The sequence below is a fragment of the Henckelia pumila genome, chromosome 2, assembly GCF_033568475.1.
Source record: "Henckelia pumila isolate YLH828 chromosome 2, ASM3356847v2, whole genome shotgun sequence".
Classification (NCBI taxonomy): Eukaryota; Viridiplantae; Streptophyta; class Magnoliopsida; order Lamiales; family Gesneriaceae; genus Henckelia; species Henckelia pumila.
This window is the reverse complement of record NC_133121.1, coordinates 98,134,325-98,204,816: the sequence shown is the minus strand read 5'-3', so window position 1 is coordinate 98,204,816 and position 70,492 is coordinate 98,134,325. Positions and strand designations below refer to the sequence as shown.

At 34.4% G+C, this 70,492-nt stretch overlaps 9 protein-coding genes across 12 annotated transcripts in view; 8 read left to right on the top strand and 1 right to left on the bottom strand.

The window, feature by feature from the left end:
- The window catches only part of LOC140884326 (probable serine/threonine-protein kinase SIS8), an 18,295-nt gene extending 10,737 nt beyond the window's left edge, over positions 1–7,558 (top strand). Inside the window, exons 7-16 of the mRNA XM_073291048.1 lie at positions 684–776; positions 1,380–1,466; positions 2,955–3,069; positions 3,639–3,939; positions 5,157–5,280; positions 5,411–5,430; positions 5,522–5,678; positions 6,476–6,764; positions 7,057–7,129; positions 7,216–7,558. Coding sequence (XP_073147149.1) covers positions 684–776; positions 1,380–1,466; positions 2,955–3,069; positions 3,639–3,939; positions 5,157–5,280; positions 5,411–5,430; positions 5,522–5,678; positions 6,476–6,764; positions 7,057–7,129; positions 7,216–7,298 — 1,342 coding nt within the window. The 3' untranslated portion in view covers positions 7,299–7,558. The remainder of the gene's footprint in view (positions 1–683; positions 777–1,379; positions 1,467–2,954; positions 3,070–3,638; positions 3,940–5,156; positions 5,281–5,410; positions 5,431–5,521; positions 5,679–6,475; positions 6,765–7,056; positions 7,130–7,215) is intronic.
- Positions 7,559–7,761: 203 nt separating this feature from the next.
- LOC140884327 (peroxisome biogenesis protein 7) lies at positions 7,762–9,150 on the bottom strand. The gene is made up of 2 exons (XM_073291049.1): positions 8,531–9,150; positions 7,762–8,364 (listed from the first exon to the last, which is right to left on the bottom strand). The coding sequence occupies exons 1-2, from the start codon at positions 9,066–9,068 to the stop codon at positions 7,958–7,960; spliced, it is 945 nt and encodes a 314-aa protein (XP_073147150.1). The 5' UTR covers positions 9,069–9,150; the 3' UTR covers positions 7,762–7,957.
- An 8,415-nt stretch (positions 9,151–17,565) lies between these two features.
- Positions 17,566–19,368, top strand: LOC140885355 (uncharacterized). The gene is made up of 2 exons (XM_073292320.1): positions 17,566–18,170; positions 19,309–19,368. The coding sequence occupies exon 1, from the start codon at positions 17,686–17,688 to the stop codon at positions 18,148–18,150; it is 465 nt and encodes a 154-aa protein (XP_073148421.1). The 5' UTR covers positions 17,566–17,685; the 3' UTR covers positions 18,151–18,170; positions 19,309–19,368.
- Positions 19,369–22,493: 3,125 nt separating this feature from the next.
- Positions 22,494–26,018, top strand: LOC140880731 (trihelix transcription factor ENAP1-like). 2 transcript variants are annotated; one of them, XM_073285422.1, is made up of 2 exons: positions 22,494–23,688; positions 25,680–26,018. In XM_073285422.1, exons 1-2 carry the CDS (start codon positions 22,769–22,771, stop codon positions 25,687–25,689), a joined length of 930 nt encoding a protein of 309 aa, XP_073141523.1. In that variant the 5' UTR covers positions 22,494–22,768; the 3' UTR covers positions 25,690–26,018. The 2 variants fall into 2 exon arrangements, with proteins under 2 accessions (XP_073141523.1, XP_073141525.1); XM_073285424.1 differs by having other exon boundaries at positions 22,496–23,669.
- A 915-nt stretch (positions 26,019–26,933) lies between these two features.
- On the top strand, positions 26,934–31,622 carry LOC140882487 (transcription factor bHLH30-like). Its single transcript, XM_073288527.1, has 2 exons — positions 26,934–28,013; positions 30,908–31,622. The coding sequence occupies exons 1-2, from the start codon at positions 27,810–27,812 to the stop codon at positions 31,382–31,384; spliced, it is 681 nt and encodes a 226-aa protein (XP_073144628.1). The 5' UTR covers positions 26,934–27,809; the 3' UTR covers positions 31,385–31,622.
- Positions 31,623–35,168: 3,546 nt separating this feature from the next.
- Positions 35,169–45,312, top strand: LOC140880409 (ubiquitin-like modifier-activating enzyme atg7). 2 transcript variants are annotated; one of them, XM_073284825.1, is made up of 15 exons: positions 35,169–35,628; positions 36,344–36,561; positions 36,713–36,904; positions 36,993–37,047; positions 37,171–37,265; positions 37,392–37,581; positions 37,682–37,790; positions 37,885–38,029; positions 38,107–38,265; positions 38,353–38,541; positions 38,674–38,874; positions 38,957–39,072; positions 39,210–39,369; positions 39,906–40,114; positions 45,173–45,312. In XM_073284825.1, the coding sequence occupies exons 1-14, from the start codon at positions 35,493–35,495 to the stop codon at positions 40,068–40,070; spliced, it is 2,130 nt and encodes a 709-aa protein (XP_073140926.1). In that variant the 5' UTR covers positions 35,169–35,492; the 3' UTR covers positions 40,071–40,114; positions 45,173–45,312. The 2 variants fall into 2 exon arrangements, with proteins under 2 accessions (XP_073140926.1, XP_073140925.1); XM_073284824.1 differs by lacking the exon at positions 45,173–45,312 and having other exon boundaries at positions 39,906–40,241.
- Positions 45,313–46,741: 1,429 nt separating this feature from the next.
- LOC140884670 (uncharacterized protein YNL011C) lies at positions 46,742–60,061 on the top strand. Of its 2 annotated transcripts, XR_012150693.1 has the most exons (14): positions 46,742–47,044; positions 52,010–52,126; positions 52,460–52,592; positions 52,822–52,918; positions 53,629–53,672; positions 55,758–55,914; positions 56,580–56,651; positions 57,154–57,237; positions 57,725–57,826; positions 58,692–58,739; positions 58,826–58,951; positions 59,226–59,318; positions 59,483–59,692; positions 59,778–60,061. XR_012150693.1 is itself a non-coding variant. In XM_073291500.1 (13 exons), exons 1-13 carry the CDS (start codon positions 46,789–46,791, stop codon positions 59,600–59,602), a joined length of 1,449 nt encoding a protein of 482 aa, XP_073147601.1. In that variant the 5' UTR covers positions 46,742–46,788; the 3' UTR covers positions 59,603–60,061. The 2 variants fall into 2 exon arrangements, 1 of the variants encoding a protein (XP_073147601.1); XM_073291500.1 differs by having other exon boundaries at positions 59,483–60,061.
- A 1,255-nt stretch (positions 60,062–61,316) lies between these two features.
- LOC140884671 (senescence-specific cysteine protease SAG39-like) lies at positions 61,317–62,563 on the top strand. The gene is made up of 2 exons (XM_073291502.1): positions 61,317–61,810; positions 61,937–62,563. The coding sequence occupies exons 1-2, from the start codon at positions 61,366–61,368 to the stop codon at positions 62,524–62,526; spliced, it is 1,035 nt and encodes a 344-aa protein (XP_073147603.1). The 5' UTR covers positions 61,317–61,365; the 3' UTR covers positions 62,527–62,563.
- Positions 62,564–69,083: 6,520 nt separating this feature from the next.
- Positions 69,084–70,251, top strand: LOC140884069 (senescence-specific cysteine protease SAG39-like). Its single transcript, XM_073290732.1, has 2 exons — positions 69,084–69,528; positions 69,662–70,251. Exons 1-2 carry the CDS (start codon positions 69,084–69,086, stop codon positions 70,249–70,251), a joined length of 1,035 nt encoding a protein of 344 aa, XP_073146833.1.
- Positions 70,252–70,492: the final 241 nt, after the last annotated feature.

Below are 70,492 nucleotides of genomic sequence, written 5' to 3'. Positions count from 1 at the left end.
CAAAATTCCAAGTGGGAGACCTGAGAGCAAAATTTTCATGTTAATTTGATCAAAATGAACATTAGATGCAGATCTTAAACACCTTGATTTTCTCACTTTAAGATGTTAATAATGTTATGATAGTAAGTAAACTATTATTTTATCAAATCAAACGAAGTTACATAAAAAAGTATTTGGGCATTAAAGTTTTGTAAATTCTTATGCAAGAATGAATATTGGAACACCTCTGCGCTAAAATTGGGCTGTAGATCTAATGTACATTGCAGTTCACATCCTTGATTTACATTTATTTTGTTATACACCCCCTAACCCATGTGATTGTTTACATGGCTTAAATATAGAGCAAATTTAGTTTCATCCAAGTGATTGAGGTATCATCTTTTTTTTTTTTTTTTTTTTTTTTGGTTTAGGAGAAAACTTAATAACGTATTTATTTGTTAATTTCTGACACTAAAGTTGAGAGCAGGATCCATCTTTTCTTTCAATTCAAATGAACTAATTATTTTACTGCATTAGGTTTTTCTGTTGTTTGTATTGTTTCTTGATAGGTTTTCTCTTATGAATGTGTTGTTATTTCTTTCCAGAAATGTAGTATTGCTTTTAGTTTATGTATTTTAACTTTTAAATTAAATATTCCTAATTCTCGGTTTCTCTTGTTTGTTTAAAATTTCTATCCTTTTTAGTCCAGAACATCCTTTCTTTCGTGGACACGGGAGATCTATGCTTGGTGGTCGCAGCCATCATTTCAGAGAGTTCAATGACGTTAATGCATCAAGGTGTAAGGATCGTATATAATTTCTTTGCAAGTTCATTCCATCATTACGTGAAAGCCGCCTCGTGACTTATGCTTTCCTTTGATATTTGTTGGTTTGATGCTGTTTACATATCATTTATGGTGTTTCTCTTGGATCTTTGTAAGCTTATGTACATTTATATAAAAGGCATTTATCCGGGTACTTTTGAAAGTCAAACTTGTTTGATCTTTATGAATTGGAAAATACCTTTTTTTGTTAAGGCAAAGTGTAATTTGACATCAGTGTTTCGAAACTGTGGTTGGTTTATTATTTTACCATTTCTCTCAGGAATTGGTCCATAAAATTCCTGTGGTGGTTTTTCAGGTTCCTAAAAGTTAATGAGATATAGTATCTCGTATGTACTTTGTACTGTACCACAGTTGCACAATAAACATGTCTCTAAATTAAATTTGGCATTTTGGTGTTTCATTATTTCCAGCATTTGCAAACAATAACTGATGGTTGGATTATTTTATCCACTTACTGTTTCTTCATTCCTCGGTTTTTATATTTTTCTGTTGTCTAATGGCGTAAAAGGACATGTTTTATGCTTTTATACCTCTCAAATTATATTCCAAATTTCAGGTCTGCTGGGGCATCTCCGATAGAAACCCGCAGGAGAAGACGACGCTGTATTAGCATGATTCCTGAGATTGGTGATGATATTGTGAGGTTGTTCACCCTTAAGTATTGGTATTTTTTATATGGCTTATAGTCTAGGGTGATGGTAGAAATTTTGGTTGTCTGCTCTTTCATTCCTTTCGGACATTTCGTCATTGCACGCCCCCCACAATGTTGGAGTAGCTAAATATTTTCTGCTGTGATCATGATTTTCAACACAAACATAAAGAGGGTAAGCAGTTTTAAGAACCGACTTGTATTGATCGGAGCTCAAAATTGGGACATGCAAATGATATAATTTTCCTGGGATTTTATGTTTTCTCCTTAGAAGGAGAAGCTTGACCCCAAAGGAAGAGTATTCTTCCCTTGCCCCTAGCACAAGTTAGAACCAATAACCCAAAAGCACGTACTGTATCATAAATAAAATTACCTGAACTTTATTCCCTCATTCCCTTGCGTATCATGTGTGTCGCTGATGGATTTCTATAAGCTCCCTAGTGGGCTATCCTGCAATACACTTTGTACGCTAGAGCCTATAAAGGTTTTTAGCCTTCAATCTTGTTCCCTTCTCTTCTCCAAGTTATCCATGTCTGTAGCATTATCTCTGTTTTCTCCTTTTGTTATCACACAAAGGGCTGCTGAAACAACATGCATTAGAATGTTGCGTAAAAATCAGGTCTATCTGATGCACTATGTTAAAAATATGTGGTTATGAGTAGCTGGCGCATTATAGGAAGATGGTGTAGTAACAAGATTTTGATTGACTGATGCATTATCTGGAGACCTCATAACAGCTAGGCTATCATATCGCATCTTTTTGTTCAATTGTAGGAGAAAATATCATTAATATAATTTGATTTCCTATAAAAAATTAGAACATTCAAATAAAAACCATAAAACTATACAATTACAGTATGCGCTGTAGCTTAATCTTTTTATTACTGTCTTGCGGGAACAGATGATAGACTAGATGGGATTTCCAATTTTTCTGTAATTTTTGAAAAGCCATAAAGCTGTTTTTTTTACTGAAGAACATCTACTACTATATTCTGATTTGATTGCTTGAAGCAGAATTGTTAACATGGCATGGTAATCGGTAGAATTATCTAAACCGTTAATGTTGACATCAATTTGCTGGAACTAAACCTGATGGACTATTGTATTTATGAAGATTGGACCTTTAAAATTAGGGGGATTCCTGGGTTTTGCTTAATAATGTAATGCAACTTCAGTTTTGCAAACTTTTGTGACCTGATCTGCAGGTGGGAACCTTTTCTAGGTTTTTAAAATTTTCCTATAAAGGAAGCTTTTATTGTCAAATTTCTATGGTGAAAATCTCCTCACTTTAAAAACGACATTTAAGAAAGGGTCCCACCACTATGTTCATGCATGGTATTGTGATGTAACTTCTTCGGTGAGCTTTGGCGTGAATTGACTTGGTTGGGGAAAAGTCTACTGGAATTTAATACATTTGGTAGCTCTACCAGCTTTTTTGGTAAAGCTGCGTCATTTCACTTCTGTCCGTGAAATTAATTCTAGGGCTGTTCGAGAATTGAATAAGAATCTGATGCGAAGTCGTCTTCCAGTGGAACCAATCAATTCATCTCGTAGTTCAACAAGCGAGAAAGATGATAGCTCTGATCTTCAAGAAAGCGTATGCCCTCCTCTTTGCTTCTTTCTTGAAGGAATTCTACAAATCCCTTTTTCACCTTCGATTTGAAGCTACTTTTACAATCATTTTATGTGTTCTTAGATGCAAATTAACATCTTCCCTTGTGTTTTTTTCTTTCTTTTCTTTTAGTTGTGCTTGGATTGATGAGTTTTGAAATGATGGATTTCAAATTCCTTGACTTGCTTGGAGTGACAAAATTCAAGTGAATTACAAATTAACTCTGTATCAAGTTAAGCAATTTCATAAGTAATTGTGGTAGATTTCAAATACAACCTAAATGGCCAAATGAATGTCATTTTAAATTAATTCCTCCAATTGATCTCCAAATTCAGATGAAATTCATCAATCCAAGCACAAACTTAGTGAGGGCATGCTTTTGTTTTTATTTATAATTAGCTTCTTACTCAAAATTTCTTACCCATCTTCTATGCAAATTAAAAAATTTTATACGTTTTTGTAGCCTGAAGGCCTTGAACAGATGCATTTTTCTTGCAGGAATTCCTTATTTCGGTATCATTTGGTTTATTTCAAATAATAATTTTCCTTCACAGGTGTCAAGATCGAGTCTAGATGACCATGATGGAATTTATGGCCAAAAACTTTTGACAGATATTTTCCGTAGAAAGCAAAAAAGCACCCACAAGGCAATATCGTTGCCTTCATCTCCTCATCATTTTTCCAATCAAGCTTCTACTGGGAGTGAGCCCACAGACGTTTTCGCCAGTTCCAATATGATGTCAACATTTGATAAAGTTCTTGAATCATCAACAATCTTGAACAAGCCTTTATTACCATTCCAAGAATGGAACATTGATTTTTCTGAAATAACCATTGGAACTCGCGTTGGAATAGGTATGCTGTGTTTGGGGGGATTGTTCGTTATTAGCCAGGCATAACTGTATTCGGAGTTCCCTTTGGTTGAACATAACCGAGCAACTATGCATACAAAACTTTGGCCAGTCTATGTCATTCTACTTGGCTTTATTTCTTATATCTCATGAACAGCAGACTTCATGCTTCTCCTATTCAAAGCGAACATAATTTATTAAATAATTCGACATCTCTTTTTTTTTTTGGAAGCGGATATAGTTTCCTGTTTCAGATTTGCAAATTTGGAAAAGGGGATCTTAGCTACTTTACATCCATCATTTGTGTAAAACATCTGGTTTCATGAAGTTTTGTCATCCTGTTGAACCGTTACTGCCTCTAAATTTATTTCTTAATGATATTTATTCATTTTTTATTTCAATTCATGTACAGTCAATTAATCTCACTATTTTCTGAATCATGAAGTTCATTACTTCATTTCATATGCTCTCTGAAGTGACCTAGACCATAATACAAATTATATACAAGCAAAGTAACATGAATTCAGTTTTCAGATTTGGGTTAACATTTTTTCCTACCTCGCTCTGTTTCAACTTTCCATTTAATATGGTGTTGATATTTCTGGAGGTGCCCAATTGTAGTAGTCAGGAGGCAAAATGTGTTCTATTGCAGCTGCAAAGGCAGCCAAGCCATATATTTTGGTCTATATGTTTATTGTCAAATAGCCCAATTTTCGGAATGTTTTTCATTGGATTCCACACGTTCTATGCTTGGAATTTCTTCAGCAGAATTAACTATATTTTGCTTCAGATACTTGGTTTATTGCATCCAGATGACATTTATAGATACATTGATATTATTATTCATATTTGTTGCAACCAACTTTTACTCTGCCCGATCTCTCATGCTGTATCAATCTTGTGTTTCTGCTTATAGCCTTATACAGTCCTTGAAGTTTGTGAAAGGTTTAGGGATGCCAAATAAATTATCAGAATGCTTTTATTGTGTAGGAAGGTCAAGTTTGCGTTTTCTTTTATTCAGCTTGATGCTTTCGGTTTCTTGTCTCAAACATATGGTTTATTTTCTTCCTTATATATATCAATATATTTTTCCATACCAAAGAAAAGGCTTCCAGTCTTCAAATGCACCTGTTATCAGTAGATTTATATTATCAACCATGTTTTCATGTTATATATCTCTCCATCCTCGTTGAACACACTCTTTTCTATGTTGTGTCATAGGATTCTTCGGGGAAGTTTTCAGAGGCACGTGGAATGGGTTGGAAGTAGGGATCAAAGTGTTTCTTGAACAAGATCTGACTGTTGAGAATATTGAAGATTTTTGTAATGAAATATCTATCTTGAGGTAATGCATGGTGACTTTTAATTGTTTTACTTTTTCTTTTTCCCCCGAAATAGTTTCCCTGACCCACATCCTTTGTGAGGGGAAAATTACATTCTTTTGATTACCTAACCAATTATTTTCCTTCTTGCAGCCGAATTCGCCACCCAAATGGTAATCTTTCTTTATAAACCATTTTAAACAACTCGTTCTTGTTGTTCTAATGTTTCTCTATTTGCAAAAAAACACATACTTTCTCGTGCAGTGATACTATTCCTTGGTGCTTGCACGAAGCCTCCTCGCTTGTCCGTTATTACTGAGTATATGGAATTGGGATCGTTGTATTTTCTGATGCATTCTAGTGGACTGAAAAAGAAACTTAGCTGGCAGAGGAGATTTAAAATGCTTTGTGATATATGCAGGTGCATTTGCTCGTCTCGTCCTTTATACTTTTCTAATTATTTATTACAGTATGGCACACAGGAAAACTGTGTTCCTGTTGCCAAAATAAAGGAATGAGGTCTAAGTCATATTCCAATATATCTGTTCTGTTCAAGGAGGTTGGATGTGTTTAGCGTTTAGTTCTTATTTTGATTTAATTAAGATTCAACTGTTGAACATAGATCGTGCAAATTTCATTATCACCGATGTTTAAAAAGGCGTAGCGTTGGCCCGTAGTGATCTTGTCGTGTCATAGCGTAGCGCAAGCTATTTGTGAAGGACAATTATTTAATTTATTTGATTAAAAAAATATAAATATATTTATTTATATTTATATATAAGTAAATAAGTGGGATAATTAGCCATAAAATCATAATAATTTATACTTACCAAATAAAAGTCAATCCAAATAACCAAAAACAGCATCAATTTAGAAAGTTTGTCGACTAAAACAGCATGACCTGAAAGTAATCGGCATCATCCAACTCTACGTCACTACCATCATCAATACTATCTATGGTTGGAAAATTTCCACTACTGAAGTTCTTGGAGCTACTGTACCATGAGTTTCAACATCCAGATAATTTTGGCCCAAATAGCGCATGCTTTTTGCAATATACTGCACGCTGTTTGCGCTACAGCGTGCGCTATTCGTGCAAAATGCGAAAAGACAGACTCTATGTAGCGCTAGGTCATAAAAATGTGTTATATTTAATTTTTGGTTTTTTTTTGTTTCTTTTTGAGAATATTTGGTTTTTGGTTTCTTTTTATTATGCAGGGGATTAATGCACTTACATCGGATGAAAATAGCACACCGTGATCTGAAAAGTGCAAATTGCCTTGTGAATAAGCATTGGGCGGTGAAGATATGTGATTTTGGGCTTTCCCGGAGGCTTACCACCAGACCAATGAAGGATTCTTCTTCTGCTGGAACTCCAGAATGGATGGCACCAGAACTCATCCGCAACGAGCCCTTCACAGAGCAATGTGACATATTTAGTCTTGGGGTCATAATATGGGAACTCTGCACACTAAAGAAGCCGTGGGAGGGCATGCCATCAGTCCAAGTAAGTCTTACATGATGCATCCACCATTATCTACTTATATCTAACATTATAACGTACATATAAATATATCACTTTCAATTATAAATTTGTTCTTGATTTGTTAGTCCACCATTAATTAATCATATTATGTTAATGAAACCCCCTCATCTTCTTCTTTATTAATCCACCATTAATTTAAATATTATCTAAATTTCTTAATTAATGTTTTTCAATAGTTAATTACACACGTGCAAAACACGTGCACTTTCCTAATAACAACCAAATATGTCGGCTTATGATTCGCATTGAACAGGTGGTTTATGCTGTTGCCAATGATGGACAAAGGCTAGAAATTCCAGAAGGCCCACTGAGCTCTCTAATTGCAGGTCTGTCTAAAGATAAAAAGTTTTATGTTCGAGTTTTGTTTATCGTTTCCAATGAAAGTTCACAATCGATTTTTTTCCCCTCCCAGATTGCTGGGCTGAACCAGATAAACGGCCATCTTGTCAGGAGGTTCTCTCACGGCTGCATGATTGTGAAAGGTTGTTGGTTTAATGTGATCCTTTTCATTGCTGCAAATGCGTTGCGTAAGTGTACCGTGAATGATAAATCATTTGTATGGAGATTTGGCAAGCTAGAATTGAAACATTTTCATCGAATAATCCCTCGATACACAGCTTGTAACCACGGCAATGGATATTAGTCTTTGAAGATTAAATGGTGCTGAAGTTTTTCTCCACTTGACCTACCGTGTGCTGAGTCTGCTCAAATTACAATTATTAGACGTACTGTACTCATTAAAGTTCACAATTTTCAGAATTGGAGAACATTGGCGTGCAAATTTTAAAGTTTCAAGAGTCATTCCGCAACCCAAGTCCCAACTGTCCAAAGAACTGTTTATGCCACAAAGCACAAAGTATGCACTGATTAAATCACACACACACACTCTAAACCCTGTTTCCCAAAGATTATTTTGGTTCACTTTCTTTGGAAGATACAGAAATCGTTTGAAGCACAATTTCAAACTTCTAAGCCACAATTTTATCTCATTTCAATCTCATTTCAAACACCAATTATTACGCATCACCTAAATAATGGATGACGCCAATCCTCTCCTACTTTCCAATATGAAATCACCCTATCTGTACCTTCTTCCGAGTACATCAATGTATCAAAACCAAGTACAACAATAACACATCAATTGCACCTCGTTTTCACGGCGCTCTGGGATCTGTTCCATGTTGCCAAACGTAGACGAGCTCGTCCCACCCGGTGCTTGCCATAAGCCCTTCGACAAGCACACTCAAATCCACACCAACAGCAAACTCCGTGTGGTGATCATGCCTCCCGACAAGCGCATCTTCGACCATATAATCCCACAAACATACGGTCATATCATACGAGCACGATGCTAGCAAACTTCCTCTGTGTGGCGAAAACTTCACCTTCCTCACCGCATAACCGTGCCCGTTAAGCACAGCCACCGGTACTCTGTAATTCCTAACATCCCACACTTTTATCGATTTATCAACGGAGGCGGTGGCAATTATGCAGTCGTCGTATTTGTTCCAATCACAAGACAGGATTTCGAATTCATGGGCAGGTAGAATCATGGTAGAACCTGAAAAAAAGAACCACACTTTTCAAGTTTTTAACAGAACAAAATCTGCAGATCAGTAAGCTAAGTTTAGTGTGAGTTCTGTTGTTAGCTGTGATCATAAACAGCAGAATAATCTGTTACTAAAAGCTGAATCTCATACTTTCCCAATGGAATCAGAAGCAATTACCTGGCTCTCGAACATCCCAAATGCGAGTTGTGCAATCCCCGGAAGCGGAAGCGAAGACATCGGCATGCCTGGGATTCCAAGCAACGGAGTAGACACAATAAGCGTGCTCCTTGAAAGTCCTCACGCTGGCCGGCCGATCCACGGTCCAAAGCTTCACCGTATCATCCCAAGAGGCGCTCAGAAACGAGTCTTTCCGAACGGTGTTGAAATCCACGCCATGGCACTCGCGCGCGTGCTCGTGGAGCGAGCGAATAGGGTTCGCATTTGGCGGCAAGGACAAGTCGTAGATCTTGAGGCTCCCGTCTGCGATCGCCGCTACGATGACGGAGTCGTGGGATTCCGACCAGCAAAGGTCGTAGACGCCGTCGGCGGTGTCGAAGGAGACGCGTTCGGAAATGGTAGGGCCGAGTTGGAGGATATGGAGGCGGCCGTTGCCTAGGATGCCGAAATTTTGGGCAGTGGCGACGGCGAGCTGGTTCTCGTAGAAAGGGCTGAATTTGACGGAGTATCCGTTGAAAGGGGTCCTGAAGACCGGCATCACGCCGCCGGAGATTTGTTGGGAACGGTGGCGGCTTCTTTATCTTCAACTCAATCACTTCCAATAACTTGAAAACTATTTCTCTATTAGCTCAAAAAAAACAAATTTAAAAAATAATAATAATCTCTACGTTTCTTTTCATGCAATTTCCTCGAAAAAACACCTACCAAAAAAATCATATTTTTTAAGAGTTTCAAAAGAATGAGATTGTCATAATTGGATTATAACTCGTTTTATTAAGAAAAAATTAAGAGATACTTCTTAAAAATTCGTTGGAGCTATGCTCCACCGAGTGTATTTCGTCTAGTGGGATCTTGGCCCTTCATGTATGGGTCTCATGCCCAATAAAGGGCAGATGCTGCACGGGATAAAGCACATCCGGTGTAGCATAGCTCGGGTCAAAAGTTCTATCGAACATTATCATAATCTCAAATTTAAGGTTGTAGATTTGTAAATAAAAGTTAATGATCATTTTTTTGGGAAAGTCCAAATTTTAATTTTTATGATCTATCATTTAAAATTTTGTGAAAATATTTGCGTACGGTTAAAAATAAAAATTATTGATTTAGACAAACACAATATTATCGTTATTTTATAAGAAAAATTAAATAATCCTTTTTTTTAATAATTAGACTAATTAATTGGATTTTGAACTAGGCCCACATCACATATGACATGATCCGGGAAGCAAGTATATCCGGGCTTCGGGTGAGTCATGATATTGGGCCACCCACTCCAATTTGTTCCATATGTTGGTCTTTATGATTAAACACAATTGCAGGAGACCTAATGAAAATTGGGCTTGACACCAAATCTTGATTCTCTCGAAATAGACTAGTTTTTGAATTTTGATGGGATGTATATTTAATGTTTGTACTGATTTCCAGATGACCAAACAATTTTGTTATATATTATCTTTATTTTCTAAACGTGTATCCTGATTTTGAAGTAGTTGTGACCTTGAAACTGTCAAACATTAGTATACAAAAATTCGAAAAATTTAAGAAAATAATTTTCATTTAACTATAAATTTGAAATCTAATATTCTATTTTTTTTTATTTTTTTGTCTTTGTGTTTCATGCATGCTAAGAAAAAATGTCACGATTCCAAAAAAATGTACAACCATTATCACTTTTCAAACTATCACCAAACAGAGATGATATTTTAATATTTCGTGTATTTGAAATTTATCATTCAAGTCATCAATGTATTGATACCCATAACTTAGGATTAAAATGATGTGATGATACTAATTGCATTATAAATTGATTGCACTAATTTGAGATGAATAATGCTAAATGTACAACAAATATCGTGAGATTGTGTTATTATATCGTGAGATTTTGTATTCAATGTATCATGAGATTTTGATAAATGAAATTTTTGTATTGCATTTTTTGTGTTGTAAAAATTGATGTACAAATTTTGTTGTACTTATAGCATTACTCAATTTGAGATTGTGACAGGGCATGTCAGGTGTTGGATGGAAATGACATCAACTTGACCGTTGAAATAATAAAATCTAATTTCTACAAATCAAACGACTATAAGTTCCTAATTTGATTGTTGGTTCTAATCTCTTGAGCTAATAATTCACTAAAAATAAAATAAAATGATATTGTTAGGTCAAGCGTCCATGAGTGAGAGTAGTATTATGATTGGTGATCTCCTGAAAATTAGCTTTAGTGTGTCAAGCTGCTGACGTTGCGCTATGTGATTTTGGCTGGCTAGGTGGGCTGTAAAAGAGGGCACCAGATTTTAACGAGTAATACTATCTCTATTAAGGACATGGTCGGAAGTAAGAAAAGGATAGAATGATCTCGAAAAATATGAGACAACACCAGCTAGTAAGTCACGTCCCTCCTTGGACTCACGGACTTAACAACCGGATCAATCTGCGCTGCCAAAAGTATAGGAAAATAAAGTTGCGCATTGAATAACATCTATAATTTTTGGCATGGTGGTAAGCGCATGATCCTAATAGGCATTGAAATTGAAGGAACAAACTTTAGAGATGCATATTTACAATAAACGTAGGAATTTAAAAGCATAAAATATATTGATACCCCGTTTAAATATCTTAGGTTATCATCAAACTCGAGTGGCTGTCAAAAGCTCGGGTGCGGAATGGTTCTAGATTGATGAATGAGAAAAGAGCCCTTCCCAAGCTATAAAAGTCTTACCTTTCCCGAGAGCCTGGGAACCCGGGCTAGAGTGCCTTTCCCTGGCCAGACCAAGACATGGGCCCTGCAGCATGAGTGCCATCCAGAAATTATGGGAGCTATCTCGTCACATTAAATGAATGTCAGTTGATCCATACCATGTAATCATTAATGTCTCAGACATTCGCCTATATATACCAGGCCCCGGGGCTTGGGTACGGTACGTTCATTATCACATATCACAATTATCTCGCACACACTCACTCTCTCAAATTCCTAAGCCCACTCCATACATTTTAACCTGACTTAAGCATCGAAGTGGCGACGCCGAAAACCCCTTCGGCTCCCCACTTACGAGTTTCTTTGTTTCTGGTGTGTAGACCTCATCTGAGACGAGACGAGGAAGCTTGCTGCTATTTTACCCGGGACTTTACCCACCCCCGAGAATCTATTTTATGATCTTCGCATCATATATAAATAAAAGTTGATGAAATTCGGAATGAAAAACTTAAAATACTGAAAAATTGAGTGAAAAGCTTAAGAACTAAGAACCAGGGGCGGCCCTGCCCCAGGGCAGGCAGAGCCCATGCCCAGGGCCCCACAATGTGTGGGGCCCCAAATTTATTGAAAACTTTTATTATATATATATATATATATTATAAATATTATTTATTAATGTTGTTCAATTAATTAATATTATATTATAATAGTTATTAAAAAATCAAATAATACTTATGCATCATCAACAATAAAGTTGTCACTCAAGTTGACATGTTCAATCTTCGTTCGTTTATCACCTCTCAGTTTCACATTGTTTTTTATCGACCATCACTTTTCATTGTCTTTCCTTGATCATCGACTTTCTTAGCTTTGAGTTTTATAGCTTGATTTTCGATCAATTTCTTCTCGGCCTCGGTGTGCATTAAAATTTGACTTATGATTCGTTCAATTTAATTTTGATTTAATGTTAAATTTTAATATTTATAGTTAATTTCATGTCGTGGTTGAAAATTTATAGATTGAAGGTATGAATTTCAAAACTTAATTTTGAAATTTGAAATTTTTATTTAATTTATCTTTGAATGGTTAAATTAACTGCTTCTAAATTAAATTAGCACTTAAATTGTGAGTTTTGGTGGTTCAATGTTATTTTTTTGGATAATTTAATAATTATTTCCACAAAATATGAAGATAATTTCATATAACTCGATTATATTTGATTTTTTAAATGAAAGTTGATATTTGCACTTCAATTTGTGTTACTTACACTCCAACTTCATTTGTAGAATGTAGTGCAAATTTATTCACAAATGGAATGTAAATAAAAAAAATGGATTGTAAATATCAACTCTCTTTTTAAATTAATGTAAGAAACTCTTAATTTAATCTTCGCCCCGGGCCTCCTTTTTCTTTGGACTGCCCCTGCTAAGAACGCTTGAAAGCCTAAATTTTGTAGAGTCGTTATAAGTTTGTTGCATGTTGGGATGTTTTTATTTCTTAATTTCTTTCTTTTGATCGATTTTTTTTCTCCATTGTGGGCAATTTCCCATTCTCTAGCTGCTCAACTCTTCACTTCCCTGCCACCTTCAAACGTGCAAGTTAGGTCTGTAATGTTGCTCATCATTGTTGGCCAAAATTTGCGAGCTCTAAATGAGATATCTCGTCAAAATTTAGTGGCTTATCATATTGAGCCAAAAAAAAATTATTTCTAAAGCGAACATATATAATAATAATAATAATAATAATAATAATAATAATAATAATAATAATAATAGCTCAACATTCATGATAGATTTCGAGAAATTATAAGACGTTTTTCATATTATAGCTCGTGCTACACTTTTGTATGGTAATTATGGAGTTGGTGTGAATCTTATTACTCCAATATCACCAATAAAGTGGAGTGGTGAATGGTGATCACAAACCATATAATAAATTTTTTTTTGTGGTGTTTCTTATGGACGATTATTGCAAATAGGACAATCCAAAGTTCCCGCAATAACCATGATAATAATTGCAAGAAGAAGAACATCAACCATCCTATCCATTCAATAATTGAATTTTGAAGCCATCAAGACAGCTCATGCAAGTGCAAGAAACCATTAAAACCTTAAAGTTTCTTTAAATTGGTGTTTAGTGTCTTTATTTGAATGCTTAGATATAATCTCACTTAATCTTGCATTTCCTTTGACTATGGCTCCCAATGGCCCCCCCCTCTACATGGACCATTCACATGTTGCCAGTAGCATCCGTGTCCTAACCAATTAATTTATGGGCCTCCCATTCGATTAGACACTTCCATAATAATTTTAAAAGGGCTTAATCCAAATCTCTATAATTTATCCAATTCTTGAAATTATTAGAAGCTATTTGTCCAACAGATCAATACTTTGAAAAGTATTCCGTCAACATTTTTCGGGCGAGTCTATCATATATGACTTGCTCAGTGTGATTTATCTGACTAACGTGAGTTGAGCTCTTGTGTTATCAGTGTTTATCCACAGCATAGTGACGGTTGCTGGTTCTCACATTATCAAAAAATAATTTGATTAAAACTAATGTCAACAATTGTTTATTTACATTATTGCAAATGGGAGAACATGCTGAAATCAAATGCTCGAAATAGTATGTATCATAATCAAGGATTAGATAATAAATTGTCGAAAACAAGAATTTAAAACGAAATATGATATGATTTTGTCTCTGAAATTTCAGTTTAAATACATTAACTTTTGATACAATACTGGGTAATCACATGTATTACATAATCAAAACTCATAAAAACTTATCAAATAATGATCTTAAATTTTAATGCATATCAACTATTACATTCAAAAGATAGCCACGAGTGGCCCATTTTGTCTCCCTTCACATGTCATTCAATCCGAACAAAACGCTTTTTTGCCTACTCCTCGGCCCTTTCTTCCACATAAGTAAAATTAAAACTTTTTTCTTATATTAATTTTCAATTTAAAAAAACCAAAAATTGAAATGATATTATAGTATGTACGATTGTATGTAAACATTATCGATCATATAAATGCCGAAAATATTTAAAATCAAATATTTTTAAAAAATAAATATTATACAATATGCACACAATTAATAATATTTGTATATTACTTTATACATGTAATAATGTTTGTGTCATCGGCTCATCGCTATTAGCTATATATTAAAATTGAAGAATATAATTACATGGTAACTGAATTAAAATTGATTTGGTGAAGTCAGAAACGAAATATCTAAAATACACTTCAAAAAGCAGAAAAAATAGGGAAAAAAAGTCTCTAACTCTATTTTAAACTTTATATGTCCATGATTTTTTCCATTTTTCGTGTCTCTAGTTTAATTTTAAATTTAAATATATTAGAAATAAAAACATAACAACGGCAACAATAAGAGATCTCATTAATTTTTAAAATTATGATATTACTTATATTTTAATACAAATCAAATTAATTATTAAAAAAATTATACAAGCACGCAAAACATTCCCAAAGACGAGAAACATTATACTATGACATTGTTTGAGAGAGTTTTTAAAAAGCACTTCTCAATTTTTCCTTCACAATATTTCAAAAAAATTTAAAAATTTTGTGAAAAAAAATTTGAAAAACGATTCCTAAAAGTCTCTTAAACACTATCTAATACCTATATATCGCAAGCGAAAATGTCCCTACAAGTGTTGGATGGAAATAGCAAGCTAAGAAACATGTGCCGACAAAATTGTAATCATGAAATGTACACGTTTCAAATGGGCCTTTGGTATTATTATTGAGAGGATCGATGACGACTCCTACCAATCCTCTTCTAATATTCCTATGCACTTGCACACATTATAATAAATGAAATTTATAATGATGTAGATATATATGAATATCTTTATATACAATCTTTAAAATTATATTTTTTGTGTGGATTGAGGCAAAATATCTGATCCGAAAATACAAAACAAGTATATTATATGACGTATAAGATAAAGATATTATTAATCGAGGTTTATTTTTTCGTTCTTCTTCCCATGGCTACATGTCATCATTCGTATGTCGTCATATTATTAATCTTACGCAGTTTTGGATTCGATTTCTTATTTATACATGTGAATATGAATCATCACCCATCAAACCATGAGTTTTCTATTTTGGTTTTTGAAAAATGATTATATCGAGCCTACATCGTATACTCTTAATATTCTTATATAAGCATATTCAATTCAGAATTTCTTTGTTTTATTTTTTAAAAAAATAGCATTTTTGTCGAGTTAATAAATTTATGCTAACTTTTACAAAATCTCACGAAATTATAAAAAGAATTCATCAGACTTTTATACACTTTTTGCAAGATTTTTACTGATATTTTATTTTTTTCATGGAATTTTATAAATTTTGTAACTTGAACTGTGTTATGATCAACCATCTACAAACAAATATAAATATGTGAACATTATTGTATATGACAAAAATGATATCGTTATCCACCACCCTGCCTTAATGTAATTTTTTTAAATGTAATACAAAACATATTTAAAAAAAACAGTAGGTCTCTTGTAAAACAGTTTCACGAATATATATATTCATAAAACGGATTGACACAATGAATATCTAGCAGTAAAAAATAATACTTTTGACATAAAATATTATTATTATTTTTTGGTAATAATACATGTATAATTTATTATATTGAATTCTAGCTCCCTCTAGTTCTAATTTCTGCATGTTCATATGCTTCATTGTAATTGTAAGACGACATGACACAAAGAATGATGAATTGCCACGAAAGTTTCGGGCATGTTATGAATCCTAATGGAATCTCGAGAGGGAAAAGAGAGAAGAATTGTGGGAGATTCTTCATATCTAAAAATCTGCTCAAATATTTGGCATGAGCGAAGAGGATTTTATTTATTTATTTTATTATTATTTTTTTAGATGTACATGAGGTCTCAAGATTTATATTGAAGGATTCCATAAAAGTAAATATTTACATTTAGCCACGGGCTCACCCCAACATGCCACTCAAATTGGTTGGTGGTTCATGAATGCCCGCATTCAAACATGCCACTAAAATAGTAACTCAATACATTTATTTTTATGATGGAGCGGATTAACTCGATGGATCTGAATCGTTTTGACAGATCTACGCAATAACAATTCTGTTATATTATCCAAAGGATCATATCCTTATAATAATTAATATGATTTAAAGAATTTAGAGACAAAATTGAAAAGAAAACTGAAAACAAGGAATCAAAAAGTTGTTAGGAGGTTCAGTGTGCTATCGTGTTGAGTTTTTTTAATGTAGTGTACGTGACTATTATGTTTCGCATGTTACTGCGTTAGTCCATAGATTTCTTCAGTGCATATCGAATAGCAGTTTGCTGCTAGTTTCATCACACACGTACACACATATACTAAGTATCTTGTAAACAATATCACATATCTATAAATGTAAGATGTATTAACACACTTCATATATGCAATTGAAAGTAATATTTTTGTCATTAAAAAATAACATTTTTATAAATTTATATGACATTGCATATGTCCGGAATTTACCTAATGTATTGGTGGTTTTGCAAGTCTCCCTTCATAAATAAGATATAATATGATTTTATTTTATTTTTAAAATTAAAAATATAGCATATAATTTTAAAGTTTATTGCAATAAATATTTGTGTGAAATATTGAAAATATACGCTTCTCCTTTGTAAAATTTTAATAGGCATCTCAACCCTTAAATTTTTGTAATAATTGCATGTTTTAACCTTTGTCATGACGAGTTTGTTAAACACGCGTTGTTTTTGCACAAAAATAAATATTTTTTTATAATATTAGGATTATGATACGAAAATAACATTTTATTATTGTAATAATTTTCATATATACTCATATACATCACCCACATCATAAATACATAATTTTTCTTCGCAAATACACGTGATGCATTTGAGTAAATATAAAAAAAACATTACAATAAAAGAAGTATATTTTAGTAGTATAGACTTAATATTGTACCATAAACCTAATTTTATAAAAATAAAATTACAAAAAATAGTTGCTTAGACATCGTACAACGCGTGTTCAATAACTCATCGTGACAAAGGTTAAACGTACAACTATTAAAAAAGGTTAAAGAACCATAGTACTTATTAAAATTTCACAGAAAAAAAATGTGCATTTTGAATATTTCACCGTGATTAGCTGCAATAAACTCTATAATTTAATGATTTCTGAATCTGAAATTATTAAATCGACAAATAGGATTTACAACGCTGATAATATATATATATATATAATAACAATAATTTGTAAAAGAGGTCATCCACATCCCTCGAGCCTCTATGTCTTAAGCTGGAAAACAAAAAAAAAAATAAAAAAGAGAAACAGAAACAGAAACAGAAAACAGAGAAGAGAGAGAGAGAGAGATTGAGGGAATAAGCAAAAATTTGGTAGCCATGAAAAACGCCATCAGATGCTGCATATCCTGCATTCTTCCTTGTGGAGCCCTCGACGTCATTCGTATCGTCCACGCCAACGGCCGCGTCGAGGAACTCACCGCCGCCGTGAAAGCGGCGGAGATACTCAACCTCCACCCCCGCCACATCCTCAAGAAGTGCACCTCCAAATTGGATGATCAGGGCACCTGCCCAAGGATCGTAGTCGTTCCACCCGATGCACTACTCAAACGAGGGAAGATTTATTTCCTCATTCCACTGCCTCCGTCGCCGGAGAAGAAGAAGAAGACGAAGAAGAAGAGTGGTGGCGAGGGTGCGATTCCGACGAGAGATTTATGCGTTTCCGATGGGTACTTGAGTGAGATTTTATCGGAGAAGGTTTCCGACCATAGAGATAGGAGACGAGGGCGGCGCGTTGGCGTATGGAGGCCTCACTTGCAGAGCATCTCCGAGCTTGCCGGCTGAAGCCAATTCTTTTATGCGCAGTAATTAATCTTTTTTCTTTTTCATTTTATATTATATTATGGTTTAGTAATAAAATAAATGTCAGCGAATTTATACGTTTATTATATATATATATATATATATATATATATGAATGAGTAAAATTTATTTTGATACACGAACTATTGATAAAATGTCAAATTGATACATGAACTATTAAAAATGATTTAATTGATACATAATCAACTTATAAAGTCAATTTTACCCTTTACATACATTATTTTAAAAGTCTAATATTTTTATAAATTAAAATAGATACACAATTTATTTTTAAAAATTATTTTATTAATACAATAATAAAAATAAATTTATATTTATTTAAATTTATATTATAGAAAAAAGATCGTACTTATTATACGAAATATTATAAATATTAATTAATTTAAACATGTACATACACACATATATAACAATTGATAAATTATATATTAAAAAAACAATATATATTAAAATTATATAATAAAATATATATATTTTTATATTTATCTATGTTATAATATTATTCTTTATATTAATCAAATTAAAAATTATATATGTGTGTGTCTTTCATTTATAATCTATAAAGAATACTTTTTCGTATAATTATATATAATATTTTTTATAGTATAGTAATTAATAAATATGAATTTATATTTACCATTGTAATTAATATAATAATTTAAAAGACAAAAATATATTAATAATTCAATTAATCAATTTAATAACAATATTCAATTTAAAAATAATTTAAGTAAAATGTAAAATTGACTTTTGAGTTTGATCATATATCAATTAAACCATTTTCAATAGTTCATGTATCAATTTAACATTTTATCAATAGTTCATATACCAAAATAATTTTTACTTATATATATATATATATATATATATAAAGCAAATAGAATTTGCAGTAAAGATACACGTACAAAAATTGCAAAATAATTCTTGTCCGTATTTTTTTAGGTTGCATTTGGATCGATCGATTTTAAATTATGTTTACAAAATAATTGTGTCATTTCATTCTTAATAAATTTAAGAAGTTTTACCGTAAAAAAATGTAATCTATTATTTATTTATTAATTGAAATACATGAATTTCATATTTCAAATCCTATCTTCTGATCTTCGCATGTTTGTGCAGTATTATGGTTCGCCTTTGCGGAACATTAAATAGAGGCCCATTTCAAGTTGCTTCCATTCCATATGGTTCGCTAAATTTAATTGAAGTTCACATAATGGCCTAAAAATTCTATATTGGGCTTTTTGAACATTGATATCTTAGTCCTAAAAGTCGATTCCACCCCCCTATTATTATATACTAGTAATACACATACGTAATACACATACGCGACAATTTGTTTGCATAAATAGTTTATATTATATTTAAAAATAATAAATATTTTTTTATATATTTAAATTGAAATATATAGTTGAAAGATGATAGTTATGAGTAGTAAAAGACATTTTTGTACATCCATTAATTTGACCAATGTAATAATTTTAAGGAGTTCATCATTATTATATTGTATAGATAATAATTATTAATAAAAAGGAAAAAAGAAAAAGCACACACACAACTACACAAGACACAACGGGATAAATTGTTCCAACTTCCATGGTGTTAGTATATTTGTTATTTTACGTAAAAGTAAATAAAACATTTAAATAAGGCAATTTCTGTCATTGTTAAAAATTGTGGAGAAGGTGGTGCGAACAATTTTTATAATAAAAAGATAATAAATATTAAAATTATTTTTTTTTATTTTGATAAATGTTAATACAGGTGAATTTTAAAAAATATTTTATCTAAAAAAAATTGTTATCATGTATATCTATTTTATAAGATATATTATAGTTAATTTAAAAGGTTAATTTTTAAAAAATTATAATAAAAAAAGTAAGAAGATATATAATTAAACAATTTCAAATAATAAATGCAAACAATAACTTCTCTCAAGAAGTTGAGAAAAAAAATTAATTTAAATTTAAAATTAAAATAAAAGCCACGGTTTGTATTTGTGTGCTTTTTAATTTTTAGTATTACGACTATTAGTATTAGTATTAGAGCTGATCAAATTTAATGAAAATTCGCCCAAATCGACCGAATCGAACCGCATTACACTACCATGTTCAATTTTTTGACCAAAAATGCGGTTGAAAAAAAAAAAAGCAAACCGTACCGCACAATATGGTGGGGTGAAAATTTTAGTAAAAAATCGCATCGGCCTCACCGCATAAATAAATAAATATTTTTAAAACTATTTATGATATATTAATATGATCATGGATATTATATAATTTATTTTAAATTCAATAGAGTGATTCAAATTAAACATTATTATGTTTATATTTAATTATAATACTATAATAATGATATAAATTCAAAATTTATGTACAAAAAAAGAGACAATATAATATATCACAATAATTAAAAATTAACTTTATTTCATCCGATATGTTAGCCTCAAATTAAATCATGCACATTTAGGGACAAAAACTTGAATATTGTTTTATGTTATTTAATTTTTAAAGATTTGGAATTTTCGATTTTATTTTTTATTTGAAAAATAATCGTTATGATATCATGCCGAAGTGAACAAAAAATATTCTAATCATTAAATATTTTTATATCAACTTATATTTTTTTTGGTGTTATTGCATTCATAATATAATTTTGTCTACTGCTGATCATTCTTTTTTATTAAAAAAATCGCTAAAACGCCTGAAACCGTCCCAAACCGCATATCTATATTTACATACAAAATCACAATTAGAAACTATATTTGAAACCGAACCGTGCATAAAAATTCGGTTTGAATTTTATTAAAATACCGCCCAAATCGCATCGTGATCACCCCTAGTATTAATATATTAACAAAAGATAATTTATTTTTAAAATCGAAACTAATAATGAATTTATCAAAAATAAAACAATCAATTACAAGGTATCATCGCCAATATTTATACAAAACTTAAAAATGAAGCGTGTTTAATTAAAAAAATAGAGCGTGATAACACTTCCTCTGAATGCCAAGTATATTTTTACGTAAAAGTAAAACATTTAAATAAGGCAATTTTTATCATTGTTAGGAATTGTGGAGAAGATATTGCGGAAAATTGTCATTCAAAATTTCTTCTATTAGTCTATTGTTTACTTGTTATGATAAATATATAATTATATTAATAATCTTAGCAATCTCATTTTTAGTATTTGTCTTTGTAAGGCTCGTATTGATTGATAAAACACATCCATATTTACTTAATTTAAAATTTAAACATTGATGATTTGTCACAAATAAAATGTGTGATAAATAATCATTTTTAACTAATTTTATTTCCCAAAGTAGAAAATTTCCATTAATATCTTTTATTTTTCAAAAAATAATACATGAAAAACCCATTTAAAAATTATAAAACATGAATAAAAATTCAAATAATTTAAGATATATTTAATACTCTTCATTTGATTTTAATAGATGAAAAATCTATTTAAAAACTTATAAAAAAATGAATAAAAATATAATAATTTAAGATATGACTAATATATTTCATTCGCTTTTATCCTTATTCATGTAGAAAAAAATTTACTCGATTTATTTATTTATTTTTTCAAAAATAAATAATATTTATATTCAATAATTTTGCTTTTGTAAAATGACTTACATGTGGAATAATAAATTTTACACTATTCGATAAAAATCACAATATCAATTTTACAAATACAAAATAAAAATAAAATTATATATTATAATCAAATGACGAAATTATAACTCATCAATAAATCATAATTTCAATCACAAAATTGATCAATTAAAATAAATATTTTATTGATTTTTCATCATTATTTCACGTCTTATAAAATTAATTTATTATTCCCAATATTATTTATATATATTTAATCAATCCAACCAAGTAAACATAGCCTTATATCGTATGGTAAAAGACTAAAAGGTGAATGATTTCATAATAGAGTATGCATCCTGTGAGACGATCATGCAGATATATATTCGTGAGACAAATAATTTTTCATGAATCAGATCAAATAAAAGATCTATGTAACAAAATCGACCCCACGAGACTATATCATTGTTATGTATATAATAATCGATTCTCTCGAGTCTCGATTATCCACAAAAATTAATCGAAAATTTATATAATCGCAAATGTTAGATATAAGTTATAGTAAACTAAACATGCACATGTGACACAGTGACAGGTGTTTAGGCATATTATGAGTTTTTTTTTTTTTTTTTTTTTTGGAAATATATTCGATCACCCCCTACTAGTAAGTTAGTAACTAGTTATTTATATGGGAGGCTGGCCCGATCCTGAACCGATAGTAATATCGGGCCTCGGAAGGCCCGTTTTGTTTTCTCCCCCGAGATTAATGACACGAGCAATCAATCGGTAAGCCAAACCACGACGTCACCAATGAGTCCGAAATCGCGTGACCGTCGATATCACGCGCTCCCCCCGGCGGTACCCTTATCCTTTCCCCACACATACCCTATTACCCCACGCCTTTCCCCATCCGCCGTTCTCTCGCCGATTCCTTCCGCCTTTATTCAATTTTCTCTTCCATTGATTCTGCTTTCAGATCCATGGGCGATTTAACGGAATCGTCGAATCTCCAGACGCCGCCGTCCAGGCAGCTGCCGTTCCGAGAGGATTGCTGGTCCGAGGAGGCTACTTGGACTCTCGTTGACGCTTGGGGCCGCCGTTACATGGAGCTCAACCGTGGGAACCTCCGTCAGAAGGATTGGCAAGAGGTCGCCGATGCCGTCAATGCACGTCACGGTCATACGAAGAAGACTCGTCGCACCGACGTTCAGTGTAAGAATCGGATCGATACGCTGAAGAAGAAGTATAAGATCGAGAAGACTAAGATCTCTGAATCCAGTGGTTCGTTCACATCGTCGTGGCCCTTTTTCTCGCGTCTCGAGTATTTGATCGGATCTAATTCTAATAAGCAACAGAATGATAAAGCCACGCCTTTGGCGCTCGTGCCGTTCGGGGCGTCTCAGTATACGCCGCCTTCATCTCTGCCATCGCCGCCGATGGCCGTGCCGTTAACGTACCGAAAATCGCCTTCCTCGGCGATGGTTACTCCGGTGATTTTGCCTCAGAAACGTCCGATGCCGTCTCCACCTGTGGACGAGTTGTATTTCAAGAGGAATTATTCTGTGATGGCCGCTGCTGCCGCTGCAGCGGATGAAGATGACGGAGAATCGGAAGGGGCTGAAGCGGAGGGGAGCGAGGATAGAGGTGCGGAGGTGGAAGATGATGGGGAGGATGGGATGGGAAGGTTGGCCAAGGCAATTGAGAGGTTTGGTGAGATTTATGAGAAGGTGGAGGGCATGAAGCAGAGGCAGATGGTTGAGTTGGAGAAGCAGAGGATGCAGTTTGCCAAAGATTTGGAGGTTCAGAGGATGCAATTGTTTATGGATACTCAGGTTCAGCTAGAAAAGATCAAGCGGGACAAGAGATCTGGATCTGCTGATGGTATGCAGCACAATTTCATGTATTCATGTTTATCCATCAACTTAATATGCGATTTTTCCATTTGATTGCAGTATATTGAGAGGTTCGCATTGAAAGGAATTAGTTGGTGAATTCTTTGATTTTGTTATTGTGTTTTATGTTATATTTTGGTTCCTAAAACTGGGTTTTTCTTACTGAGTTATTTTGCTACCTGCGGTTCTTAAATTAGGGAATAGAAGTTTGATACATGGGACAAACATGTGGTTTGATGGTGGACAATCATAATAAGACTGAGAAATTTTGTAAAGTGACCTTATTTTTAGAATCTTTAGGTATATGGCTTTCATTGTGTATATTTTCGTACCGTATTTGGTCATATATCTAAATATTGAAATATAATGTCATGTATTTAACCGTCCGTCTTTGAGACTGTGGTGGTGCACTATGAATTTTGAGGGTGATGGACTGCGGTCTTGAAAACTTTGTTGGTGCCTTTTCTTTTTGGTATTGATGGATGTACATGTTTTACTTCTCCATGAAATTGAACAAGAGATCCCTGTGCCTTTCCTTTTCGATGCTGGCACTGTGTCGTTTCAATAACCTCTTGCTACTTTTGGTTTTTAATTGATAACATTTTACATAACCTGGAAGATAATAACATTTTACAACATCTTGTAGATTGCTAGCTAAGTGTACGTTGCTGGTTGAAATTAATTAGCTAAAGTTTTCTACTTTTATTTAAGAAAAATCCATCCTCTCTGTATGCTATCGAGTAATTCTTTGGTAAATGTTTAACTGGGAGTGGACAAACTCTGTGTACAGAAAAGTTTACTTGACTCAGCTGTAATCCTATTACATGATAGCAGGCAATCAGAGGTTGTGGGAGTTCCGTTCCATGTAAATACCATCTAAAATTTGTTGCTAAATTTTACTGGTTCGGTACTTGAGTATTTATGTTGTATTTGGAAAACCCAAAAGTACAGGGCTGATTATTTGTTTGGGGATGCTTGATGGAAGCTTATTTATGCATTTGAAGAATAATGAATAACCTCCACCCCAAAAATATTAAATATAACAGTTGAATTGTGTCAGCTCTCTGAAATTTTCATATGACTTTGTATCTGTATATGGAGTTTGAAACCTATATTTCATTGTTTTCAAATTTCACTCTATTATTTTCTTCAGTACCCACTTTGGTTGTTTAACGAGTAACTACTACAAAAATAATCTTCATGCTAGTTGAATATCCTTCTGGTGTCTGACAGAGAACTAGGTGGTTATCGGAGGCTAATCAGCATTGGCTTGGTCTTGGTGTTTCTTTTCTTTTTCTTTTTAATTTACACTGATGCGTACTTGTTCTCTTTTCTCACTTTTCAGATGCTATTGTTTTTCTTTTGATCCGTTTTGATTTGGGGTTTCCATTCTCCTCTTTTGAGGCAGAACTTCTCTGCCTCTCCTTTGTTGAAAGAATTGGGTATATTGGGGATGATTCCTGATAATGATTGGACAATTGTTTGTATTCAATTTAACATTTGGTCCTTCCGTTGCCTGTGATAAAAAAAAACCTGTTTTCACTTTTGACATTTGGTCCTTTTGTATGGGAACTGAAGTTTTTTTTTTGTTGTCATTGGCATATCCTTTAAAGAAAAAGGATCCTGGCAGATCATTGTACCTGGTTTAATATTTTCCTGGAAAAAGACAGTAGGATGGATACTGAGGTCCCAAACATTTCCCCCCCATCAGCTACATTGACTAAAGAATGCCTTAAAAGTTATTTATGATATCCAGTCTCTCTTAAAAGTTGATAATGCGCCTCATGTGGAATTGTCAAATTACTTTTTGCGGTTTGTTCATGCTTCATATCTGCACTCTAGATGATAAACGATATTAAATGTCCTCGACATCTGAGTGTTTCCCATGCTTGGGCAGGTCATAGGTGTGCAATGGTTCTTTTATTTTTTTTCGTCTTAATCTTATTTATGCAGGTTTTCTCGGTATTTCTTTTCGTAAATTTTCCTTTCCTTGCTGCAGATATATATAGCTAGCCATGGAGAAGGGACCTGACAGGCATCCCTTGTAGGAGTAAGGAACATTAATGGGTTTGACGTTTCGACATTGATTTGTTCCTTTCAATAGCTGAGGAAACTTGGAAGGGGCTTGGTATCGGACCCAATTTATTCCAGAAGATAACAACTTTATTTGTCTTTTATTTTTCACTTGTAACTGCTGAGTGAGTGATTTGGCTTTTAGTATTAGGTTTCATATTTGGTGCCTGTTCTGTGCCAAATGTTTTAACTTGTAACCCTTTTTTAAATGGCAACACTTTGGTTCAGGCTTGTGTTTTAGTCGCTTTAAATGCTTATTATTGGATGCCTTGGGTGTTTGTTTGATGTCTTTCCTAGTTTTCTTCAACCATGTGGCTTTGGAGACGAACTTGTCCATGAAGATACGAGCACCAACACACTATATTTATTCGCTGTGTGCATTGAAACACATCAACTGCTTAATCAATTCATATCATAAGCGTCTGGCTGTGGCTTGATTATTGCCTCTTTTCTAATCTAAATTTGAAAAAGGGAGAGTTTCGATATTGAAGTTGCAGTTTTAAAAAGCAGAAATAAGTTCAGTTTTTTTAAAGTGGTTTTGCTAAAAATTGAAGAATCTGTTGTGTGTTTGGATTAATGTTGGAAATTGTTTTCTAATTTTTAAACATAGAAATCAAAACAAAAGTAAAAGAGACAGGATTTTTAGTTTCTACAGAAACACTTGAATATATTTTTAAGAAAACACTTTTTTTAGCAAGTGGTTTTCTTTGTTTGACTTTTTAGATAAAGGCGCTCATTACAGTGTTTTTATGTACCAACCAAATGTCAAACTCCATTTAAATATTCAAAATAATTTCAAACCTATCTACCTCGATAATTTTGTTTAAGATGAATGGCAAGAATCAACGAACGCAATTGCTTTGCCGGTTGACAACACTGATAATAAATTAATGATTATGTTCAAGTTGGTGGGTTAGTTAAGCACTTGGTGGTCTACCAATATTCTCTTGAAATAGCTGGTGGTCTATCAATATTCTCTTGAAATAGCTTTGTTTAGTGATGTTATTCAATCAGAATGGTGCGCAAACTATTTCGTTAGTTCAAAAGTTTATCAATTGCGTATTGAAAGGACACGTCAAAAAAATAAAAATAAATTATAATGATTAAATAGTTAACTTACCAAGTTAAAATTATCTATAAAAACCGTAGTCTCATAGTCTCAGATAGCCACTCGCGCGATCAAACCCACACAAATTTCGGCGCTGGCAGAGGTGTTATCTCGTCCTTGTTGTTTCTGTCCATACACAGAGGAGATTGAACTGGGTAAGGGTTCCAAGCATCGATTCAAGCACGTCGAAATGCAGGATTTTTACAGGGAAAAGATGTGGATGTTTTCTGTCTGATCACTGTGCCGATATCTTCTTCCCGACTCTATATCGTTCTTCTCTGCTTTGGTCACCGCCACTTGAAGAAAATTATGTCCATTCCATTGCCCACTGCGCCCATTTCTTCTATTGCCACTCTCAAGATTCGCTCCAAAATGCTGTCTTTTTGGTTTGCTCTGGCCACTCGCCCTCCTGGCCTTGACCCGTAGATTATTTGCCATGTTATCGTTTCGGACTGCCCACATACGCTCAGGATCTTTTTTAATATTCGTTTGCGTTATTGTTGTGCAGCTCTGATTTAAGGGTAATCGAGATTTAGGTTTCTTTGTGCTTGAAATACTGGACCGACCTTAGTTTCACAAACATAAACGACTCTTGATTGGTTACTGAGATTCATCGTTTTCTGTTTCCTGAAACTAAGATAGTTCTACTGGTGATTTTGCACAGAAAAAAGCATTTGTTTTTGTTGCTCGTGCTCTGCGGTCATTTTTTCTTGAAACAAGAGCTTACAAGTTCTTAAAGAAAATTGTGTTTCTTGAAGTACATATCGCATTTTCACCTGTATACGGATCCTTGAGTTACTTTAAATAATATTTGTGACTATACTGGGATTGTGATTATTTATTGGGGGGAATTCATAAAGCTTAAATTGGAGTGGTTAGTGAAGATTTTTAGTCGATCAATCGTCCCAAACTTTAAGTTGGTTTTGAGGAAATTGTGCGAGTGAGTCAATGCCAGTTGTGCAATCGTTGGTGTTGGATGGCGAGAAGGGGGAGTTGGTGAATTCTTTAGGGAGAGTGGCAAAGAATATTGGAGTTTCTGAGGCTAAATCTATGGCTGCTTTAAAGAACCACAGAGAGGCAGAGAGGAGGAGGAGAGACAAAATCAATGCACATCTCACCACCCTTCGAGGTCTGGTACCTTGCAATGACAAGGTTGGTAATGTTTTGCCAGTTAACAATCATATACAATTATATGTCTGCATTCTTTTTCAAAATTAGCTAGTAACCTTGAGATACTTTGTAACGTTCCATTTTTCCATTCATTTCTAATGTTGTGTGTCACGTAAACCAGTGAGAATGTGTGGATACTGAAGCTCTTTGACTATATTCAGTTGATATTTCATTGACTTTGGTAGCAAATTGGTAAAAATGAGGATGTGATGTTATGGTTGCATTTGTTAGCAAGTTACTTCACTCACTGGTTTCTCTTATTGTTGCTTCCTTTGTTGGTCTGGTTATCATTTTGAAGTTTGTAATTTAAAAGTTGACTGAAAAAGCAATTATTGAGACAAGCTTGCTTTCTTCTCGCTTATCAGCTTGACTTGATAACTCAACACGCTGTTGAAAAACTATGCACTTTTTCTAAATGGAGTTTTGTGTTCTGTATATCAACTTAAACGATAGAAAACAACGGTCCTATCTTCTCCATGTCTGCTTCCATCTGCACTTTTTTGTTGTTTATGTGATTTATGAATTAATCTACTTGAAGGATGTTCACTCTGTCGTTTGTAAACCGAGGATTCAATTTGTTGTTCCCATGATATGGCTAGTCTCAAATGTAAATTTAGTCATCAGGTGCATGCTCGCTCTTCTTAGCGTTTTGAAACTGGCACTAGGTGAGAATTTTGTGAGATGGAAATTCTTTTATTATAATATTAACCAAGTAAAAGTCTGTTAATTAACAAAATGTCAATATGCTCTATTATTGTTATTTAATTTGAGGAAGTGGTGGTAGCTCAACCAACTAAATGTTTATTATCCAGTTATTGTCTTATGCATATGGATTTAGTATCATATCATTGTCGAAAGTCAAACCAGTTAGCCCCTTGCAAACTCAGTTTGGATGTGACTGCAAAAGATGGTGATTGGAAGGTAGGCTACCGGCAAAGCTGATGTGGTATTAAAGTTAATTAGTTTATCCCACTGGTCGTATTCCGATGGTTATAATTCGGGATTTGTCTGTATTATCAGCTAGAATCTATGTTTTTATATGAGTAACATGAACTATTTTATGGATCAATTGCTATCACATCTTGTCATGGTTGTAAAACTTGACTTTCAGAAATAGAGTAAGTGATATTATGAAATTCAAATTGAAAAGCCAAGCTGGTTTTAATTTGTGATCTTGTTATCATGAATTCGATTTGGTTGCTTGTCCATTTTGAGTTATGTCTAATTTGACTTTATTACTGTACTGACATTAGCTCAGGCATTGAGTTGGGATGTTATTCTTTGGCATTGTTTAGTGTGTATGTTTTTGCTAAACTTTGGAACAATTCCTTGAATTTGTGGTCTCACAGAACATAAAATATTCGTTGTTCTTGAAGTTGTATACCAAGTTAAAAGAAATACTTGAGTTGAAAGTGATAATGTAAACAAACATGAATAATCTAAATGATGTTTCTAAAGTCTACTTCCCCATAATTTGAGATCCAACTTCTTGACTTGAGTGAAATCTTCACTTTCAGAAGAATCAGAAGTTGAAATTCAAATTCTTATCACTGTGACTATCCAAGTTAGATTTTTATTTCTGTGCTTTTCCTCATCAATGGCTGTTCAAAATTTTCTCTGTATAAATATTGGCTGTTGGTGTATTGATTTATGTCCCACATAGGTTGGCTAAATAACCTGGACCTCTTTATATGAACAAGGGCAAACCTCACCTCTTGAGCTAGCTTTTGAGGTGAGTTAGGTCCAAGTCTCATTTCTAACATGGTATCAGAGCCCGGGTTCCATCGTTATGTGTTGGACGGCCCATAGTTGGCCTCACCCGTCCCATAATTGGGTCATCCATTTAATTTGATCTTCACGTTCCAGTCAATTCATTCCTGGACGTGCGAGAGGTGTGTTGGTGTGTTTAGTTTGTCCCACATCGGTTGGATGAATTGCCTGGGAGTTTAATATATAGGCTTGGACAAACCTCCCCTCTTGAGCTAGCTTTTGAGTTGAGTTAGGTCCTAGTCTCAATTTCTAACAAGAGGGGTGTGTTGGTGTATTGATTTATGTCCCACATAGGTTGGCTAAATAACCTGGACCTCTTTATATGAACAAGGGCAAACCTCACCTCTTGAGCTAGCTTTTGAGGTGAGTTAGGTACAAGTTTCATTTCTAACATGGTATCAAAGCCCGGGTTCCCGTTATGTGTTGGACGGCCCATAGTTGGCCTCACCCGTCCCATAGTTGGCCACCCATTTAATATATCCACGCTCCAGTCGTTTCATTTCTGGGCGTGAGAGGGGTGTGTTGGTGTATTGATTTATGTCCCACATAGGTTGGCTAAATAACCTGGACCTCTTTATATGAACAAGGGCAAACCTCACCTCTTGAGCTAGCTTTTGAGGTGAGTTAGGTCCAAGTTTCATTTCTAACATGGTATCAAAGCCCGGGTTCCCGTTATGTGTTGGACGGCCCATAGTTGGCCTCACCCGTCTCATAGTTGGCCACCCATTTCATATATCCACGCTCCAGTCGTTTCATTCCTGGGCGTGAGAAAGGTGTGTTGGTGTATTGATCTATGTCCCACATAGGTTGGCTAAATAACCTGGACCTCTTTATATGAACAAGGGCAAACCTCACCTCTTGAGCTAGCTTTTGAGGTGAGTTAGGTCCAAGTTTAATTTCTAACATTGGCCAATTACAATTTCTTCTGCTGTCCACTATGGCTGCCTATGTAGCATGGCAATACAAACCATGTAGTTGGGTTGGCAATTTTAGAATTTAAAATGCTCATTTGGCAACTGCTATTGTTTTTGATTCAGCAGGAGTCGTGAATGTTTTTTTTTTTTTTTTGGAAAATTCTGTGTTCTAATCTGTAAGTACTCTCGCAGATGGATAAAGCCGCTCTACTGGCTGAAGTCATCAACCAAGTGAAACAGATGAAGAAAACTGCAACACAAGCCAGCGAAGGCTTACACCTACCAATGGACACGGATGAAGTACACATTGAAAAAATTGAGGGAAGCGACGGTTCATTCTTGCTGAGGACTTCTCTTTGCTGTGAGTACAGGCCTGATCTCTTGTCTGATTTAAGACAGGCTATAAAGAATCTTCCTGTCCAATTAAAAAAATGCGAGATTTCAACTTTGGGAGGTCGTGTAAAGACCGTATTCTTGCTTGATATTACCAAAGAATTTAGCGCCAACAGTGCTGAAAACCGAGAACTCATCATCACGAACTCAGTTCGTTCAACTTTGAGTAGCATTCTTGATAAGGTCTCGGCTTCGGTGGAATACGAGCAACAGTTGGTATTTCCTCAGAAGAGGCAAAGGGTTTCTTACATGGATTCTTCATGCTCTTCTTCATGAGATCGTTCTAGTGTTATGTCGTTGGTCGATGCTGTTGAATGCATCATAGTAGCCACACAGTGGCTTGATAATGCTTTAAGATTCTGCAGACTTTTCAAATTCTAGACATGGACATGCATAAATAAATAATAATCCTTGTTCATGTGACAATGACAAGGTATAAATAAAGTTGGTGTTTCTTGGTTGTTTGTTTGAATATTTACTGAATTCTTGGGCTTGTGATTTTAGTAATTTTTGTTTTTCGCCAACAGTTTTTCATTTACTTGTGGGTTCATATATAACTTTCATGCGGTAGATCTAGTAGGTATTTTTTCAAATAGAAAAACTTTATACACCACTTCAAATTTTCCAGACCCGAAAATCTCAAGCCAATGATTAATTTTAAGTTCTAGAAATAATTTTTCAGAATTAAAAGAATTACGTTTATTGTATTCCGGATTAAATTAATTACTATAAATTAAGGATGAGGAGTTGCATGAATTTTTTTGTATACCAAAGATTATTTTCAACAAATATAGCCGTCGCGGGACATGAAATTTGAGGCCTGAGATGTAAATACAATATTATTTGTCACATGATTATAGAAATAAAATATAGACAGATTAGATCATGAAAACACACACACACACACTAGTTTATCGGTCAGTCACGTGCCTCAGCTTGAATATTTTAATAAATGACATCGGTCAAAGTAGTTTTTTGAAAACTAACCTTCTTTGAAGTGTTTCAAATACACTGAAAAATGTTAGTTTTCTAAACAAAAGGAATAATAGTCAAAATGGTCTTGTAAATTTGCTTGTTTTGTGATTTGTTCTTGTAAGTATTCAATTTTGGATTTTGGTCCTGTAAGTTTAGTTATATTTTGGCTTTTAGTCCTTTTTCATTTAATCAATATTTTAATAATCGGACCGATGATCAAACCGGTCTAACTTAAAAAAATGGTCCAACTGATTGGACTGTTTTATTAACCGAACGGTCGGATCGAAAAATCGTTTATATAATATAATATAATTAATAATATATTTTAAATTATAAAAACCTAAAAATTTTATATAAATAGAAATATATATATATATATTTATCGTAGTTTGAAAACTAAATAACTATATAAATATATTCAAAAAAATTATAAATTCTAATATTAATAAATAATATTTTTAATGGAGAAAAAAATTTCAAATAATCATGTATATATATAATAAAATATTAAATTAAGGTTTTAAAATAAAAAACTAATTTTTCAAAAAAAATTCAAAAAACCAAATTTTCGGTTTTTGATCAGTTTTGTTGGTTTAACCGTTAAAACGGTTTTTGGAAGTGTTTTAGATCAAATCAATGACCGGTTCCGGGTCAAACCGGTCGAACCAGTCGGTACATTCCGATTTTGAAAACATAGCATTTATTGTTGATGCCACAACAGACACATCACCATGTCTCAATGTCACATAAGCATTTTTAGCTGCCGCATTAGCATTTTTTGATGTCACGTCAAACACTCTACGAAGAAAGGACTAAAAATCAATTATAACTTAACTTATAGAACCAAAACCCAAAATTAAATACTTAGAGGACCTAAACACAAAATGCGAAAACTTACAGACCATCTTGACTATATTCCAAAAAAAAAAAAGTTTGACATATATACTAAAGAAGGTTAGGTTTCAAAAAAAAAATAAAAATAAAATTTGATTAAGATCATTTTGCTAACTATCCCATCAACTTAAAAATTAAGACAATATTTCTTCAAATTCTAATATATTTTGCAAACATTCAAATAGAGAAGAAATGTCGGTTAAATTTTTTAGAATGTTGCTGACTAATTAACTATCCTCCGTCACTTTAAGAAATTAAGAGTGTGTTTTATTATTAATGGGTCATTAGTGTGTTTGGTGGACAGGATTTGGAGGAGATTTGATGGAATTTGGATTTGTAAATACTGTTTTGGTGTTTGGCAAAATGAAATTTTAAATGAGATTGGTATTTGATGGGATTTCATGAGATTTTATTTAACTAACTGAAATCCTTACAGAATTGGTCGGATTTCATGAAATTTCATGGGATTTGGGTTTATAAAATAATAAAATTATTTATAATAATAAATTTATAAATTTTAGTTATAAATTTTAGTTTTCCAAACATTTTGTTTAAAAAAATTTCACTTTTCTAAAATTTATGCTAGCAAATTCCAATATGTATTTTAACTTTTTTTCAAACACCAAAATAAAATTTGAATTTCATGAATTCCAAATCCAATTCCAAATCCAATTCATGAGCCGTTGAGATGGGCTCGTGAACATAGCCTTAGTTAATTTTCTCGCTTAAAGATTTTGGTACCCAACATTTGTGGGCACGAGGCTCTTATTAGTTATTACTTATTAGTTGGAAAAATTGCTTTTTTAGTTTTGCATGTTTGTCAATTAGTGATTTTGATATTATGTATTTTTAGATTTCAGTTTTAGTAATTTATATTTATTTATTTTTGGCAATTTTAGTCATTTTTCTGATGTGACACTGATGTGAAACCAAAATAGTGCTGATATGGAGCTGATGTGTATAGTGTCGCGTAAGCATTTTTGAATTAAAAGAACTAAAATTGCCAAAAATCAAAACATGCAGAACTAAAACTGAAATATAAAAACATAGAGGACCGAAATCGTATAGTGACAAATATAAATAATCAAAATTGCAGTTTTTAGTTATTAGTTATTACCAGTAATTGGGACACATGTAATTAATATAACTGATATGATATAAACGTAATATATTTATATTTTATAATAATATTTTCAATATAATAATGATTTTAAAATAAAGATCCAAAAATATTATATTTATGTGAAATTAATAGAAATGATATAAAAATAGTTTTTTATATTTTTTTATGTTAACTTATAAATGAGATATGTTAAAATTTTAAAAATACAGATAAATATGAAAGAATAGTTTAATAGATATGATAATTGAAGATGAACAAAAATAACTAAATAAATTTTTATAATTTTTTTTATTAAGGTTCCATTTGGTTTCAAAAGCCAGACTTTTTAAGTGCTTTTTTGGTAACAAGGTGTTTGGTTGACCAAAAAAGTACTTAAATAAGCACTTTTTAAAGTCAAAATTAGAGTTTTTTTAAAAGCAAAAAATTATAGTTTTTAAAAGCACTTATTTTAAAAAATCTCTACAAAATCCAAACATGCTCTAAATTAAAATGAATTGATTTCGTAATTTTATATAATATAAGTCCGTCGAGTAGTATATAACCGTATAGATTTTTGTAATTTGTTACACATGTTATTTATTCATTTAACTATTTATTTTATACCTAAGGCCACCGTTCTGTTCATCATATTACTAATATATGTATAACTCATCTCATCTCATCACACGTTCTTCTCATCATATTATTTATCCATATATTAATTATTTATTTTACATCAATCAAATCATTAATTATTTATCTTACATCAATCAAATAATTGAATTTAAATTACTATATTACCCCTTATAAAAAAATATAGTTTTTATTTTATTTATTGTTAAAAGACAAAATAGTCTTTTAACATTTTTATATAAAATTTAATCTATCAATCAAATGCAATATTATATTAACTATCATTTTTTATTTATTTTGTATTACATTATATTATTTATACCATAGCTCAAACCAAACGATGTCTTGTATTATTATTATTATTATTATTATTATTATTATTATTATTTAGTTTTTAATTTTATTTTTTATCATAGAAAGGAGAAGACGGTGGGGAAAAAAAACAATAATAAAAAAAATAGTAGAAGAAGGATCTTCAATACGTTAATTTCGTTGAATTCGGTTCGAATCGTCGATCGCATACATCGGTGTCTGAATTTGTGCTGAGATTATCATAATCCGGCGTGTATCTGTCCCCGATTTTTGGAGTAAATAACTCGAAATTAGTGAACGGTGAAGCTCAGTTGATTTTCTTCGAAGGCAGGCAAAAACTCGTGAATTTTATTTATACTTCTACCAAGGGGTTCTGATCTATCTGCAACTTGGATTGGAGAAAGAAATAGTTTTATTAAAAAAACTAAATTACGTGAAGTAAAATAAGAGGGATTTGAATTGCCTGCTATGGAGGATCGGGGGAAAGAATCTATTCTTCAGTTTGCACCCTTGCAAAGTTCTGTGGATGAGGGTTTTTGGCACAGATTATCGTCGCTGAAACTCAACGAGCTTGGGATTGACGAGTCTCCCATTCCCATAATTGGTATGCTGTCTCTGCATTAGTGCTGAATTAACTCTACTTCTTTAAATTTTAATGGCATCCTAGATGATATGTAAGTCGTGGGCATTGAAATTTCATGAAATTCCTAGCTTATTGCTGATGTTAACTAGTCTTGCAAAATGTTATAAGTTTCTTTCACAAAAGTTCTGGTTCACCTGTCATTTAGCTTCTTGTATTCTTTTGATTTTGGTCTGAAAAGTCAGATTAAGTAAACCATGAGTTTGAAGAGAGCAGAAATGAGTATAACTGAAGCAGATAAAGTGATGTATGCCTCTCTGGAACCAGATTTTTTTTGTTTGTTTATACTAATAATATGATAATACTCGCAGCAAAGCTGATGCTTCAGTGTTAAGTTCCAATGATCGTTACCATGCTTGTTGATGATAGGCCATATACATTCTTGCAGTGATGGTAATCCATAATAGAAAACCAATCACTTTTCTTGCGAGTGAGAAATTTTTCCTGCTGTTGCTGCTTCTAAATGCCACCACCTAACTGGTCTATCCCCAAGTTTTAAAATAGATATTGCTGAAATCAGAATGAAGATGCAGAGCCAGCAATTAAATAGTCACTCCAATGGATTTAGTTATAAACTTATTTGTCTATGTCCTGGTTATTCATTCAGTACTAAGAAATTCGACAATACATATTGATTATGCTTGATCATTGAAGAGTGTTTCTTCTGTTCTCATGGCAGGTTTTGTCTCTCCCTGCTCACATCGTCAAGTGTCAAATCATTTAACTCTTCTTTCCGAATCGTTACCTCTGGAATCCAGTGAAGAGTTGCTTATGACAGCAAAAAATTGTGGGAACAGAAATAGGTGTCCTGTACCTGGCCTTCTGTACAATACAAACACATTAGAGGGATTCAAGGCGCTGGACAAACAAAGCCTGCTTAGGGCTGAAGCAAAAAAGGTATGCTTTTAATCCATTAGAGTTATGTCACTCATCTTATAAGTTCAACTGCGTTAATCATTTGCCCTTGTGAAATGCTTAGAATTAGCAATTAATGTAAACTGATGTCAATTATGAATATCTTCTAACATTTCTTTTTGTCAACCATCAGATCTGGGAGGACATTCATTCAGGAAAAGCGAAGGAGGATATGCGAGTGCTTTTGAGATTCCTTGTTATTTCATTTGCTGACTTGAAAAAATGGACCTTTCACTACTGGTTTGCTTTCCCAGCTCTTATTCTTGATCCTCCAGCTACCGTGGTTGACTTGAAGCCAGCTTCTCAGTGGTTTAATGTGGAAGAGGTGCGTTGGTTATTATTAATTTTTACTTATTATGTCTAGCTCTTTGAGTTGTCACTTCTGATTTTAAGGATATGATTTGTTTTTTAAGGCTGAATCCGTGATATCTGCATGCAATGATTGGCGTAACAAGCACTCTACAACAGGTATGAGACAGTGATTGGCGTAATAAGCACTCTACAACAGGTAGAATATTGCCTGGGATTGTAGGGCTTGGTTATTCTTACTTCTGTTTGCATTTGGATCATAATTTGTCGATTGTCTTGCAGATGTTCCATTCTTCTTGTTATCCATCGCTCCAAATTCAACTGTGACTATTAAGCATGTGGCAGATTTTGAAGCTTGCCAAATGGATGATCACAAGGTTTGCATTGTACAACACGATTTTCAGTAAATGCATGCTGCTATTACTATAGTTGAATGGTATAACAGAAGTTCACGGATGAAGGTTGATGATACTCTAGTTCACTAACTAGCTGGTTCTCTGCAGATTTTATTTGGATTTTATGACCCTTGTAACCTTCCAAATAACCCTGGCTGGCCTCTTCGAAACTTTCTGCTATTCATTCACGTGAGATGGGGTTTTCAGAATGTTCGGTTTTTATGCTACCGTGAAAGTCGTGGTTTTGCGGATCTAGACTTATCCGTGGTGGGTGAAGCAATAATCTCAAGCTCACAAGGTAGATCAACCATAATAGAGGAACAGATGTCTTCATAATTTTGTTTTCTAATTTTAGCTCACAGTACTTAGTGATGCTCATGTGAAATGCATGTACTTAGTATCAAGAAATCATCGAAATATGCCAAATGTTGTTGGGTGGGAGCATAACAACAGAGGAAAAAATGCTTCAAGGTGTATCAGCCTTGCACAGACGATGGATCCAAACAGGTATGTTGCTTGATCTATCGCTAAAAAATATCGAATTGTAATTCACACTGCATTTTGAAATGCTTCTCACCACCTTTTTCTTTGATTTTTCCAGATTAGCCATTGCAGCTGCAGATTTGAACTTAAAGCTAATGAGATGGCGTGCATTGCCTTCCTTAAATCTCAGTGTTTTGTCTGCATCAAGGTGCCTCCTTCTTGGGGCCGGTACACTTGGATGCCAGGTTGCTCGAATGCTAATGGTAAGCGCTCGAGAGTTTTGGGTAAAGTTTTGACATGCTATAATAACGTTTTCCCCCCTCTTTTGACCATTTTGCAGGCATGGGGTGTAAGGAAAATCACGCTGGTTGACAGTGGCAAGGTGGCGATGTCTAACCCACTGCGGCAGTCATTGTATACCTTGAATGACTGTTTGAATGGTGGTGAATTTAAGGCCGTGGCAGCAGCTAAAAGTCTAAGTAGTATATTTCCTGCAGTGGTCAGTAGTATATTTTTGGAAGCAGTTTAAAAATTGATGCTTTCAACCTGGTAAACATTCCTTTATCCATGGGTTATTGTGTCTTAGGAAGCTGAAGCTGTTGTGATGTCTATCCCAATGCCTGGGCATCCTGTACATAGTCAAGAAGAGATTAGCGTGCTTGAAGCCTGCAGACAGTTACATGATTTAATTGATTCTCATGATGCGATCTTTTTGTTAACTGATACCCGAGAAAGTAGATGGCTTCCAAGTCTTTTTTGTGCCAATGCTAACAAGGTTGTTATCTGGTCTTTTTTGTTCTGTTAGTTGAAAGATTCTTTGCTTGCTCTGTTTCCCCGGTTATATTTTGTAGCAGTTGACCTGCTGTTCAATCTATGTCAAATTTCAAACTTTTTGTATTGCCCGCAGATTGCAATTACTTCTGCTCTAGGGTTTGATAGCTTTCTAGTTATGCGGCATGGAGGTGGTTTTGTGAGCTCTTCTCATTGCGTAGCGGCTGAAGTATTGAGTGATTCATCTGTTGAAATCGGAAAAGTTTCCCTTAATGACAACAGTAGGGAGCCAAGATTGGGTTGTTACTTTTGCAATGATGTGGTTGCTCCAGTTGATGTAATACATCAAAAGCACTGGCCAATTATTTATTTTTGTAGTTTCTGTAATTACAGTATTGATTTATGTGGCTTTCCTGCAGTCAACCTCCAATCGTACCTTAGATCAACAATGCACTGTTACACGGCCAGGCCTTGCTCCTATTGCATCATCGCTTGCAGTTGAACTTCTTGTTGGAATTCTGCATCATCCTCATGGGCAAGTTTCAATACACATTGTCATTTTTCTATTAAATGTGGATGTAAATATTGGAAGTTTGAGTAGCTGAATTTGTTCACTTAATTCTTCGGCTGCTTTTCTTTCTGTCACAATGTATGATTCTGTCACTTGTGCAGGATGCTTGCCAAAGCTGAATTTGCAAACTCAACTGATACTGGAAGCACTAATCAACCTCTTGGTATTTTACCCCATCAAATTCGAGGCTCCCTCTCACAGTTCTCTCAGATGACACTAGTGGGTCATGCCTCAACTAGTTGTACAGCTTGTAGCTTAACGGTAAGATGCGTACACATGTAGAAATTGATGGTGGAACTTTTGTTTGACTTGCTACACGTCCTTCCCACGTTGATTGTGGAGGAAAGGGTGAATATTTTTTCTAGTCTTTGTTTGGTTTCCACTATCAACATTGCTTGAGCATTTTAGGCTAGTTGGCTTGTTCCTAGGTCTACAAGGCTAGGAGTGGATTTTAGGAGTCTTACTTTGTCCCTTCCACACACACGCGCATATACCCCAAATGGAATAGAAGTGATGTTCCTACTCTCTGTCCTTTCGGATGTTTTTGTACACTGAGTCTTTCACCATCTTCTTCTTTGTGGGGATTTCCAAGAAAGGGGACCGAATGCTGCCTAGGCAGTAGGCACTGATGAAGAGCCATTTTTACAATCCTTGTTCTGATTTTGACGTTTGGATATTTTGAGTTTTCCATTCCATTGTTACAAACATACCCTTGCAGAATTTATGCAACAGCATGGTATTCGCAGAGCTGCAGCCGTTTGGATTTGAATCAACCACATTATATGCATGTATTTCAGGTGGTGTCCGAATATCAAAAGAGGGGTTTAGATTTCATACTTGAAGCCATTAACCATCCTACATACCTTGAGGATCTAACTGGATTGACCGAGCTGAAGATAGATGCTGCCTCATTTGAAGTTGACTGGGACGACGAAAATGACGATGATTGTGTTGAAATCTAACTCAAGACATCTTTCGATTTGGCATAGTACCTTCCGTTGTTTTTGTTTTAGTAATTCAATGTGTTGAGAAATTCAAAAGATTGGATTAGATTCTTCCAGAATTGTTCCTAATAATTTGTCTGTTATGTTTAGAAATATAATATGTAATTAGTCATTTGTAATCTTTCCTAAAATATATTTATTTTCTTCCTAGAATAGATTTTATTTTATTCCTAGGATAGATTATTAGAGTTGTATATATGTGTACCTGTGTATCAAAAGATATAGCGTGAGAAATCAAAAAGAGTATTCCTCTTTATGGTATCAAAGCTAGGTTAGGGTTCTGCAAAATTTTTTCGATCTACTCACTGCCTAAACACTATCAGCCGTCCCTTCAATTTCATTCATACATATTTTACCTATCTTCATCATGTCTGAAACATATGAAAAATATCCGCAAAGAAACCGTTGCTGTTAACTCTGAAAATCAAAGCAATCAAACTTTTGGGGAGTTTCAAAATGTACAAGTCTCGTACAGACTGAATGGGCGAAATTACTTGAAATGGTCTCAAATTGTGAAGACATTTCTGAAAGGCAAGGGGAAGATTAGCCACTTGCTAGGTGAGTCTCCAGCCCCTAAGGATCCCAAGTTCATTGTTTGGGAAGAAGAAGACTCTATGATTATGTCATGGCTTTGGAATTCGATGACGCCAGAGGTGTGTGGACCATATATGTTTCTCACTACAGCGAAGGAAATTTGGGAAGCAGTAACACAGACATACTCCAAGGTCAAAGATGCTGCATTAATCTATGAGATTAAGACAAAACTCTCAACAACCAAGCAAGGTAATTTATCCATCATTGAATACTATAATTTAATGAAAGGATTTTGGTTGGAGTTAGATTATTATCAAGATTTCAAGATGAAATGTAGCGAGGATGCTGTAACTCTTAAACAATATGTGGAAAGAGAGAGAATTTTTGAGTTTTTGGCAGGACTTAACATGGAATTTGACCAAGTTAGAGTCCAAATCCTTGGAAGGGATACACTGCCATCGCTCAATGAAGCCTTTTCTCTCATAAGGGCAGAAGAAGGAAGGAGGATTGTGATGTTAGAAATGCCAAGTTCCAATCCAGAAGGGTCTGCTATGATGATCACAGAAAGGAAAACTCCAAGTGAAGCCCTAAATGTTGCTGAAGCAAAGAAAAATGGACAGAGATCCACTTACAAAGACAATCTGTGGTGCAATTATTGCAAGAAAAAAGGGCACACGAAAGAAAATTGCTGGAAACTTCATGGAAAACCCCCATCGATGAGCCAAGGTGGAGGCTATAGAGGAAATCAAGTAAAAGGCCAAGCACATCACACTAATATGGAAGGACTAGTTCGTGATCAACAAATTACTGAGAATGGAGGGTTCAACATAGAGGAAATTGAAAGGCTAAGAAACTTCCTCAACACTCTTGAGAAGCCTTCTGGATCATGCTCTCTTGCTCAGAATGGTAAAATCCTAAATTCTTGTGCCTTTAGTGCCTCAAACAAATGCAATTCTGCCACCTGGGTCATTGACTCGGGTGCAACAGATCACATGACATACTCTGCAAGCTGTTTCACCACCTATCAGCCATGTTCTAGCAATAGAAAAATCAAAGTTGCTGATGGTTCATTAATCACAGTTGCTGGTCAAGGAACGGTGGTTCTTTCTTCTTCATTCATTCTTAAAGACGTGTTACATGTCCCCAAACTTTCTGTTAATTTATTATCCATCACTAAAATAACTCAAGATTTGGATTGTCATGTGACATTTTTCAATGATCATTGTATTTTCCAGGACCAAACTATGGGGAGGATGATTGGGCAAGCTAGAGCAATGGAAGGGCTGTATCTTCTTAAAGACAAGGATAGCTGTAGTGATCCCTCGTCCCTTTCTTTAATTTCTGTCAATTCAAATAAAGATGAGATTTGGAATCATCATCGTCGCCTAGGACATCCTTCATTCACAACCCTAAAGAGAATGTTTCCCTCTTTGTTTAGAAATATTAATGTCGAGTCTTTTCATTGTGAAGTATGTGAATTTTCAAAGCACCATCGAGTGCCATTTCCTTTGAGCAACACAAGATCTTTATCACCTTTTGTCTTAATTCACTCTGACATATGGGGACCGTCAAGAATTTCCAACATTTCAGGGGCTAAAGGGTTTGTAACGTTTATTGATGATTGCACTCGAATGACTTGGGTATATCTCCTTAAACAAAAATCAGATGTGAGTCATGTTCTCCCAGTTTTCTTTAACATGATAAAAACACAATTTGGAGTAAACATTAGAGGCATTAGGACAGACAATGCTAGGGACTATTTCAATCAAGCATTGTCATCATATTTTGAAAAAGAAGGCATTGTTCACCAATCTTCATGTGTTGACACTCCACAACAAAACGGAGTCGCCAAAAGAAAAAATAGACATCTTCTTGAAGTAACCCGAGCCTTACTTTTCCAAAATCATGTTCCAAAAAGCTATTGGGGAGAGGCAGTTTTAACCTCTACATATTTAATCAATCGGTTGCCCTCTAGAGTCATTGACTTCAAAAGTCCCTTGAACTATATGTCAGAGTTCTTTCCTAACAATAATTTCTACTCAAAAATACCCCCAAAGATCTTCGGTTGTGTTTCCTATGTTCACATTCACAAATATCAGCGGAGTAAACTCGACCCAAGGGCCCTTAGATGCATCTTTGTAGGTTATTCTACCACACAAAAGGGATACAAATGCTATTATCCTTCCTCTAGAAAATTTTTTGTGTCCAAAGATGTCACATTTGACGAGAAACAATCGTTTTTTAGCCCAGCTAATCTTCAGGGGGAGCATAGCCAAAAGAAAGATGAATATGATGAATTCGATCTGTTTTCTTTACCCATTCCAGTCACAAAAGGACAAAAACCAGAAACACCAGCCGATAAAACAAGACCAGAAATTGAACCTGTTGAACTTACAATGGTCGATCCAAGTCCAAATTCCCATTCCAGTCCAACATTGCATCTAGATATTGAATCTTCTCAAATAAACCCACGTGGAACCACTATAGATCGTCCATTACAGGTCTATACAAGGAGATTACAGCCCAACCCAATGTCTCAGCAGATCCATGAGTCTGAACCCATACAAGGTACTGAAACTCATTCTCATTCACCTTTTTTACCTACTATTGTTGATACTGAGCAACCTATAGCTATTAGGAAAGGTAAACGGAAATGTACTGAAACTTCATTGTATCCTATAACTCATTACATAGCCTTCAAAAACTTTTCTCCTTCACATAGAGCTTTTCTCACTAAAATAAACACCATCCAAATTCCACGAACCTTTCATGAGGCACTAGGAAATAAGAATTGGGAGGATGCTATGAGAGAAGAGATGAATGCTCTAGAAAGGAACAAGACATGGGAGGTAGTTGAATTGCCTAAGGGAAAGAAAACTGTAGGGTGTAAATGGGTATTTACACTAAAATATAAGGCAGATGGCAGCCTAGAAAGATACAAGGCTAGGCTAGTAGCAAAGGGATATACTCAAACATTTGGTATAGATTATCAAGATACATTTGCCCCGGTTGCAAAAATGAATACCATTCGAATTTTAATTTCTTTGGCAGCTAACTTTGGATGGTCTATGCAGCAATATGATGTTAAGAATGCCTTTTTACATGGTGACTTGGAGGAGGAAGTGTATATGGATCCTCCACCTGGATTCAATGGTTCTCTTTCTAAAAGCCAAGTGTGCCTATTGAAGAAGGCACTCTATGGTTTAAAACAATCACCACGAGCATGGTTTAGCAGGTTCACCAAAGCCATGCAAGGAGTGGGATATAAACAAAGCCAGGGGGATCATACACTGTTCATCAAACATTCAGTTGCAGGGGAAGTTACAATTCTTATTGTTTATGTTGACGACATAATTGTGACAGGCAACGATCAAGTGGAAAAGGAATCTCTTGAGAAGAAACTAGCTGCTGAATTTGAGATTAAAGAACTTGGTAAGCTCAAATACTTTCTTGGCATAGAGCTAGCTCAATCAGAAAAGGGGATCTTTATTTCACAACAAAAATATGTTCTAGATCTCCTAAAAGAGACTGGGATGATAAGCTGCAAGCCATGTGATACTCCAGTTGAACCAGGGCAGAAACTTGACATGAATGAAGAAGAAGAAGGAGTAGATAAAGGCCAATATCAGAGATTGGTAGGCAAGCTTATCTATTTGTCACATACACGACCAGATATAGCATTTGCAGTGAGTATGATCAGTCAATTTATGCACAATCCAAAGACATCTCACCTTCAATCAGTCTACAGAGTACTCAAGTACTTGAAAGGAAATCCAGGTAAGGGAATTCTTTATAGAAAAAATGGATCCCTAAAAGTGGAAGGCTACACCGATGCAGATTGGGCAGGAGCAGTGGTTGACAGAAGGTCCACTTCAGGATATTGTACCTTATTGGGTGGAAACTTGGTAACATGGAGAAGTAAAAAACAAAATGTGGTGTCAAGATCAAGTGCAGAATCTGAGTTCAGATCAATGGCATTAGGAATTTGCGAGTTGTTGTGGCTTAAGATCATCCTAGAAGATTTAAAGGTGACGTGGGACGGACCTATAAGATTGTACTGTGACAACAAGTCTGCCATTAGTATCGCACACAATCCAGTGCAACATGATCGAACAAAACACATTGAAGTGGATAGACATTTCATAAAGGAGAAACTTGACAGTGGACTGATTTGTACTCCTTACGTTCCAACAGGTGGCCAACTTGCAGATATCTTCACTAAGGGACTCTCTGATCCTACATTCAAGAATATTTTAGACAAGCTGGGAATGACAGATCTTTACCAACCAGCTTGAGGGGGAGTGTTGAGAAATTCAAAAGATTGGATTAGATTCTTCCAGAATTGTTCCTAATAATTTGTCTGTTATGTTTAGAAATATAATATGTAATTAGTCATTTGTAATCTTTCCTAAAATATATTTATTTTCTTCCTAGAATAGATTTTATTTTATTCCTAGGATAGATTATTAGAGTTGTATATATGCTGTACCTGTGTATCAAAAGATATAGCGTGAGAAATCAAAAAGAGTATTCCTCTTTACAATGTATATTAGCTCTAACAAGGTTAATTTAATCTTGGCTGTCTTTGTGAATAATTCTTATGCTACAATAAAAGTTAACCAGGCAATTCAAGTGTTTTGTTAAATCACATGCCACGTTTGAATCAACGTCGCATGTCACTGAAGAAATTGGGAAAAAGAATAATTCTCATTCGTACAGATTTCATACATATTACAAACATATATAGAGATATGTGATTAGCTGAATATGGATGTACAATCATTAGTTCCTAAGAATAAACCTATACAGAATATTAGCTCTAATTATCTCCACTAATTTAGCTTGACATATATACACATAATATTATTCTATGCTCCAATAGTCACATACATTGATGCGATGTCGATCGTGGCGTATGTATAATGTATTGATTGGTGCTAAATTTAAATATTTTTTTTATGACCTGGGCATTCACAACGGGATTAGATGTTTGACTCATGGCACGAAAGAATTTACAGCTCTGAAGAAATCGACCCCTAAGCGAGGGCAAATGGGTAACATAATGATATATTGATATGTAAACTTCAGTTTCAGTTTTATACTCATCACTAGATATAATTTTAGTCATTTTGGCAAAAATATTAATATTGTTTAGGAATTTTTTGTGGAAAATCAAAAGATAGCAAAAACTACTAAAATTAATTATGCAAAATCATCAAATGACTATGATAGATATAATAAAGCCATATATGTCAAATAGACGATTTATAATAACTAATATAACTAAATTAAAAGCCATGCTATTTCAAAAAAAAAAAAAAAAAAACTTAAAAGCCATGCACAAGACAATACAATACAATAATACATTACATAAAATTTAAATAAGTTTATGTATAATTTTCAAAAGAAAAAAAACGATAATTTACTAATTGAATTTCTTTGAAATTTTATTTACTATATTTATATATATATATATATATATATATATTAATTATATAGTATAGATAATAATTGAAGATTAAAATCTCTATATTATCAACAAAAACAAGTCTTTTATAAAATGAGTTGACCCAATCTATATTTATAATAAAAATTATTATTTTTGACATAAAAACTAATATTTTTTCATAAGTCGGTTCAAATATTTACAATAAAAAATAGTTTTTTTGAGTTAATTAAAAAATATTATTTTTGATTCCATAACGTTGCATTTAGTTATGCAGATAGGGGTTCAGTACGTGCTACCCTCAGGGTAGTACCTAAAAACTGATCTGGACGGACCAGATTAGTTTACAAATCAAATGATTTGATCTGTTAATTAGCTATGATATAGGGTAAGTTCGATCCTATCCCATGGATATTACCCCATTGAGTAGGTAAAACTCCCTCATTGAACCAATTATGTGGGCCCCACATCAATCATGTGGGGTCCACATCATTTGGACCAATCATATGTTTCAATCTATCCCATGGGGTGGGACCGATTTTTTCATGATACAGAGTGTTATTGATATATAATAATTTGTTAAACAAAAACTCACAATTTATAATTGTCTCAAGTAAATGTGGGAGATTATGAATTTTGGGCAACCGAAATATATATGTAATGTAGCGAAGTTTTTCCTTTTCCATTGAAGCAAACATGGCGGACAGTTGCTTGGGAATGGGACCCCCGCTTTCCTTGCTCCCCTCAACTTCTAATTCTCCTCTTATTTATACCCGAAATTTCCCAATTCCATTCCCATTATTCGTCTCCCACGCAAGAAATCCTTCGTCCCACTTCTCTTGCATGGCGGCCGTTCCCCCTTTCAGAACTGACACTATCCACTATCCCTGTTCATCTGCCTCCGCTACTCCAAACGACGATTCCAATCACCCATCTTTGCTGGTTTTCTCAGGTCTAGTTTTTTCCTCCCTCCTTTATTCATGTTTCGAATTATTTTTTTTTGCTGGGTTTTCGAGAAAAAGGTAAGTGAAATGATTTGTTAGTTGTGGAATCATGGAATCCGTTCATCTTTTTACAATGCATTTGTACGTCATTAAATTGTTTCTTCGTTCACGTGGGTTCTTGTTTTATATCTTATATGCCGCTTTCGAATTTCGTTTTGTTTTCTTATCTACAATCAAGAATTGCATTCTTAGTTATTGGAATTGGAATTTTACACACCAATTAAAGATTTTTTTTTTAAAAACAGAAGAAAATGCTATTTTTAAGTCATTCCAGTATTCTCAAATGATGCAGCCAAATTCTCTGAAAATTCCCCACGATGCTCGATTTTTAAGTGACTGTGGCCTGAAACAGCAAAAAAAAAATCATGTTAGAACCCATTCAGTTGTTCTGAGGTGACGCATATTCGATGCTCAAGTTGGGGATCGTCGGAAAAAGTTTTTGGAGTATGCTATGTGCTATTTGTAAATGAAAACGAGAATGCTTTTATTTATGTTATCCGTGATCCATTTATAAATGCATAAAAGGTTTTTCTTTCCTTTTAAGGAGTAACACATACCATCGTTTTGCTCATTCGATACGAGCTTCGTATGACGTATGCCTTTGAGATTTGCGTGGCTCTGCCTTAATCTTTCTGGATATTTCCAAATTTACCATGATTCGAATAATTTGGGCCCTCAAAAGTAGACCTGAAGTCTTTCCTTCAAGCTACCACAGGCATACAAAAGTAATCTGTTAGATTGGCTGATCGGTTGAGCTCAAGGCTGCGCTATCCTGATCAATTCTACATTCTAATCGACATTTTGAGATCGTGCTTTGCTAAAACATGAAAATGACGAAAATTAGACATTTAAAAGTATCTATGTTTATAATTATGTATGTATGTGATAACATATAATTAAGTGAATAAGAGATGTATTGCTACTTAAAAAAATGAATGTATCAAAAGGTTGAAACTTATAACTACACAAAACAGAAATAAAAATAAATTCAGAAAAATATAGTGTAAAAAATATATATGGAGTCTGTTGCAAGGCCTAAGTAGTGGAGAGAAAGTTTGGAGAGAGATGGAGGTTTGTTGAAAGGCGTAAGAAGTGGGGAGGAAGTTTGGAGAGATATAGTGTATGTAGGGGTATAAAAGGAATAAATAGGTGAAAATTCACCATGACACCATAAACGGTTTGTATAGGGTGCTTAGACTTAATAATATAGTAAAAGATAGTAAAAGATGTCAATTAATGCTAGCCCGAAAGCATGGCCTAATGTTGCATGGCCATACTTTAAAAACACAGAGTTTTAAATACAACTACTTTATGTAGGTTTTCGCATTTTTGGGTGTTGATGAAATCTGCCCCAACGTTGTATTGAGTTATTATTTTTTTTATAAATTTTATCTATTATGAGTTACGAGACATGCAAGTACACAGATTGATCTCTTTCGAGTAGAATAAGGTGAAATCATCCAAAAATTTCAAATATAAACTTTTCATCGAAAATCTGTCATATTTGGAAGGGTCCTGTTTTTCCGAATCCTATCCAGTTATTTTACTGTATCTCATCTCAGAGTCAACGTACCTCTAGGTTTTGATGAGCTGATGATTTGCTGCACAGAATTGTCATGGCATGACCTGGGATTCCTTGTGTCAGCCGGATTATTTAAAAGATATGAAGATCAAGCTATTTATTTTGTTGCTTGCCTCGAATACCAGTTTTTGGAGCATAGTTCAAGCTCTGACAAATTTTGGATAATGGAGTTTTTATTCTTTGTCAAGCCTCTTGAACCCTGGTTCTTGTTCCAAGGAATTGAGAAGTAGTATATGGATTGCTCCTGGCCTCAAAAATTGAAAATGGAATATTGGTGGTTTGGTCACACGATATTGTTCATCTCATTCAAGACAATTTGCTATGTCACTTTAGACTCAGCAAGAAAGTAGTAATCCCCGAGATAAGCCTCGGCATTTCATTTTCGGCTTTTTATCTTTGTTACTCAGCTTGTAGCCTGTGATTCGGTGCGCGAAAGGACTTCTTCCAATCAATGGAATTCTTTTAATCTGGTGGCCGATTGGGCTTTGTTTTTGTCCCCATCTCGCCTTCGAAGGTCGAACATCCCAATTCAAGGTTTATACGTATTGTCTGGAGGGCAAGGCATGTACTTTCTAGACCTTTGGGCTGCGGTAAGGACGTTCCTTATAAGGCCTTTAAGCCCAAGTCCAATATATAGACTTGTATAATTGAAATGCACATATGTTAAGTAAAACTTCTCTCTTTTGATGTCTGTCCTTGTGTTTTATATAATTTGTTTATATTAAGTCATATCATATGTAAATAAATTAAAAAAGGCATTAGTTCAACAATAGTATGTCAAATTTTCCCATGACATCGGATGTGAGAACTCAAGGTTCTATTGAACTATAAGTATAAGCCAATTTGAATTTTTTAACTACTAGATGATGTGAGGGCTCAGTGTCATGATAAAATTTAACTTTAGCTGTGAGGACAATGGCAAAGAGTTAAACCCACCAACTTTCCCCCTTTTTTCTACCATTACTTGAGAGAAGTTATGGAAATAAATCACGTGGATGATCATGGGGCTAGTGATAGGTAGTTAATGGAGATTATGGGTATTAAATTGTGATGATTAGAGGTTCTTTCTACCATTACAAGGAAGGATTTATGGAGGCAATTGACGAGGATGTTCATAGGGCTAGTAATAGGTAGTTAATAGAGATAATGAGAGGTAATAATGCGTGGTAACCACCCTTTTGAACTCTTATAAATACCAAACACGTATAATGTTAAAAGTACACCCAAAACTTCAAGCAAATTCTCGCATAGAATCCTTCAAGTTCAAGCTATGAAAAAGGCGATTTTTGAAGTGCTATAATGTTTAAAACATCTTCAAACACTTCAGGGACCAATCACCAACAATTGTAAGTGGTCTTTTGTATACGAATTTTGGTTATTAACTACATGATTGTTGGGGTGCAATAATTGTCTCTGCTGGATAGAGCGATCGAATCATGACGTTTGGGCTGTTGTGTAGTTTAAAAGATTTGAGTTGCACCATTATCACTAGCTATAACTTTTGCTAAAGCGGCAACCGCTCCGGTCCTACAATGGTTATTGGCCTCACCTTTTATATGAATAAAAATAGGAAGGAGATTGATATGCTATGAGGGACATAATTTTATTTAGTGCATATTTTTTTATATGAGATCTTGTTCAGATACCGGTTATGATATTTGAGTTTTGCTACTCCAGCGATATTTATATTTACTTTTGTTTAAAAACGTTTAAAACTGGAAGAATTATCCCCGCTTATTGAGTGGTTTCCCATGTCACTCACTCCCCTCTTCCATATAAGAATGATAACGAATTAGAGTAAGAATCGATTGAGTTTTGAGGATGATAGATCTGTTGTGGAAAGAATGACAAGAGAAATGTTGCTGCTATTATGTTATTTTAAGTCTTAGGTTTAAACTCCGTTGTTGTAACAAACCCACTACTGTTTATGTTTTAGCATGTATTTTCTGCTGCTGTAATTTCGATTAAATTTCAGACGTAAAGACAACATTTTCAGTTTTCATGGAATGAATAAACTTTCCGAGGCTCGTTGTTTTTTGAATATATAATTTGGTGATGCCGGTGTCATCGGCTCCGCACTCAGGGCGTGACATTGGTTCCCGACTTGAGGACTTGTGGTCCTCGTGGCATTTAACTTTCATCGTCAGCATGAGGACTCAGAGTCCTTGTGAAGCTAAATCTTAGTAGCCGATTTAAGGACTCCTCTCTGAAATTTTGAACTATAAGTATTAGCCAACATAATGCTTTTTGTTGAAGGGCGACCAAGGCCCAAATCATTGTATCAAGGACTCAGCAATTGTATTAACACTAAACAGAAAGGACTCATGCTGGCATGTTCCAATCAAGATCTTATTATGTGTTGAGGTAGAAATCTGATGTGTCAGTTGGTCATTCTAGGTATGTAAATAAATATGTTGTCTTCCCTTTCAGTGAACGGGGCGGACTCAAAAACCAGAATGAGGTGAGTTGGGAATGTGTGATTCACATATTTTGGACCACAACTTGCATTTTCAGAAAAATTGCACTTGTACATGTAACACATGAATTTATGAACCTAACTAAATACTTTTTATTTGTTCATGGAATGTGAAAGAAGGGAGTTGGGTGTTTCGAATGCTGAGATTATTGTCTTTCCTTTCTCTTTGTGATTTATGAGTTCTTAGAATCACACTTCTATGATTTTCACTCGTTTCCAAGATTGCCTTAATGGGATTTCCTAGTCTTATATTAAGATTTTCTTGGATTATCAAACTACATAATCCTGAACAGATTTCTACTAATCATTGTTTTGAAGCAGATTGTCTTGTAACTTTCATTTTCAAAGATTGACTTAAATCTACATACTTCACTCTATGTAATGTGCTGATTAGTTGCGTACCCAAGTACATAGAGTGGGAATTAAGATGGTTCGTAGGTATAGGGGTTTTCAAATAACCTTTGGATAAGATTTAAAAACCGAAGCACGATATGATTGTGCTGCATTACATTCCTACCTTTCCTGGCCTGATTAGGGTTAGGGGGAATAGGCTGTACATGAAGGAGAATAAGCGCTCTTTGAAAGAACGACCGCTCTTCTTGTTACAGAATCGGTTGTTATCCAGAAACTCTGTTCTTTTTATATGTATACAATCATATTAATGTGTTAATTATCACTAATGTGTACGTGTTTGAGAGTTTGAGTTCACTTATTACTTAAGTTTGTGACATTAGACGGGTTCATCGGTGTGGCCCATGGCCATGTGAAATAGTTGATACCCATTTTGGGACTTTCTGGAATAGAAACATATCATATAAAATTTTAACATCTGTCTAATAATTTCCAGTGTTGCAGGTGGAACGGCCTTTAATGGTGTTGTGGAAGAGCTTAAGAAGTTAACTACTCGTGTGGCTCATGTGCTCCCTGTTTCTGATGACGGAGGAAGCACAGCGGAGATTGTCCGTGTTCTTGGTGTGTTTCATTAGTTAACTTTGAGTTTTTTTGGTTTATTTAGACGCTTTTCATTTCTTCTTGTCTTATATTGATCACCCTTTTTAAGAGGCTTATGATATTGTGGCTGGCCTTTGGTGAACAAGATAGATTTAAAGAAAGTATCAGAAAATTGTTATCGTTGAAAGCTAATGAAATAAATGACGAGCTAGTAAAAACACAGTTTTGTTTTATATACATCTTTCAGAATAAAGCTAGGTTTTAGAGCTAAAGTGCTAGGAAGATGTGTTTGGTTCAGTTATGTCCGGCTTGTTTATAATTTTTTGTGGACTTATTTGATGGAAATGCCTGCAGGTGGTCCTGCCGTTGGAGACATTCGGTCAAGGTGCTTGAGACTGTCTGATCAAAGTACCTCCGAGGCTCTTGCTGTGCGGACATTGCTTGGTCATCGGCTACCTATTGATGCACAAAGTTCAAAATCTGAATGGTAGTAGTAAGCACAAGTTTGCATGAATTATTCATTTTAATGGCTTATTTGCTGTAGGGTTGTTTCCATGTCTAACAACTGCATCATCCCATGGGTTTACATTCACATTTTCTTTTACCGTGGCCAGTTCATGGCACCATTTATCTATTTCATTCTGCAGTAAATACTTGCTATAGTTTACTGTGTATGCAGTGGCAAGTGCTAACTTGATAAGTTTTCAAGTCAACAGGTACGATGTGGTGGAAGGGACTCATTTACTATGGATAGGCGTCTCAAAACCCTACCGGGAAACTATTCGAGCATTTTTGGTTTATTTCCAGGACCAGGTCTCTTGATTTCAACACGTGCATGTTATCTTTAGAAGTTATGTAATATTGTTAAAAGAAAGTTATAATGTAATGAAAAGATTATGCTAGTAATTGGTTGGAAACTGCTCAACGAGTTATATGTCAATAGAAGTTAATGCATCTTCAATTAATTCTCATTTATTGATCTTGAAATGATTTTCTTCCATGCTATGGAGCCTCTAACTTCAAGTATCCATGAAAAGGTGATTATCTTCTGATGTGAATACTAAATAGGATTTCAGTTAGTTCTGTGAAGAATAGGTAAAGACATAATGAATTAACTACTTTGGAGGTTTACAAGGTTCAAATGTTTCGAGGAGGTTGCAGAATGAGAGTAAATTAATTAACACTGACGTATTGGATATTTGATACTGGATATTTTTATTTACCAAATGTTATTTCTTAGCATTTAAAAGAAAGCTCATGTTTCATGTTTCAGAGTCCGTGGTTTTTGTTACCTCACTTCTGTGAACCGAGTTATTTTCCTATTGTGATGATCAGTTTGTCGTGTTACTTTTTCATAGAACATGTAAACACATAAATTAATTTTGGAAATACTTCTGGTTGATTAAGAGGGCCCATTGTCATCAAAATCTTCTTCTTTCATAACCATGATCGAAATATATATGCTTCATGGTACATACTCCACAGTCCACATATAGGTGAGTTAAAAATACAAATTTATGCAGATCCTTAGGCGTTCAGAGGAATCTTTCTGTTTCAGCAATGGGAGGTATTTCACTATTTCTGGACATATCAGTATGCTTCTGTAAACTGCCTAACCACTGGAATTGAATTCGTGTGATTGAAGTTTTCTTGGTACCAATTTTTTTTCTGATCCAACTGACACCTAGCAGGCAGCTTTACAGAATTGACAATACTTTCTCCTATCCCGATGAAATCAATAAAATGTTAAATTCACGTGTTAATGCTTCTTCTTTTGTGTTAGCGTGATGTGCACTAACTATAAGTCCCACTTCTAGATAGCCTAACAAAACCATTATATTATGAAAATTTCGGGTGGACTTCATTGCTGGATTGTAAATGATGAAACCCAATTCAGGTAGATTTAGCGACTTTTTTCTACGGGAACATAATCATTAAGTTTTAAGCAGAATTTCCAAAATGGTGCCACGTTGCTATGTAAGTGTGTGGAAAGCATTTTATATCTGAAACCTTTTCTGACACATACTGTTAGGCTACTGGTTACTTGGCCACAAGAATTTATGTCAAAAACACTTTGAATTAATATTGATTGAACAAACTCGAACAAGAAATTCTTTCCCAGAGATAAAACTCTGTATTACAAGCTGCAACCCTAGCTAAATGCTAGTTTCCCTAGCCTAAGCTAGTCTTGATATTGAGAAAAAAAAAACGAATAATAATCCCCTAATCCTAGCCAACTCCCTTCTTTATATGATTCTCCTTTCCCCTTCCCCAAGTCACTATTTCTAGAACCATCGTATGGGAAATTAGGATTATTTTATTATGTTCACCCAGCAGATGAAATTTTCTTATTGCTTGATGTTTTAAGTCAAGTCATTATGCATGTGTGAACTGTAGGACTTTTTTTTGTTCTTTTTTGAGCTACATGTTATTGTAACAGCCATAATAATTCTACTAACTTGTCCTTGATTTCATTTTATATATATGATATGATTTAACTATAAGAACATTAAGTGCCAACTGGCTTTGCATCATCTGTTTCAATACAGCTCTCTCCTCTTTCAGAATTCCATTTCCACTAAAGAATCATCAGATCTACATAATTGATCCTCATCTCATTAAAAGTTTTTTGAGTTTTTTGCACCAAAACCCCTAGTGAAATTTTGAAAATACGTGTTTCATCCCCATGAAAATTACAATTAGGCGTCCTAACCCTTGACTTTTTATAAAAATTGCACGATCTACCGTTACTAATGCGAATTTTTGAACCCACATACGTGCTGCGGATTAGAAACCAATGTGAAGCCCAACATTGAGTTAAGATTTCCTCAGAAAGAAACCATGTAATATTCGAGCACTCAACTTTGTTATGTGGATCTGTAAAATTATATTCAGATAGATATATTGTGCAGATCTGGAAAATGTTATAAATTAATGAAAGGTCATCTTTGTAAATTCGACATAATATTGCCCAAAATTTGTTTTTTTAGCTGCAACATGGACGTGTGTTCAACAAATTGCGTTAGCAAGGGCAAATCATGCAAATTTTATAAAAAGTCAAAGGCTAAGACACTTATTTAATTTTCATGGGGGTGAAGTATGCATTTTTTATATCTCTAAGGGGGTTTTGGTGGAAAAAACTCTATGCATAGTTGAAAAGAATCTACTTCGATTCCAAAAAGAATTGGATCCACTGCTTACTGAGTTTCACCAAAATTTTTCCCAGACGTGTAAACAATACATTCTTGATGTTAGGACATTAAATATACAATAATAGTTATCTTTTAAAAATGGAATATGCGAGAAAAGTTTTATCAGAACAAAATCTGGCATGCTTGTTTGATTCCATTTAGAGATTTAGCTTATAGTAGTAGACCTGGAGAACTGTGCAACGAAAAAGTGGCCTTGACTTGGACTATGCTGGATAGAAATCTTTTATAGTCATAATTTATCAGCATCAGCCATCATACCATGATCTACAGGTTAATCCTATTAAGTTTCTTTCTGATTTACTTTGTTATATATGAATTTATTTTATTTTTTTTATTTGCTCTCTTATTTATCATTTCGACACCCAAGGGAAAAAATCCATTCACACAATCTTGATTTTAGTCTGTCCATCACCATTAAGTAGTTCCTGTCTAATTTGCAGTATAGGGAATTTTTTCTTTGCTGGAGCAAGGATATTCTTTCAGTCTTTAGATGCTGCAATTTTTCTATTTTCACGTGTCTCAGATATTCCCCTCGAGAGTCTGGTTCTTCCTGTAATATCCACAAATGACAGGCTTACTTTGGGCTGTGAATTATGGGTATGGACATCTTTTCTTGTTTTCCGTAGATATATTTTGCACTGCAGGATTTTTAAAATCAAAAGTCAAAATACAAGTGTATTCACCGGTGATGTAATTTCACCTCTGGTCATGGGATTCTCCTTCCATTTTCTTCTGTACTTGTGACGTCTTGATTCTTTCATGCATTTTATACGAAAGGAAAAGGTGTTTGTGGAAGCAGAGGATCCTTTGGCTGCAGCTGTAGAGACATTGCTATGTTGGCAATATATTTCTTGTATAGCGGTGCCAGAAGTTTGTTCTTGCAGTGATTTTCGGTGGCAAGGGCTATTGGTAGGACCATTAATGAGGACAATTCTGCCAATGGTGTGGTTGTGGTGCATGGGTTAGTGCCAGGGTATATTACAGTGGTGGTACATCAAAATGGTCCTGATGATTTGTTTGCTTAAAGCATTTGAATGTGGAGATGTTGTCTGAAACCTCTGTATGTCATTTAATGTTTCATGGAAAAAACTTTTTTGACTTCCAACGTTAACCAAACAACGTAAAGCGGGAAGAATCTTCAGGGAAAATTATGAAAGTGAAGAATAGCATTACTATTACCACGTTTTATTTACTTGTTATATTATTAATATCCAGGATGAAACTTAATCTGAGGTTTCACTCATTGTATTATTAATATCTAGGATGGAACTATAATACGAGGTCAAAATGAAATATCTCATCCAACCAATGGATGTACAGAGCCCATAAATAAGGTGTGCACATATTCTGCACTTTGGTCAGATCCTTTAATTTTTTCTGTTATTTTACTGTTGTTGGCTTTGAGTCCAAGTTTATTACCCTATCTAAAATGTTGCGATTTGATTTTTCTTTATTTGGATGACTTAAAATACCAAGTTATGGCATTCTTTTGATGAGGAATGGGTTGGATTATACTCCTTTTGGGAACATTAACTTTACAGTGAAAGTCTATTGTTGGAATCGGCAAAGTTTAATATGTAAAAGTCTTAAGAAGATTGGTGCAATTATAATGAACTAATTTTGATTTTCTGCAGCCATTGTTGTTTTGTCACTGCCACTTATATATTTTACTCAGGAACTCTCTATATATAATTTTTTATGTGCCATGAAGTTCGTCATTCTTCACTAATTTGACATGCTTACAATTATAAAATTTGATGTCTGATGTTTTATTTTAATTCTTCTAATTTACGTTTAAAATATCCTTCAAGTTGATTGATAAAGTATCTTTTCCAGAATAACTCTTCAGTCCCACCTCTATCTTCAAGAATAAAGCGAGTGTTTTACATGTCCAGCGAAGGTAGCAATTTATTGCATGAGGTATATGATGCTTCTTGTCCATGTACTGCGTTTTGTTTTAGGAAATAAATATAAAACGTCTCTCGTGGAAGACAATGATTGCCTTATATTTATGCTAGACAAAACCTGATGTGTTGAGTGTTTGTGATATCTGTTCTCTGTCATAAATGTTTTTCATGGTAACTTTGCTAGTTCAGAATTTCAAGGGAATTTAACTCTTTATTTCATTAGGTAATAATATTATGAAAAGTCAGGTTTAGATTATCACGGGAACATTATTTGTAAAACTGAAGGTTTGAACCCAACTAATGCATCTTTCTCCCTTTTGCACCACCATATTAAACCTAAAAATTAACACTTAGGATTTATTTGGGAACACCATGTAATGCTTATGTCCATTGGCATATCAAAGGTTTGTTATATTATTTTTCATGAATAAATTTGTTCATTCTACATTTCTGGGTTCTGTACCTCATCTTTTGATTGTCTTTATGTTTCTCTCAAGCAGGTCTTTCCTTCTGTGAATCCAACTGTGTTGGAACAGTTGAGCAGTGTTGACGGCATTGTCTTTGCCATGGGTTCACTCTTTACTTCCATATGTCCCTCTCTGGTAAAATTAAGAATCCCAATTATTGTTGTTTTTAAACTTTGTTTCTTTTAGGTTGTACTAAACTTGATGTTTCTTCAATTATTTGAACTAGGCAGTATTTTTGCTGGTGTCAAAGGGACATATCACCGAGATGAACTAGCTATTTGAAATGTTGAATGGTTTGAGTTCACTTGTACATTAATTTACAAATGAAAAAAAGATTCTGGAGGATCCAAGCCCATGCTCTGTGCCTCCTCCCTACCCACCCCCAGGACAAGGAACTGTAATTTGGTTATCACACTTGTTACAACTGCTGAGAATACCTATTAGAAGCTAGTGAAGTCAGTTTGTGTGGGTAGTAAAGAGTGGTGAAATCTCAGGCTTAACTGATAATGTCAATTTTTTCCCCTTGGGTGTTTGGCCAAGCATGCCGTGTTCTTAAAGCATTTTATGTGATGTTTCCGAGTTTTACTTTTGTTTTTTTTTTTTTTAAGAAAATGCCTCTCGGTAAGTGGAGGGGTTGCTGGACCCCTACTTGGCATGTGAGGTCCTTAGAAAACAAGAATGTTCTCTGACCTCTAATACTTCCAAAATTTTTAACATATAAAAAGATTATCTTACCAAATGGAAGCATATTTCATCCATATCAAGTTAGCATCTTTTAGGCTCCAGTGACATCTTATATGCTCTGAGCTTTTAAAGATATTATTATTTCTTATCTGAAAACAGCTTGTGAATTCTATCTAGCATCCAAATTTATGCGATCAATTTTGCCTTTGGTGCTAATAGCTGTCAGATTATGTGCATTCTTCAGCAGAATTATAAAATTCTGGTTATATAACTTAATGTTAACAGCAGCTGTTTTAAGGACAAGATTCATTTTCAGGTTCTTCTTGGAATTGGGGAACTGATTTCTACACGATCATGTCCCAAGGTAATCTGATACTGTGTAAGTCATCCCTTTTTTATCGATTTGCTTCCATCATCTATCAGTCTGCATTCATCCATTTTATTTTTTAGGTACTTCTCTTGAATGGTACACACGACAGAGAAACTTCTGGGTTCACGGCTTCTTGCTTTGTAACTGCAATTACAAATGCGTTAAATCGAACTTATGGAGATCCCCATAACCGTCTTATAAATCAAGTGCGTATTAATTTAGTAGAATTTTTTCTGCATACTAGATGTTTAATGTGCAGAACTTGTTTCCAAATGATACTATCGAAGAGAAATCTCCTCATTCAAAGCTTATAATATAAATTGTTTGTTATGCCTAACGTTTTGCCGCCTAGGAGATAGAAAGTACATCATACCTTATGTAAAATGGGAAAGAACCTAAAGGTTGCAGTACAATTTGAACTTATTTTCCTCTATGCTATATGCATTTGACTTGATTACATGAATTACTCACTTTTTGCAGCCAAACCAGTACATTAACACAATTTTTGTGCCAAAAGATGGTCAAATTCCTTTAGACATTGATTGCCTGGCTGCCCAAGGGATATTTAATGTGGTACGCTTGTATTATATATCGTATCTCTTACTTTCACCGGAAAGTGCAGTATAACAACTGAACACTGATTTAAAAAATACAAGGGTTGAGCAATTGCTCTCTTTTTAGGCACATATCATGTTATACTTTTTCCTGTTAATTCTGACCCAAATAGAAATTTGTAGGTTACCATTGATTCTTCTAGTGACTCAAAAGGGAGCATATTATTTGATCCAGCTTCACTGATACAATCTCTATCTGACCTGTTAACTGGATGCACGAGCAAAAATGTTGCTGGAATGTGATCCAAGTTTTGACATTCCCGATAATTTTCAGGCCTGAGTATGTCAAGCAAGCGTCTTTGACTTCTTTGCTTCTGTTTTGCAGACGAGCAGGTTTGAAGGCTGACCCTTTCGTCTCTATTTCAGTTCCCGTATGCACCAAATTTTCGAAACCATTCTTTAAGTTAAATTTTATTAGGAAATTTCCTCGAAATTCTGGAAAGATCGTGTGGTGCATTGGTCTGATCTGCTACATTATGTTGAATATGTATGGTGTATATACTGCCTAGAGTTTACTCATCAAGGTACTGCGAGTTCAAGTGGCACCTCACAGAATTTCACAAATGTGTAAATTAAATGTGTAATTTATAGTGTTGGTGTAAATGAATCATCAAAACCATAGAATGGTAATAGGTATCATGTGATCTGCTTTGAAATTTAGGAATTTATGATGGATAATGCAATTTAAAGGACTTTCATATATAGCGTAATTGTATTCATTGCGATCCAGGATAATTGAACACGTGACCTTACTCTGATACTAATTGTGTAGGATCAAGTGTTTGTCGTTTTATCAAAATCTATATCGGATGATATTGCAGATCAAATCTTTTAAACGGTAAAACAATCCAAACATCATATTTCGATTGTTCTATTCGGATATCATGTGATCTGCTTTGAAATTTAGGAATTTATGATGGATAATGCAATTTAAAGGACTTTCATATATAGCGTAATTGTATTCATTGCAATCCAGGATAATTGAACACGTGACCTTACTTTGATACTAATTGTGTAGGATAAAGTGTTTGTTGTTTTATCAAAATCTATATCGGATGATATTGCAGATCAAATCTTTTAAACGGCAAAACAATCCAAACATCATGTTTCGATTGTTCTATTCAATAGAATCAATTATTGCGCCAACCGTAGAAATTCTGAATTTAATTAATCTATCCAATTAATAATTATAATGAAAAGTTATAAGGTGTTTTAATACGTCGAATTCTCGTCATGCATCATTATATGTAGAATTTAAACTAATTTATTTTCTTACATGGTAAGTGATTGATATTTAATTAATTTGCGTAGCAACAATATAATTTCATTTTATATCCAATTTATCTATCTGGCTAGTACGTTGTCAATTTTTTTTAAATAATTTTCCAATACCTAAGAAAATTGATGTGTTTACATTTGTAATTAACTAAAATTAATAGAATACACATGGAAATTTAGGCGATTGGACGTATTCTTATTAAATTGTAAATTTCATTGATAAAATAGCATATTGATATTACTAATTAAATGATCGATTAATTAATTTATCTTATATTAAGAGACGAATTTCTATTTAATTTATAACGGTTATATTATATGCATGGTTTAATATCATTATCATTAAGAATGTTAAACTCTTTATATACCTCCAGCTATATATATGACCCCAAAATAGGGGCCAAAAGCCGAAAAATGTAAGAAGAATATTTTGTCGTAATTAAAATTGAGGAAATTATGATCTACGGTGAAAAAATTGGCCACAAATATATTCAAAGGGATATGCCCATATTATTAGTTAATTGAATAAAGCAGCGTTCAAGCAACTTTCAGATATGATTAATTAGAATATTGTGCATCAATTTGCCGGCAATTCCAGGGAGTTATTATGGCAACCCAAACTTCACATTCACATTGCAAATGAATTCTATAAATTCCCGAAGGATTCAAAGCTCTTCACATCACAAAATATACATTAATAAAAACTACAGTCAGTGCTTGCATTAACAATGGCCATGACTCCAACTTGGAAGCTTGCTTTTGCCACTCTCTTTGTGATGCAGTTGTGGGCTACTAATTATCAAGCCACAGCGCGCACGGTGCCTCATTCGTCATCAATGGTTGAGAGACATGAGCAATGGATGAAACAAAATGGACGTGTATATAAGGATGACACAGAGAAGGCAAAAAAATTCAAAATATTCAAGGAAAACATGGAGTACATCGAGTCTTTCAATGAAGCCGGACTTCGATCTTACAAACTTGGCATCAACAAGTTTGCTGATTTGACGAATGAGGAGTTTCGGGCAGCCCGAAATGGATACAAAAGGGGATCCCATCCAGTATCACCAAAAGCTTCATCTTTCAAATATTCCAACGTGTCTGCAATTCCGTCAAGTGTGGATTGGAAAAAGAAGGGGGCTGTTACAGACATCAAGGATCAAGGCCAATGTGGTTAGTGGATAAAAAACAATAAGCTGCAATAGCCAAAATTGGCTGGTCTCGACTTTCATTTTTCTCTATAAATACTATTTTTTAAATTCTCTCAAATTAAGAAACAAATTTTCATTAACAATGCAGGATGCTGCTGGGCCTTCTCTGCTGTGGCAGCCACAGAAGGAATCCACCAGCTCACCACAAGGAAACTAGTCTCATTATCCGAGCAAGAGCTTGTCGATTGCGACACAAGTGAAGATCAGGGGTGCAATGGTGGTCTCATGGACTATGCCTTCCAATACATAATAGGAAATAAGGGACTGACCACGGAATCTAATTATCCCTACCAAGGAGTCGATGGCACCTGTAGCACACAAAAAGAATCCTCCCATATCGCAAATATCACAGGATACGAGGATGTTCCAGCCAATAGCGAGTCATCGTTGCTAAAAGCCGTGGCAAACCAACCTGTATCCGTGGCCATTGATGCTGGTGGATCAGACTTTCAATTCTACTCTAGTGGAGTATTTACAGGAGAATGTGGAACCAATCTAGACCACGGTGTCACCGCAGTCGGTTACGGGAAAACTAGCGACGGTACAAAGTATTGGTTGGTGAAGAATTCTTGGGGAAGTAGCTGGGGAGAGAGTGGATATATTAGAATGCAAAGAGGCATTTCTGCTGCAGAGGGTCTTTGTGGCATTGCAATGGAAGCTTCTTATCCCACTGCATAAAAATAAAACATTGTACATTTGATTTCTTCCTGAAAAACACAACTTGTTTGTAATTATATTTGTTGATCTTATGTAATATAAGACATTAATGTACTGTTAATTCAGCTCATTGAACTCTCCATTTATATATATATGTGTGTGTATTTTGACTTAATTGACTTATTAACACTCTGTGTACATGTAGCATTACCCTAAAGCAAAATGGTACCACACATTTTGAAGGATAACCAACACTAGCCATTGACTCCCCAAACACGTTGTGCGCAATATGATATCTATATTCCCAAGTTAGTTGTGCTATTTTGAAAATTAATTATGACATGAGATTAAGATATTTTAATAAACGGTAGCAAAATATCCAATATATATATTTTTAAATAAACCTACAACATTAAGGCTACAAATTAGCAAAGAAGGCATTGCTAAATCTGGAATAGTTGTTTATTCACTAGCCATCTATATAAGTCAAAACCATTTCTTAATCTAATCTAATTTATTTCAAATTAACTATTTACCAGTACTCTAGTGTCATTCTTTTCAGGCGGTCTTCAAGCGTTTGAAAATCTGGAGTTTTCTCACAACATTGTTTGTTGTGAATCGGTTCAATAAAGTTTGCTTCTAGAACCCTAGGGTATAACATTCACACATATAATCACATACATCGTACCAATCAAATAAAGATGATTAAAGCCGAACGGATCGGAGGACTGATAAAATGAAGAGAAAATTACCAATGTGGTGGAATTTGAGCTTCAGAAAATTTAGGGAATTCCTGCTAATTTAGGCGGCGATTGACGGCGGCAGGGAAAACGGGTTCGACAAAAAGAGCTCAAAAATTAGGAAAACAGGTATCACAAGAAAGCTTACGTTGTGGGCTTTCCGAAATCTAGCCACAGACAGAGGAGTTTTGGTGACTTTAAGAATCGAAAATGAATTCGAAAGAAAAGAAAGCGAGGAAGAAGAACTGAAGATGTGTCTGCCGAGAGAGAAGGGTGGATTGAGAATACATATGTAAACGGCTGCAATTGTGACGGTTTTGAAATTTTTTTTCAAACGGTCGCAAATGAAATAATATAATATATATATATATATATATATATATAGAGTTTCTTTCAAGTGCCCACCTATCATGCCCACTACCATGCCCACCAATGATGTGACACTATTCTATTGGACCACATCTTTATCACATCCAATGCCCACTACCATGCCCACCAATGATGTGTACGCCCACTTCATGCCCACCATGTACAATTCAACTCACCTATTGTACCGGTCAACTCACCTATTGTACATGGTGGGCATATAGTGTTGGGCACCATAAAAGAACTATATATATATATATATATATATATATATATATATATATATATATATAGAAATGATACCCTGCACCCTAGGTGTGCAGGGTAACATGAGTACCGCATACGTGGCGGTCCATGATTGGTCAGCCAGTTTTTGTAAAAAACAATTGTGTGGTTGTGGGCGCGCCACGTAGGCAGGTGCCCACAGGTGTGCAGGGTAAGGGTGTGCAGGGTATCATTACTCTATATATATATATATATATATATATATATATATATATATATATATATATATATATATGAGTTTCTTTCAAGTGCCCACCTATCATGCCCACCACCATGCCCACCAATGATGTGACACTATTCTATTGGATGTGATAAAAATGTGATAAATTGTAGGTCCAATAGAATAGTGCCACATCATTGGTGGACATGGTAGTGAGCATGATAGGTGGGCATTTGAAAGAAACTCTATATATATAAATTTTCAGCTGTCTAACCAATGCTGCTCAACTCGTCCCCAACAACTAAAACCCGGTATCGTATTTTAGTGATATGAAAAATTAAAAAAAAAAACCACTAAAACCCGGGACAAAGTGGGCAGAAATGGTTGGACAGCTGAAAATTACTATATATATTATATTATATTATATTATTATATTTATATCTATTTAAAAGTGTGAATAAAAGGTCAAAGTTTTACAATTGTGAAATAACAATTTTGTCCTTTTATTTACACTATATTATATTTCTATTTAAAAGTGTGAATAAAAGGTCAAAGTTTTACAATTGTGAAATAACAATTTTGTCCTTTTATTTACACTATAAACAAAATCATATAAAAATATATAGGGTTATGAAAATATTGTGAAATAACAATTTTGTCATTTTATTTACACTATAAGCAAAATCATATAAAAATATATAGGGTTATGAAAATAAAAACAACATTTTAATTAGGGAATAAACGTAAATCAATATTTATATTATATGTAAAATTGATTATTATGATAAGGTTAAAATTGACAAAGTGTGTGCATATTAGATAATGATTCAGTTTCCAAAAAAAATTAAAATACCAAAATACTTTATTTTCTATTTTTTTGTAGATAATATGATACGATCAAAATTGATTATTTACACTATAAACAAAACCATATAAAAATATATAGGGTTATGAAAGTAAAAACAACATTTTAGTTAGGAAATAAACGTAAATCAATATTTATATTATTTGTAAAATTGATTATTATGATAAGGTTAAAATTAACAAAATGTGTGCATATTAGATAAGAATTCAGATTCCAAAAAAATTGAAATACCAAAATACTTTATTTTCTATTTTTTTTTTTTTTACCTTGGACAAGAAAATATTGGTGTTGATTATATTTGTAGTCCCTAAAATGTCAAAAATATTACACAATTAGTCGTCACCATTTGTTTTATAATATCTCTTCCTAAAAACTGAAATATCAGAAAGTCTAGTTAGATGATCAAATCTAAAAAAAATTTAAATGAATGATTGAATAAATGATGTGAGTAAATTTTCTATATAAATGAAATAGAACTTATGACATTGTTAGGAAATCATCGACCGATCCGCCGCCGTTCTCGCTCGGGTTTCACCTGCAAAAACTCACAACACAACAGGGAAACCAAAACCAACAACAAAAGGGAGGAATAAAACGTGAGGTAACATAAAGGGAATTCCGGGGTTCAGACGCTACGACTCTCCAAACCACCGGCAATCCACGGCGAAGGCCACAAAGGCTTCTCAACCCTACATCACGCCCACTGCCCTCAATACACACAGCCTCAACCCAAACCTCACGCCTACTGCCCCGCTCTCTCACACTCTCGGTTGCTCTCTCACGGCTGTTGCCTCAACAAATGAGGCATGCCACTCCTTTCTCTCTGGCCTCTCCTTCGGCTCCTCAACACATAGCAAGGAATGACTCACACAGAGCCGAGGGCTATTGGCTCACACAGAACCACGGGCGAGAGAGGGCAGCAACACTAAGCCGTCCGCCTCACTCTCTCGCCCCTTCAATCCTCTCACTCTCACGACCTCGCTCTCACGCACAAGAGGAAGAACCAGAGAAGTGAAGGCGCTGCTCACTAAAGCAGAAAGGAACGCACTCTGTCGTCTTCTTTCTGATTAGGGAAAGGGGGAATTATATAAGGGCTTTAAGTGGGCTGGGTAAATTATAATGAGTTGGGCCAAAGCCCAACAATCTCCACCTTTTGGCCCAACACCGGTTCACTAGTTACGAGAGTCACCTATAGCCATCATCATCGTCCCACACAGACAACACAAAGTTAGTTTTTAAACCAATATGCAGCAAACACAAAGTAAGCTACAACACTACAACGAAAAACAGAACAAATCTGTCAAAAATCAAAGTTTAAAAAACTTTCCAACATTTTCAGAAACAAGATTCGAACCAAGTAAAAACTCCACCTCGTTTGGAGCTGAGGCAAGTTCTGAAAAAATATCAGGCATAACTATTTTTAACACATAAAAATAGAAAAAACATGTTAGCAGATTTCACATAGAAAAATGCACATAGTCACAAAGACACGGGTCTCACAAAGAGAAACAAGCACAAAGCTAACACATTTTCACAAAAAAAAAAAAGATGCACATGGTCACAAAGACGCACATGGTCACAAAGGCACGACCACACGGGCGAATCACAAAGAAACGCGAAAACATGGAAACACGACAGTAACCAAGCATGGAAACACAACAGTAACCAATCACACATAAATCCTAGGCTTCTACCAGCAACACATGCACACAAAACCTAGATTTCTAACAACAACAAATGCACACAGCAGCCGCACCAAGCGGTCACATCCGCACCAAGCGGTTACGCTACTAAAGCAGTAAAAGAGGTCCAGCCAATATACCAGAGCAAAACTCATCGCAAGAGTTTCGATTCCAACAAACCAGTGACGACGGCACGGTGGACAGCACCTAGCTTCCAGCGGCGGCGTCGACATCACTAGCGGCAGCGGCTGCAGCTCCAGCAGCTGCTTTGGCAACGACTCTCCACCTAGCTCTCGGCGACGGATCTCCACCTTGCACTGATACCACTGTTAGGAAATCATCGACCGATCCGCCGCCGTTCTCGCTCAGGTTTCACCTGCAAAAATTCACAACACAACAGGGAAACCAAAACCAACAACAAAAGGCAGGAATAAAAATATGAGGTAACATAAAGGGGATTCCGGGGCTCAGACGCTACGACTCTCCAAACCACCGGCAATCCACGGCGAAGGCCACAAAGGCTTTCCAACCCTACATCTCGCCCACTGCCCTCAATACACACAGCCTCAACCCAAACCTCACGCCTACTGACCCGCTCTCTCACACTCTCGGTTGCTCTCTCACGGCTGCTGCCTCAACAAATGAGGCACGCCACTCCTTTCTCTCTGGCCTCTCCTTCGGCTCCTCAACACACAACAAGGAATGGCTCACACAGAGCCGAGGGCTATTGGCTCACACAGAACCACGGGCGAGAGATGACAACAACACTAAGCCGGCCGCCTCACTCTCTCGCCCCTTCAATCCTCTCACTCTCACGACCTCGCTCTCACGCACAAGAGGAAGAACCAGAGAAGTGGAGGCGCTGCTCACTAAAGCAGAAAGGAACGCACTCTGCCGTCTTCTTTCTGATTAGGGAAAGGGGGAATTATATAAGGGCTTTAAGTGGGCTGGGTAAATTATAATGAGTTGGGCCAAAGCCCAACAGACATGATTTCACTTATCTTGAACACAATGATGAAATTTAATGGCTTGATTTAATTTTTTAATTTTTCTTGAAATTTTAATCAAAATATTACGTTAAAAAATTATAGTAAATTAAAAAAGTAACTATGGCGATAAAGTTGAAATAAGTCTAAAAAATTAATATTTTTTAAAATTTATAGAGAAAAAATTAAGGTAGCTTTCAATAATTACTTTTTGTCTCCATGAGTATCACAATATAGATTTAGGACATGAATTAAATATTAACAATTAATTTACTTTGAATAAATAAATGGACACACAAAATGATATGAATTAAATATTAACAATTAATCTAATTTGAATAAATAAATTGACTAATCTATAAAATGACATGAAACTTTAAAACCCTTGGAAATGACAAAAATATTAATTATTAAATGAAATAATGAGGACAAAATTGTAAATTCATTATAAAATGTCAAAATATAGATTTAAGACATGAATTAAAAATTAACAATTAATTTACCTTAGATAAATAAATGGAAAAAAATTTATATGAATTAAATATTAAAAATTAATCTACCTTAAATAAATAAATTGACCAATGTATAAAATAAATGCAAGACTTTAAAAAACCTTTAAAATGACAAAAATATTAATTATTAAATAAAATAATGAGGACAAAATTATAAACAATTAAAAACAATTAATTAATGAAATAATGAGGATATTAAAGAAAATTCACAATTCAAAATTGTATATTTAGATAGCTAATACTAATACTAATACTAATACTAATATAATACTAATATAATATAATATAATATTAATACTAATATAATAATAATAATAATAATAATAATAATAATATAGGTAATAGATAGAATAGATAGATAGATAGATAGATAGATATATGATATTATATTGTATTTTTTTTTTTTAGAGATTATATGGTATGATTTAAAATCAATACCGTTAAGAATATTAAATTCATTATATATGTCGAGCTATATGAACCAAAATAGGGGCCAAAAACCCAAAAAAATGTAACTATAATTTTTCGTTATTAAAATTGAGGAAATTATAATCCTAATATATAGTGTTTTTGTTTCTAATAAAAATAGTTAACTAATTCTCTTATATATGTATTTTTTTTAAATAAAAAAACACACACACGCACACACATGCATGCACACTATATGGACAAAAAAATCGTCCCACAAATTAATATGTGGTTTTAGCATCCAATCCAAAAGACAAGGAAGTATACAAAGACACATACACAGATATATTATATATATTATTAGTTAATTGAATAAAGCAACGTTCAAGCAACTTTCAGATATGATTAATTAGAATATTGTGTATCAATTTGCCGGCAATTCCAGGGAGTTATTATGGCAACCCAAACTTCACATTCACATTGCAAATGAATTCTATAAATTCCCAAAGGATTCAAAGCTCTTCACATCACAAAATATTCAATATAAACTATACAGTGAGTGCTTGCATTAACAATGACCATCAGTACTCCAACATGGAAACTTGCTTTTGCCACTCTTTTAGTGATGCAGTTGTGGGCTACTTATCAAGCCACAGCTCGCATGGCGCCTCATTCGTCATCAATGATTGAGAGACATGAACAATGGATGGCACAATATGGACGTGGATACAAAGATGACACGGAGAAGGCAAAAAGGTTCAAAATATTCAAGGAAAACGTGGAATACATCGAGTCTTTCAATGAAGTTGGACTTAAGTCTTACAAACTTGGCATCAACAAATTTGGTGATTTGACGAATGAAGAGTTTCGGGCAGCCCGAAATGGATACAAAAGGGGCTCCCATCCAATATCACCAAAAGCTTCATCTTTCAAATATTCCAACGTATCCGTTGTTCCGTCGAGTGTGGACTGGAGAAAGAAGGGAGCTGTTACAGACATCAAGGATCAAGGCCAATGTGGTTAGTGCATAGAAAACAATAAGTTGCATTAATAGCCAAAATTGGCTGGTCTCCACTTTTATTTTCCTTAATAATAACTATATATGTTTTAAATTCTCTCAAAGAAACAAATTTTCATGAACAATTAATGCAGGTTGTTGTTGGGCATTTTCTGCTGTGGCAGCCACAGAAGGAATCCACCAGCTCACCACAGGGAAACTAGTCTCATTATCCGAGCAAGAACTCGTCGATTGCGACACAAGTGAAGATCAGGGGTGCAATGGTGGTCTCATGGACTATGCTTTCCAATACATAATAGGAAATAATGGACTGACCACTGAATCTAACTATCCCTACCAAGGAGTCGATGGCACCTGCAACACACAAAAGGAATCCTCTCATGTCGCAAAGATAACAGGATACGAGGATGTTTCAGCCAATAGCGAGTCATCGTTGTTGAAAGCCGTGGCAAACCAACCTGTATCCGTGGCCATTGATGCTGGTGGATCAAACTTTCAATTCTACTCTAGTGGAGTATTTACAGGAGAATGTGGAACCGATCTAGACCACGGTGTCACCGCAGTCGGTTACGGGAAAACTAGCGACGGAACAAAGTATTGGTTGGTGAAAAATTCTTGGGGAAGTAGCTGGGGAGAGAGTGGATATATTAGAATGCAAAGAGGCATTTCTGCTGCAGAGGGTCTTTGTGGCATTGCAATGAAAGCTTCTTATCCCACTGCTTAAAATGTAATATTAGGAATTTCATTTTCCTTGTGAAAAACTCCCATCTTGCATGTAATTATATATGTCAATCTTATGTAATATAAGACATTATTGTACTGTTAATTCAGCTCATTGAACTTGCCTGTAATGTAATATGCCGATAATATAAGACATTAATGTACTGTTAATTCAACTTGCATGTAATGTAATATGTCGATCTTTTTTTTTTAAAAATAATTTTTAATTTTAATAGGTTGATAGC

What these genes read in the sequence shown, in the direction of transcription:
- LOC140884327 (XM_073291049.1), bottom strand. Translation starts at nt 9,068, where the DNA reads ATGCCGGTCTTCAGGACCCCTTTCAACGGATACTCCGTCAAATTCAGC. An exon ending in TTGGGATGTTCGAGAGCCAG is followed by an intron (nt 8,365 to 8,530) that starts GTAATTGCTTCT and finishes TCTTTTTTTCAG; the next exon opens with GTTCTACCATGATTCTACCT.
- LOC140885355 (XM_073292320.1), top strand. Translation starts at nt 17,686, where the DNA reads ATGAAAAACGCCATCAGATGCTGCATATCCTGCATTCTTCCTTGTGGA.
- LOC140880731 (XM_073285422.1), top strand. Translation starts at nt 22,769, where the DNA reads ATGGGCGATTTAACGGAATCGTCGAATCTCCAGACGCCGCCGTCCAGG.
- LOC140882487 (XM_073288527.1), top strand. Translation starts at nt 27,810, where the DNA reads ATGCCAGTTGTGCAATCGTTGGTGTTGGATGGCGAGAAGGGGGAGTTG. An exon ending in TGGTACCTTGCAATGACAAG is followed by an intron (nt 28,014 to 30,907) that starts GTTGGTAATGTT and finishes GTACTCTCGCAG; the next exon opens with ATGGATAAAGCCGCTCTACT.
- LOC140880409 (XM_073284825.1), top strand. Translation starts at nt 35,493, where the DNA reads ATGGAGGATCGGGGGAAAGAATCTATTCTTCAGTTTGCACCCTTGCAA. An exon ending in GCCAAATGGATGATCACAAG is followed by an intron (nt 37,266 to 37,391) that starts GTTTGCATTGTA and finishes GGTTCTCTGCAG; the next exon opens with ATTTTATTTGGATTTTATGA. An exon ending in GTACAGCTTGTAGCTTAACG is followed by an intron (nt 39,370 to 39,905) that starts GTAAGATGCGTA and finishes CATGTATTTCAG; the next exon opens with GTGGTGTCCGAATATCAAAA.
- LOC140884670 (XM_073291500.1), top strand. Translation starts at nt 46,789, where the DNA reads ATGGCGGACAGTTGCTTGGGAATGGGACCCCCGCTTTCCTTGCTCCCC. An exon ending in TTCTGTTTCAGCAATGGGAG is followed by an intron (nt 53,673 to 55,757) that starts GTATTTCACTAT and finishes TCTAATTTGCAG; the next exon opens with TATAGGGAATTTTTTCTTTG. An exon ending in CTTTGGGCTGTGAATTATGG is followed by an intron (nt 55,915 to 56,579) that starts GTATGGACATCT and finishes ATTAATATCTAG; the next exon opens with GATGGAACTATAATACGAGG.
- LOC140884671 (XM_073291502.1), top strand. Translation starts at nt 61,366, where the DNA reads ATGGCCATGACTCCAACTTGGAAGCTTGCTTTTGCCACTCTCTTTGTG. An exon ending in CAAGGATCAAGGCCAATGTG is followed by an intron (nt 61,811 to 61,936) that starts GTTAGTGGATAA and finishes TTAACAATGCAG; the next exon opens with GATGCTGCTGGGCCTTCTCT.
- LOC140884069 (XM_073290732.1), top strand. Translation starts at nt 69,084, where the DNA reads ATGACCATCAGTACTCCAACATGGAAACTTGCTTTTGCCACTCTTTTA. An exon ending in CAAGGATCAAGGCCAATGTG is followed by an intron (nt 69,529 to 69,661) that starts GTTAGTGCATAG and finishes CAATTAATGCAG; the next exon opens with GTTGTTGTTGGGCATTTTCT.